Here is a 70,619-nt window from a genome sequence, read left to right on the forward strand (position 1 = left end):
TTGGAACCAAAACCGAAAAAATGGCGAGGCACTATAACGCGTTGTTTATTTACCTACAGCGAGGTCAGTGTAGTCAAACCAGCAGACCACCTTGAACCGAGCAGCAACTTCATTCCAATGTCTAAGGGTTTAGGACTGTTTTATGGGCACAGCCTTCCCCCAGCGAGGCTCCCACAGGAAACGAAGGGGAGCGGAGGCCAGCAGATCCCTTACATTATTCTGGGAACAGAGAGGCACTCAATCAGATTTAAAAAGGGGAAAATCTTCATCATGTTCGGTCTCATTTCACCACAGGCTGGCTTGGTGATGGCCACAAACTCCCAGTGTGGTATTTCCACGGGGCCTGCCTTCACGGATCTGCTGCTGAAAAGCAAGGGGTGGACTGTGTGTGAGAGGCAGTGTACATTGACTTTAATGAGAGGCAACAGATGGAAGCCAATACAGTGTATTATAGGGTCCCAAGTTTTCCTGCTGGAGTTGAAGCAAACTGCTGAGGGCGTTTTGGGAATGGCTGGCGTTACTGAAGCTCTGGCTGTACATTTATCCCTTAGTGGTGTTAACATTTGTTTAGTTTTGTAGACTGCGTAAGATTGTAAAATGAATCTGATGTCTTTTTGACTATGTTTAGGGTACTTTCAGAGAGACTTCATTAGTACCCTAGTTGTTGTTTTCATTGTAGCCACACAGCGGCGCCAAAACTCATTCATGAATTTATAACGGCTATATTTACATCGCATTTATCGTACTATATTTAAAATCAGATGCAATCCAGGTTAAAATCAATTGGAATTGAATATATTGTCCATAAATATGTGAATCCTCCAGGCATATTTTATTATTTTATTATAATCCCCATAGTTTATTGTATTCATTGCTGAAACTAGGCATTGCATATATGAGTAAATATGTACATCGCCAGGTGCATAAAGTAGGTGAATCTGTTAACGTTAACTTAAAAAAGAACTATTGCAAGTTTATTTTCAGCTCGCTTTACACCTGCTTCACCGCAAGCTTATTTGAAGTCACGTGACAGGAAATCCAGTGCGGTCTATGTCGGATACCAAACAAAGTGCGTCACTCACCCTCCAGTCAATTCACAGCTGGAAGGACAGGCATTTGTTTTGGACAATTTCGCGAGCTACATTTGTTACCACAGGTGAAACATGGTGAAGATCGCCTTTAACTCAGCCCTGGCGCAGAAGGCGCTCGGAAAGGACGTCCTTGTCAACGAAAAAGTAAGTATGGCATGTTTTTTGTCCGTGCATAAACTAAAGTAGCCCGTCGTTAGCCAGTTAGCCCAGTTCATGCTCTATTCGCGGCTGCAGGCTAATGTCGGTGGAGTTAGCCGACTAGCCAGCTAACAGTAGCTGAAGGCCCCTGGAATGGCTCTCGGATCTCACCATTGTAGCTAACCACATGATCCACAACTAAATCTCTTCAGTTTATGTAACGTCATTTAAGCGCATTAGACAGAAACTAAAACTGTTAAGCTAACGGTAGTTAGCATAAAACAAGATTAATTCTTGATGAGTTATTGTGGCGTTAACGTCAATATTATGTGAAAATTAGATGATTTTACCTTCAGTAAGGATGTAACCAATCTTTGAATGCAATGCAATGCAATGCCATGCCATGTTATGTTAGCAAGCTAAGTATTTGGTGTCTAGTTATGTATCCACAACGACTTATGTTCATTACATAGGTGTGCTTGTTAGATAGATGCGTAATAACAATAATAAACACAAATGTTTCCCGAACTTGGCCGACATTGTACCAGATCTTGTTCACTTTCATATTCTGTACCTTGTTCCTTGTTTGTGCTTGGCCATTCAAATGTGTCTAATTTTAACCCTTCCTGGTTTCCCCGGAAAGGATCCAGAGACTGCTTCGGTGTACCGTCATGAGAGCTCCACTGGCCGCTGCCTGCTCACCCTGCTCGGCCTTGCGTTCATCTTGACCGGTCTCATCGTTGGCGGAGCCTGCGTGTACCGTTACTTTACCCCAAAGGTAATGATGGGGGTGTGTTCCCCTTTCAAGAAGGTTATGTTATAGACACGAATCAGTCCATTTAGTTTTGTGTATAGCTGGACGAATTAGACTCTTTCCTCGTATTTTTAGCTCATGAACATTGCGTTCCTCTAAATTAACTTTAATCAGTCTTTAGCTTATGGCATTATTTATTTTGAACTTGTTTGGCTGTGCTTTAATTCTGCAATCATCCTTTGCATGGCTACTTCTTCTTGGCATGTAAAGATATTAAGAAAGAAAGTAAACAATTGTTATCTTTATCTTACCTAACTTTGTCCCTCTCCTCATCTCCATGGCCAGAAGCTGTACCATGGAGCCATGCACTTCACCGAGATGGACAACGAAGACATCCGTGAGCCCTACTACCTGCCCCGCATTGACGAGGAGGTGGAGATCCGCGATAATGTGGCCATCATCAATATCCCCTCTCCCCACTTCAGCAATGGGGACCCAGCTTACATCCTGCATGACTTCCAGCAGGTAAGGGGAACCTTAAGGAAGGAACCAGGGGGAACTAGTCAACAGAGTGCTCACAGTCATATGATAGATGGAACATAGTGCAACCTAATTGACAAAATTGGAATACAAATCTTATAAAAAAATATATATTATTATTTTTATTTTTTTTAGAAGTTAGCCAAAGCCTGCTGTGGTTTAAAGAGATATAAAACAGTACTTCACTGAAATCACACTAGTTTTTTTTCTTGCTGTGAGCACCTGAAGGTTAAACTAAAATTAGCAAGTGTTTCTGCTTTGCCTTTGACACCACACAGTGGTGCTGAGTTGTGTGCTGGTTTGCGCGCAAGGCTGCAATGTCTCTTGCAAATAAGAGTGTCAGCGTTGCCTCGGGCTGTGGCTGTCACCACTACAGTCTCTTTCCTCATCAGCAGAAACCAGTGGTTTTCCCACATATTGCTTCCCTCTTTTGTGCGCACGTATGCGTGTGTGACAAGAAGCATGTTGTTTTTGCATCTACTTTCCATCTAGCAGACCACAAGTTAAATGAAGTGCTACGGTCCTGTAGTAGCAAAGTGCCATAGAAATAAGAGATGATGTAGTTATGGGAGAGTAGTGAACCCTGACTGTAAGGCGGTGTCTCTTCTTTGAGCAGAAGCTGACGGCCTATCTGGACTTGACCCTGCACACCTGCTTCATCATCCCGCTCAACACCTCCGTCGTCATGCCCCCTCAGGACCTCCTGGACCTCTTCATGCAGCTCATGGTAAGTGGCAAGGCTGCCGTGGCAGACGCCTGAATGAAAATACATTTTAATTTCTACCTCTTGATGTAAGACTACTGTGTACTAGCAGCCTTAATAGCATATGGCAGTAATGTTTAGTAGGTCCAACATCTGCATGCACTCGTAAAGGGGAAACTTTCATGAATAGTTAGTCCATTAGTGATACTGGATTACTTCCTGAAAGGGTTTGTTCAGCCTGTGTTGCAGACCTCTGAGGTAGCACTGAGTATCAGCTGCTAGTAGGGTATGTAGACGGTAGACGGCACTACACTCCCCTGTTCCTCTGGGTTAGTGCCAGTGTTTGCCAAGTTGTATATTCTGTCCTAGTTTACTGGCTGATGTTACAGAGCAATGGTGTAGGATTCTGGCAGTGCTTAGAGTTAGGGCTGAACAATTAATTGCATTTGCGATTTAATCGCGATATGATAGAACGCAATTTTCTAACCGCAACGTTCGCGATTAAAAAACGTGGTTAAAAAAAAAATAATTATATATATATATATTTTTTAAGATGGTAAATTTTGCACACAGTGTTTAAAAAGTGCATGCCTAGTGTTTATACTTAAAATGACTTTTTTTTTTATTACTTAAATGCACAGTGGCAAAGCCACCGATTTGTTGTTCTTGTTTCTGTAATGAGCAGTTAAATAAAAATGTAAAATGTGGGAAAGAATATTTTACACTAAATGTATCTAATATTGTGTTGGTCATATTTAAATCATTCATTACGTTTTGTTGGGAAAAAAAGAGGATAAAAAAAAATCGCATATTAAATCGCAATCGCAATATTTTGGTAAAAAATCGCAGTTAGATTATTTTCCCAAATCGTTCAGCCCTACTTAGAGTCTGCATGCACGATGTTGATGATGATGATGTTGATGATGATGTTGAAGAAGATGATGGTGAAGAGAGAGGTTATCTTTGTGTTATGTGGCAGTCCGGCTCTTACAAGACGTACCTAGTGCACGAGGACCTGGTGGTGACGGAGCGCATCGATGACGTCGACGAGTTGGGCTTCTACATCGGCCGCCTGTGTGACGGCAAGGAGACCTACCGCATGCAGCGCCGCTCCGAGATCTCCGGTAAACCCCCCCACATCTTTACCCCTCCCTCCCTCAGTAGCCTCCTCTTCATCACTGAGGATTCAAATGGGATTTGCCTCTGCATATTTATTTCGATTATTTTAGCGATGTTTTCAGCCCTGAGGAGTTCTCATACCATCACCGCAACAGTGTTTACCTGGTTTTATGACAAACGGGAACATCTGCAACTGATCAGCTTTCAAGATTTTTTAAAGTTGTGACTTGCAAGCAGGGCACAGTCTCACGCACATTTCGCAACGCATTTAGACTAACACACGAACCATTGCACAAGTGTAAGATATGTGTTGGCATTTTACAGTTGGCAGTTGTACAGTGACACATTTGTCAGAGCTGAATTCTCATTTCCAAAACCCTTCACAACCATAGTATGTGTGGACTAAACTAAATATAACTAAAACCATAATTTTTCACACACATTTTCCATTTCATTTATATGCAATGGCACAGTGACCTGAAGTAGTTTGTCAACATTAACACTTTTCTTTTCAATCAACTCTTTTTTTTTTTCGTCATGATAATGTGCTGAAGAATATATGAGAACAAAATGAACTCTGTTGAGGCTGTTTTTTTAAGCCTTACTCTCATCTGTGTCTGTGTGTTTGTCCTGTTTCTACTGGACTCCCTTATGTCAGCTAAATATGGACAGAGGGTGTAGAGTCTGATATTTACTGTATACTCAGCTGTGCGTGTGTGTGTGCGTGTGCTCCCACAGGCATCCAGAAGCGCTCAGCAGAGGACTGTTTCACCATCCGCCACTTTGAAAACAAGTTTGTGACCTCCACCAAGATCTGCAAGGCCTGAAGCTGTTGACACGGGGATGGGACAGGGGTGGGGGGTTGTTGTAGGGGTTGACCGCAACTACCCCAACAGCCTCCCCACACCCCCCCACCACACACACACACACACACACACACACACACACACACACACACACACACACACACACACACACGATAGCACAGTTTCTAGGAAGGGGGTGGGGGGTTGGGGGTTGGGGATATGGTTGCTACTTTGGCCTGTGACGAGGCCAGAACAGGTCAGGCTCGCTCTTTTGCGTTTCCCTTTGTGTACATACAGCATCCTTTTGACGCTCTCGTTTTCACCGTATTCCATACACCATAGGTCTCGAGTAGTACGAAGTGTCTCACAACAGCACAAGTGTCAAAAAAGCGGCATACTTTAGCATTTCCTTCTCCATTCCTGTTGCTGCTGTATGTACCTGTATGACCTTCTATTCGCTTCGAGCCCCCCTAGAGCTCCCTCTAACCTTTGCTGCTGGTCTTGAACTCTGTGCATATAGCTCTGTTTCCCACCACCGCAAGAGCATCTTTATTTAAAACAAATAAATAAGTAAAACTATGGTGTATTCTTCTAGCCCCAATGGGATAGCATTATCGCTTTGTTGGAGGAGAATGTTTTTTTTAATTTTTTTTTTTTCCTTTATGTGTTCCTCATGTTTGTGATTAACCTATTGCACTTGTTTGGTTGTCCAGGTTTTTTTTTGTGTTTCTAAGACGACAGTCCTTAACATTTCTGTGTCCTTTACGTGACAACAGTGCATGCCGTGCGTGTTAGCGCTTGTGTTTGGTAGTGCTTGGTTTTAGACTTGTTTATAGAGGAGCTATTTATTTATACGTTGTGGGTAGCTTGGACCACCACCAGAAGGCCACCAAAGCTGTTTTGCCACCAGCGCCTCCTAGTGGCCAAGCCCAGGTTATGCACTGAGGTGCTCCTCAAACCACAATGAGAAGTTGTTGGTGTAAGAGAGGGACCCTGAGATATAACATTGTTCCCATGGGATAGCATCTATATTCTATGTTAGCGCTGTCCAGCTGACGGCATGTATAGACACTTTAACAATGCTTTTATGCTAATACTGACGACTGAGTACATTTAGAATAGAAACACTATTGTGGCCCTATTTTTTTGATTCTGAAAGCTTTCATCAAGTTGCAACAGAAAGTAGGTCACAGAATCAGTCTGATTGGCAGGAGATAAGCATCTGTAGCAAAACGGCAGCATTTGCTGACTGATTACTCACACACACACACACACAAAACGTAGCCTGCCAGAGTGTGGGCATAGTAGACTGATCAGGCAGATGCTTCTAGAAGCTTTGTAGACGTGGCAGGCCATCTACCCCGCCTCTGTCTTCAAAGCGCTCTGCATGGAGCACCCCCTGTCCAAAGATGCTTCTCAAAGATAGTTAAATAACATTCACACTGAGTAATACTTCTTATCTGCTGTACCTCTGCACTGTGCAAGCACATTTTGGGTTTCATTTCCTTGTTGCTCGTCCTTCAGCTAAAGGATGCAGCACTTTGTCTCACACGAACCAAATTTGAAACAAACTCCGTGGTTCAAATAATAATGAATTATGATGAAATCAGTCAACCAAATAATTGGAATAGAAACAAATGTTCTGCCTGCATAATTCCCCTGTTACTTTTAGAGGTAGGTCACAGTGTGGAAAAAGGGATTTGTAGCTGCGGTAGGCATTGAAGTTACGTGGTAAAGGTTTCTGTCAGAGCCTTTATAGGTAGTTTGCACATAGACAGCAAGTAGGAGGTCTGTCCAGGACCCCAGTGGTATTTTCATTCGAGTCGATGCAAGCAGACGAAGGCCTCAGTAACTGCTGTAGATACAGCCATGTTGTAGACGTTAACTGCTGTTGTCATTCAATGTGTGTGTATGAGGTTTTTCTACCCCCTTGTGTTACCAAGACAGGCACCAGTTGTGTGTTCTTAGATTATAATTTTTTTTTCTCTGTGATTTTCTTTTTCTTAGTTTTGTTTTCAAAATCTCCTTCATTTTGGAATTAAGTAAAATTGTGGTGTGTGTTAGTGGAGGGAGGTGCTGGTATTACTGTTCAGGGAAGGACAATCACAAGTGTGTGGATCAGGGGTGCGTGAAAGTCACTGTTTCTCTTCGCTTAGGCTCTATGAAGCCCCGAGCAGTAAAGAGTCTTTTTAAGAAAGATGACAAGATGTCTGTGAACCCGACTGATGAAATTTCACTTTGTAAGGTTTTTTTTTCTTCTTTTTTGTGTTGTGGTCAAAATAAAGATTAATTTCTTTAAGTAAGCTGTAGCGTGTTGTGTTGTTTCTGTTTGAGGTGTGTGTGTGTCAAGTGTCAAGTGATGCCAGTGAGGGCTGGTGATACAAGAGGCGGAGGAGCAAAGAGTACGAGTTAGAAAGAGTTCCACTTGATGGCCATCCATTACTGGACAGTGGAGGGGTCATCAAGTGATTTTGAAGTGATCAAGTGAAGAGGTTTTTGGACCCTCGTAGCTAAAAACAATTTGCCACAATCAACCTATGTACACAGAAACTGGTACATAATTTCACTAAAAACATCTACCTAACAATCTTACACTGTCCAAATTTGACCACATGTATTGATTCAGGCAATTTAGCATGTTTCCTTAATCTCTGACGGTATTTCATGGTCACTGCATGATTTAGCATGTTTCCTTAATCTCTGATGGTATATCATGGTCACTATGATTTAGCATGTGTCCTTAATCTCTGATGGTATATCATGGTCACTATGATTTAGCATGTGTCCTTAATCTCTGATGGTATATCATGGTCACTATGATTTAGCATGTGTCCTTAATCTCTGATGGTATATCATGGTCACTATGATTTAGCATGTTTCCTTAATCTCTGACGGTATTTCATGGTCACTGCATGATTTAGCATGTGTCCTTAATCTCTGATGGTATATCATGGTCACTATGATTTAGCATGTGTCCTTAATCTCTGATGGTATATCATGGTCACTATGATTTAGTAGAGTACATATATTACATCTTGGTCCTTTGATTTGGGATAGGTACAGTCTAGAGTCTAGACAGATCCTAATATTAAGAAATGTGGTCGTATTGTACAAAGTACAAATAAGCCATCAATGTTCATTGTAGTCTTGATATCGCAGGGTTTGTCATTTCTGCTGCACCTGCATAGGGTACAGAATAGGAAATCTCCTCTGTGGCAACTTCCTGTGTAGGCTTGGGTAGGCTTAACAGCTTAGCACTGCACAGTGCAATTGCTCAATTGTTCACAGTATGTTATGTATGTCAGTATGTCATTCACAACTGCAAATGTATGTATGTGTGTGTGTGGATGTGTGTGCAGGATTGGAAATACTTCTTCCTTCGGCACTCTTTACCTACCTCTGATCACAGTCAGTCCTGTGATCAGTTCATAAATAGGAAGATTAACAGTGAGTGCCAGAACACGAAGTGACTTTTTACCACTTCCTGTTCGAATATGAATTCGTTTGTACCACACATATTCACCTCTCCTCGTGTGTGTAGGGCAGGTTTTAGTGCTTGTGTCTGTCTGTCTCTGTATATTTGTTTTACATTTGCCTTATATAACACCCACCGCTAACGCCTTCCGAGTGAAACCAGTGCGCACTTCTGAACCGGTGTTAACACCCTCCGATTGAAACTGGTGTGCAGTGCTTTAGTCGGAGCCGAAACTAGAACGCTTTGCTCTCGCTCAGTCTAGCACGCTCATTGTTTTGCCTCACTAGCTGGAGATCGCAACACCGGCCCACCTCACTTACCCCCTCACACAATGGCACAGGAAGCCGTGTGTGGTGCTCTCTCTCAGTGTCAACAAGAAAGGGCTTATGTTGTTGCCATCACTGTCCGTACTAAAAACTTAAATAGCTGATAAAAATCCAAATGAGCTCATAAATTATAGCTATCATTATTTGTGCTATGAATCATGAATACTTGTGATCGAATTAATTCAGGAGGATTGTATCACATTTAAAAAAAAGAGTTTAAAAAATATGGTGTACATGCTCCTTGATATGATTAATTAATGGAAGGTTAGAGGTATTGTCAGCAATCAGCGTTAGTTCTCTATTTTCTAACAGAATCCCAAACAGTACAAACGACAGACAGTTCCTAGTACAATGTAGAAAAATATATGATTTAATATACCTTCAGCAGGAACAATAACATACAGCTCAGCTGACTGACAGGTTGCATGTGATCTTCTCTCCCTGACTCTTTGGTCATTGAGTGTTGGTAAAATTAGCTCTGATGTTTGTGGTCCCATCACATGTTCTTGGAAAGACTGAATTGGACTCAGCATTTCCTGATTTCTCTGTACCAATAATCCACTTCCCCACAGTAGGGAATTCACATATAAACATACCCACTGCAAAAACAATGTGATCCAACCTAGCTGGTTTAGTCCTCACTGTTCCTCCACAGTCCGTCTCTGTTTTATCACAGTATATTAAATACATTTAATTCAGGTACGTCCGCAGTAGCAGTAATCCCTCACTGCTCTCACTTTTCCAAAATGTTTTGAATACCATTATGAGTACTCTTCACAGTGTTGAACGGTCATTGCTCTGCAGTCCAGTGGTTTCGTCCACGTCCTACTTCCCCTGTTTCTCAGGTCCCCCCTTCCTCAAGTCTGTCCTCAGAAGTCCTCTCTCTGCCAAGAGGGTACCTCAGTTCCTCTCCCTTGGCCACATCTTCCTGTGCACCGTCCAATGGGGCCTCTCACTCCCTGTTGCCCAAGCAGCCTTTGGCACGGGAAACTTCATCGCAGTTTCTGGCGTCCAGCTTACAGACGAACTCCGTTCTGCTTATGGTTCAGGAGTTGCCATGGTGCAAATCTCAGTCTCCACTGACAGATCAAGCTGCTTAGAGTTTGCCTAGGAGCCGTCCTTCCTGTGGACTTGGAACGAGATTGGTTTGGGAGCGTGTACACAAAAGCTCCGTAACTCCACATCCCAGTTATGGTTAGCATCCTAGTTCCGAGGGCAGGGCCTTGTCGTCGGTGGTGATGCAGGACATCCGCCGCTGGAGGTGCAGACTCTCGGGGAGCTCTGGGCGAGACAGGCGCCTGCGGAACTCCTCGGTGGTGAAGTAGTACATGAGAGGGTCCAGGCAGCAGTTGAGGCTGGCCAGGCAGAGTGTGACGGGGTGGCAGCGCAGCACCGTGGCGCGGAACTGGCAGCTGCTCCTCCAGCGTGACTTGGCGGCCCAGTGCAGCGGGAAGGTGACGTGGTAGGGCAGGAAGCAGAGCAGGAACACCCCGGCGCAGCTCAGCACCATCCGCAGCGCCCGCCGCTTCTCCCCGCCGTCCTGCGGCACACGCGGATGCCTGTCCCGGAGACTACCCGCCGCCAGCCACGTGCACGTGCCTACCACACCGAATGGCAACAGGAAGCCAAGGAGCTCAGCGCCAACCATCAGCACCAGGCCAGCCCATGTGGGCACAGGAGACACGGGCAGCTCCGCGAAGCACTTGCTGTCAGATCCGCCACCGCGCAACAGTGGAAATGGCAGGCAGCAGAGGCAGACGAAGAGCCAACCGGCGGCACAGAGGCTCCGGTCGAGCCGGCGCCGGCAGGTGGTGTAACTCAACGGGTTCAGCACCATCATGCAGCGCCGCACACTGATGCATACCAGGAAGAAGATGCTGGCGTACATGTTGACGTACTTCAGGTAGAAGCAGAACATGCAGAGGCCGCGGCCGAAGGGCCAGGAGTTGTTCAGGTAGTAGTAGATGCGCAGCGGCAGCGAGAGCACCTGGAGAAGGTCGGCCACTGCCAGGTTGATCATGAAGATAACCGCCTTCTTGGTCTCCTTGACGTACACGTGGAATACCCAGAGCGCCAGAACGTTACCGATCAGGCCCGGCACCAGGATGATGGAGTAGATGATGGCGTAGGTCTGGTGCTCGTAATGTTGCAAGGCGCTGGAATCGTCCGGGCATGAGTCGTTCACGGGTCCATTCATTTTCCAGTCGTCGGTGGCACCAGGACTCCCGGAAAGCAGCACCTGGGCCCAGAACGAGCCCCTTTCTTTTTCCAGGTGATGATTTGAATCAATGTTTTTTTCAATCAATGGTTAGATTAAATTTTTCTTTAAGCACCCAGTGGGAAACGGCAGTGCTCCTTCTCCTGACCTGACCTTATCAGAGTGGAGATTGGCTAGATGGCGTTGAGTAGCAGAGCCACTGTCTTTTCCTGAGGCGCAAGCAAATGTTGAACTCGTCCACACTGTTATTCATGATGCTGGATGGTCATAGCAGCTCTCTCTTAGGGACAGCAGTAGTCACATGTGTAGGCTGAGCATTGCTGTTACCCAACTGAGCCCAAGGTCGTTCTTCTAAAGGCTGGTTCAGGGCAACTGATCAGATCCTGGGAAATAGACAAATGCCAAGAGTGTTAGAGTTGAGACTTTTTCCAGGATACACACACACACACATACCACACACACTCACACACACACGCACTCACACACACACAAACACACTTACAGCAACCATGACTCGCTGTGCAACCCCTGGCCCCTGGAGTTTGTGTTATGCTATGAGCCAGAATGCTGACTCGTCATGCTGCTGGCTCTGCTGCTATCTCTACCAACCAATGAATGACCCAGCTCCTCCCTTCATCGAAGCCAAAAAGAGAGATGAAAGGTCCGCTTTGTCGAACAGATGAGACTGTGCACAAACAAATCAACAGGCCCTTTTATAACAAGGTTTTGGTTGGTGCAGGTGTTTTGCATCTTTTTTCACTACCTAAGTGAGAGCTCCCACAGTAAGCTACGGTGCTTACCAGGTGCATTGCGCAACACAAAAACACCTGCCCATAACCGGCATGACAAATGAGAGGGTACGAATGCTAAGACATCTAAGGTGTTCGGCTAGGGCTCCTGATGTAAGAGAATGGTCTCTTTATGTAATCCCATATTTCCCTCCCATACATCACCCCAATGATCAACCCCATCACCTCCCTGATTTGTTTCCATGGTGTAATTTATTCTCCTGTAGGGATTTGTTAACAGTTTACAAAACCAGACCATCAAGTCTTTTTTCCACGAAAGCCATTTAGTCATGTGTAACAGGTTAGAAATGCAGTTTGAAATAATTGCACAAGATAGTCTGTTACCTGTATTTCAGTTTCTTTTTGATCTTTTATTTTGGTATCACAAGCACACTGGTATTGGGGGTCTCTGGTAGCCCCCCCTGTCTCCCCTTGTTTTGTTCCTCTCTCCCCCCTTCCTCTTTCCTGTTTGACATGCTGGGAATGAGGTAGGTGGTTGAGTTTCAGTGGGATAAAGAATCTAATAAAAATTGCCCTTAAAAATAGGCATCTAGGTTCTTATATATCTTCTTATAACTTATTATTATTATATGTATAATATATCTATACAATTTTCAGGAAATATCCCTCTGACCCATTCTTTATATGTTTTATCCTTTTGCTACATGTGGGGGCTAGCATTAACAGTGGAGACTTACCATACTGTTCCTGTTGGTGTGCTTTAACAGGTGTGATACGGTTTTTATTTATCTTTCTTAATGTATATATTACACGTCTGTTCTTATTTTGGCCTGTTTGATATATGCTGGGAATGAGCATTGACAGTGGAGCTAGTATACGGGAGCTCACCAAACTGTGTGTCTGTTGGTGTGCTTTCACAGAAATAAACATCCATCTCAGCAACTGTTGTCCACGGGTCACATATATTAATACACAACGCAGAAGTTACACCGGTTACATATGAAACACCATTATATTTAACAGTTCAAGAAAATGCCATATGCTAAATGGTTGTTTTGTTTTGGTTTTCTGATACTAAAAGCTGTGGCCATGATTTTTTTCACCATGCTGCAGCTTTTTTTTTTTACAGTTTGTTCACACCTTTCTCAGTACAACATTCTTTCTTTTTTTTAATTTATTTTTTTACTTTTAACTGTTACAGGTCTCATTGCCAGTATGCACGACAGTACTGCGTCACATCCACATCATGCCATTACAACAGCTTCCTGAAGGCTTCATCCATGTGTCAAAATCAATTTGTAATGCCCATGGGTCTTACAGAACTCTCTCACAAGAAAACAGTTTAGCCACAAAATAAAATAGCATAAAAGAGCTGACAGCAGCAGGAAGGTGTTTTGTCTACAAGTCGTAAACTAACTACCTAAAAGCCAATAGGCTGTCGACACTGATAAAAGCTCGCCACCTTGCTAACCACCGTATTTTGGCAATATATTTGGCAATGTCACTCTGTGATCGCTGTTCTTACATTTTCTAAGGGTTTTGGACCTGGAACACAAAACTACATAGTGTTCAGCGATCATAGTGATGAAACATACCTTCAAAAACTTTTTTTTTAGCAATATGTGTAGCATACAAACTGTACATTTGAAGTGTACTAAAAAAAACTGTAAGCTAGCAGGTAAGACTGAAAACTATAAATGCTATGAATGAAATCAATGTTTCAGGCATACTGTCAGAGAACCAGAGCTCACACTAAGGCTTTCATCGCCCAGCAGCTGCTCACGTCCACTGTTGAGTGAGGGGACCTACATATCCAGCAGCTCAAACATCAACATGTCATTTGTATTTCCTTGTTTGATACGGTATTTATTGACCCATTTGTTTTACATAGATAACCCCTGACCTACATTCTTTTTATTTTTTATGATTTTGTGGCGGTAAAGGTGAAACCGTCTGTCACCCAGTGTTTGTCATGTCAGTAGTTCTTCATAGTGATCAGCTAGCACTGTATGTTGTTTCTGTCCATTTTTAAACAGCTATCAGAATCCCTGTAAAGGCTGGGAGAACTCTCACTGACCTCACTGAGCCCGTCCTGATAAAATCCACATCAAGGCAAAAAAAACAGTCCTTACACTCACAAATTCTGTGAACTGTGATGATATGCAAAAACCTTGGTCTGTGTGTGTGTGTGTGTGTGTGTGTGTGTGTGTGTGTGTGTGTGTGTGTGTGTGTGAGAGAGTGTGTGTGTGTGTGTGTTTGTGTGTGTTGACATGCATGATTGCTGCACTTCCCAATCTCATCTATCATTGTTGGCCCTTGTACCCCTCCTCCCTAGATCAAGTAGGCTACATCTCATCACAGCCTCACTTGTCACACGCACTAGACAGCCCCACGTCCACCCGCTTCTATGCAGCTCTTTGGGAGTCAACTGAACTTTGGAACACATTTACCCCAGGAGCGTTCCAGAGGATAAAAAATGCCTCCAAGCTCCTCTTCCCGCCAAAGCCTGGCCTCGGCTTTGTCTACGCAATGGAATGCAGAGGCTCTCTCAAGCCAGTTGTTTACTGGTTGGGGCGGGGAGGGTCTTTAGCTTATCTCAGGGAGTGTAAGGGATGTATTTATTGTAAATAGGGTTTCAAATGATTGTGAATAGGATTGGGCGAGGAAATACGTGTTAATCAGTTGTGAAGAGACTGATGGAGATGAGAATAATGAATGTGTTTGCCTCAACTGTGATGCAGACTTTATGTTAGACTGGGTGAAGAGTGTTTCATTTCTCTCTCATTTTATCGGCACCATCTAAGGAACATCAAATGACAACAAAAAATAAAAACAAACAAACAAATAACATGTATATTTTACTGATCTTATCTCGAAAGAGAACAGCCTCTGGCAGTACTCCGTGAAATTAGCAGTGTGAGCCCCGCCCAATGTTTGTTTGATCTCCTGTAGTTATATTTATGATTTTTTCTGTATCGCTGGTTTGGCCTCACTGTTTTCACAGCGCTTGATGCTGTTCAACACACACACACAGACAGACAGACTGATGACATCTGACCCTGGCATGCTCCTGCTGGTGGTTAGGTTATCTGTCTAGATCAAACCAGCCTCACACATGGTGAGTGTGAAGAACACACACACACACACACTTGCTTAAATCCCCTCACCTTATTGTTTCTGGACAGGCAATCTCACCTCTGGATTAGTGTGACATTTCATGATGAAATTAAGCTTTTCTCTCTCTCTCTCTCTCTCTCTCTCTCTCTCTCTCTTTCTCGCTTTCTATCTCTCTATTTCATGCACACACACACATACAGACAGAGTATGAGTTTGTGTAAACAGGGATCGATGTCAAAGGGCGTAGGATTTTTGGCCAGCTCGCCCCCAGGCTCACCTCCCCCAGCAGACCAGGCCCTCTGGCCCAGAACATGAGGGGTTACCATGGCCAAGGGAGGACAGAGAGGCCCTTGGAGAGCTCGTGGGAGATGGCCCCCTGTACTGCTGCCTGGAATTATGAAGAAGCCCAGTTGGCAGTTCTCTCTCTCTCTCTCTCTCTCTCTCTCTCTCTCTCTCTCTCTCTCTCTCTCTCTCTCACACACACACTCATGCCCCACTGCACTTCCGCCTACAATGATGAAGAAGCCGACAGGCAGTTTTCTCTCTTCTTCTTTTCTTACCTATCTTTCCTCCTTGGTCTGTATATCACTAGCTTGGCACTAACTCTGCCTTTCTCTATACCCACCCATCTCTCTATCTGTAAATAGATAGAGAGAAATGATAGAAGAGAGCACACTAAAGCTAGTTAAAGAGTGGAGAAGGGGCCCATAACCTCTCCTTTTTAGTTTTAATTAATAATTCTACTATCATTACTCTTTCTTGTTTGTTTGTTTGTTTATTTTTCTTTCATTATCGTTTTTTGTTATCATTGTTAGTTCATGCTTTGACAACAAAATAAATTCTTGCCTTGTCAATAAAGCTTTGAAATTGCAATTGACAGAGAGACAGACAGTTCGGGGAAAAGAGAGAAAGGAAAGTAATAGTCACAGACAGGCCAGTGACAGACGACCAGAGAAACAGTGTGAAAAAACACCACTGAGTCGCAGCCAGAGGTCAGCTGGCTACGTGCTGGTCAGCCTCTGTCGGGTCTTGTCTGCTGTCAAACTCCCAAGCAAAGTGTCCAGAGATGTCCACAGCACAATACAACACAACACAACACAACACAACACAACACAACACAACACAACACAACACAACACAACACAACACAGCACAACACAGCACAGCACAGCACAGCACAGCACAGCACAGCACAACACAACACAACACAGCACAACACAGCACAGCCCAACACAACACAACACAACACAACACAACACAGCACAACACACCACATCACAAGACAACACAGCACAATGTATATGTAGAATATTTATGAATTCATTCTTTTACATGTTAAAGAATATATACAGTATATATCTATATATATATATCAGTATATATCTATATAATGGTGACATGACTCCACCCAGTGGGTCCAAGAATGACCGAGGGAACTCCCGCGTGAGGTTGGAGTTATCGGTTGGTGTTGGGTTTCCACCTTGTTAGCAAGAAATGATTCATTTCTGCTTAACACATTTTGCCCCCCCCCCCCCATCTGTCATCACTTGTCACCCTTTGACAGGAGGTTTGCTGTTGTTGTGGGCAGAGTTTCCCTCCATCCCAGTATCAGAAGGCACATTGAGTTTCTTCTATGTGTTCATGTGACCACACCACCGATACAGGCACTTGGAAAATGACGTCACACTCGTGTTTACTGACTCACCCCTCTCCTTTGAGCGTTTTGTCGCAGCAACATTAAGTGTACACAGAGAAAGGCATCTCCAAGTGCCTCCCAATGTGCTTTAGATCAAATAGATCGACATATTTTTAAAAGAGGGTCAGACATTCAATTAGCCATCACATTGAAATGACACCCGTACTTTACTGTAGTCTATCATGACAGAAATATGCGTCAAACCATGACATTAATTGTTACATCCACTGCCCTACATCTAAAACCACACCATATACAATACTTGATGATTGTACGTCACAAATAAATGCTCGCAAGAACCAGCTTACAGCTCGTAAAGAGTGAGAGAAACAAGAGGTGTCGTTTTTTCCAGCCAGAGTTGCTGTAGAAGTGGGGCCTCTGTATCTCCCATCAGGGGAGGAGTGGGTGTGGGTGGAATGACTGCACTCACATGTGGAGCACCATGTGTCACGTCCCAGCCAGAAAGGGGGGGGGGGGGGGACAGAACCTCAACATGTCATTAGTTTCCTGGGTAACGCAAATAGGAGTTGACCCCCCCCCCCCCCCCCCCCCCCCCCCATCTGACCCCTGTTCCAGCCCACACACACACGCAAACACACATACACACACACACACACACACACACACACCTAGCCCCTACATTAACACAATCGTCAGTAGAACCCCAAATGTTTAGCATTCTTCAGTTGGCCTGAGGAAGCCCAGGACACCTCACATGGAGCATGACTCCAAGAGAGAAGCATTTCGCTCGGCTTTCACCTCTCTCATACACACGAGCTCACATTCACACATGTACACACACACACACACACACACACACACACACACACACACACACACACACACACACACACACACACACACACACACACACACACACACAAACACACACACACACACACACACACACACACACACATATACTTAAATTCAGACACACATACACATTTGCCCTATCAGATAAATAAAAACTTGGCAGCTCACTGGAAATGATTAATAATGATTAAAGCTGACTCACCTGGTGCCCTATGACTGTGATCTTGTCCCAACTGAACAGAGGAGAGGAGAGAAATCATATCACATACTTTCCTCTCGTTGATAGTGGACATGCTTACTGAAGCAGACACGCTGTTCTGTCTCCTTTTTCTGTGTTCTCTCTCTCTCTCTCTCTCTCTCTCTCTCTTCCTCTCTCTCTCTGCCTTCTATCTATATTTCCATTCAGTCCTCCCTCATTTGTTGTGTGCTTGGCACCATTATCTCTCTCTTTTTTTCTCACTCTCTTTCTTCCTCCTTTCCTCTCTTCTCTGTCTCACCCCGCCCCCCTACTTTCTTATTCTATTCTTGTGTCTTTCTCATTCTCTCTCCTCTCTCTCTCTCTCCTCTCTCTCTCTCTCCTCTCTCTCTCTCTCTCCTCTCTCTCTCTGTCTCTTCACAGTTGTGTTCTTGCACATTCACTTACCTCACCGCTGTATTTTATCGCTTCAGATAGAGTTTCCTGTCCCACTGTGGGGGCGTGGATTTCTCTCTCAGAGCTGCACTTCTCTTATTTCTCAGTTTCATAAAAGCACACACACACACACACACTCTTTGTTGCCCTCATTAACTCTTTCTTTCTTTCTGTCCTTCTCTCTGTCTCTCTCTTTCCCTCACACGCACACACCGCACACAAACCCACACACACGTACACACACATCCAACATGACAGTACTCATGGCTAGTATGGCAAAGAGTAACAAGACTGCATTCCAGTGGAAGGATGTTTCCTTATGTTGGCTGTGTTTCATCAGACCTCTCAAAATGGTTCAAATATCAAATGCATAAATGGCTGAAATCATAGAGCAGACTAAATAAAAAAGCCACTCCAATATTTTAATGTTTGTAGATCCAAACATGCATACATGCAGTGATGCACTATGTTTGTATGTGTTTACTTGTGTGCATTCAAGAGGGTTGTGTTTGCATGTGCACACACCCTCTTTTTTATTGCAGTACCTTGGTATCAACACCAGGGGAGGTAGTCAGACAGTGAAACCAACTCCTCATCACTCACTGTGTCAGCCTCACTGGGTAATAGGACAACTCTCACTGACAGCTCTAACTATTCCTGCATCAAAATAGACATTCCTCCTGCTGCCATTTGACTTTCATACACAACAGGCCAACCATAGGATGACACACAACACTGAAAGTAATGCCCCTGTCGTTTGCCGCGGCGCCCTGGCGTGCAAGGGGAGACCGCGGAGTGGGTTCTGTTGCTTCTGTTTGCTGAGGAGTGGGCACATTTTCCTACCACCTTGAGTTGTGAGTCATAACTCAACCATCACCATAGAGACAGATCAGTTTATTTTTGTGTGTGTGTGTGTGTGTGTGTGTGTGTGTGTGTGTGTTTGTGGGCGTAGAACTTGTTCCTCTCAGAGTGCTGCACGAAATGAAAATGGACACAAAGAGGCAGATTTTCAATCACTATTGAACTGTATCGAACTGCAGTGAAATTATAGTTTGTTAGATTGTTTGGCATTTGTATTTCTTATTCCCTAATCCCTTATGATTGGTAGCTGACTAAATGTGATAGAGCAAGGTGCTAACCACACCAAGTCATGGGTTTATTACCCAGGGAGCACTCGTACTGATGGAAAGGGAAACATGCTGTGCAGTATGTTACACTGGATGAAACAGGAACATCAGCAGTTCACACACTCTTTTTGTCATGGTTGATAAGCTTACAAACTCATCAGAACAGATAGCCGCAGAACTCTTTTTGTCACGGTTGATAAGCTTACAAACCCACCAACTCTCTTCCACAGAGAAATGTATGAGATGAATTTCCTTGATTTTTTTGTGAATAATGCAGATGACTCAGTCAAATAATTAAACTATACCATCCCCACGACTATATAATAATAGACAATAATTTGACTACTACGTCATAATTTAATACAATTGACCAAAAAACTTCAGGAGGAAACTGAATCTTGTATCATCAACATGTCTCGGTACTCTGCCGCCTGACTTTTTTAAAAACTATTTTTAACTCAGTAAGAACTGATTTGCAGCAAATAGTTAGTGACTCACTACCTTTCATGAACTTTCCCAAAGTCCCAAGAGCTGCCATTAAGTCACTATTAAAAAAAAGAACCCTAGATGCCTGTGTTAAACAACTAGACCTGTCTCAAATCTCATCTCAAATCAGAAAGTTGTTTTCTGTTTCAATCAGGCTTCTGACCTCTGCTGCTAGACAGGTTGGAAAATTGGGCAGGACTTTTCGAATTTTCTTCAAATACATAAGCGCAAAGCAGAGATTATTGTAATTGGCAGCAAAATGAAGAGAATTAATATTAGACACCTCGACTCTAAAAACCAAAGACCAAGTCTAAAATCTTGGCATTCTAATAGATCTCACTTTCACCAGCCACATCAAAGCATGACCAAAACAGCCCTCCGTCATCTTAGAAATATAGTCAAAAACACCAAGAGAAGCTCATCCATGTTTTTATTTCCTGTAGGGTGGACTACTGTAATGGTCTCTTTACTGGTCACCAAATAGACCATTAAACAGCTGCAGCTCATTCAAAATGCCGCTGCTATTAGTTTAATCCAGGACCAAAAGGAGAGAGCACATTACTCCAGTTCTTAAATCTTTACACTGGCTTCCAGTTAGTTACAGAATGCTGCTACTCTTCTATAAATCACTGAATGGTTTAGGCCCAGAATAATCTCTGACATGTTTAAATAATATAAACCGAGTACAGCTACTAAATCTATGGACTCAGGTCAGCTAGTAGAGCCCAAAGTCCAAACTACACATGGTGAAGCAGCATTTAGCCGTTATGCCGCATGCAACTGTAACAAACTGCCAGAAGATCTTATAGATGTGACCTTAATGTAGCCATTTTTAAACCCAGGTTAAAAATATTTCTCTTTTCATGTGCCTAAGATTGAGCTATATTACCGTCACGCAGTGGCGATTTTAGCCCGAAAATTCTGGTGGGGCAATTTTGTATGACGTCATGTCATCGTCACAAAATAGAGCTAGCTGATTATTATATTATTATATAAGCAATTTGCCTATATGCCCAGGTAGGCATAGGCCATGGGCTGCATTTTGAGTGCCGGCAGGGAGCAGAAATCCTATTTCAATTACATTTCACATGCTTTAGTTCTCAGCGCGACACAAAGATGTTGCTTATAATACAGCAACAAAGTAAATCAAATAGATTGCAATAAAATAAAAAGATTAGATAGACACATAGTTCAAATAACTTGCATGCTTTATCAAGCTTGTGGCACACGTATACAACATGAAGCGAAAGGCACAACTGAAACAAATGGTGACAGGTGCAGGTGGTCAGGCAATCAGGGGACTGGGAAGGCGACTGAGGCAGGTGAGTAGATTAGGAGGGGGCGTGGCAGGAGCAGGGCTCAGCAGGTGTGACAATTGCACTCTATTCCTTCTACACTTTACTTGTACTTTCTTTTAATTACTACTTTATGTACCTTGTACTTTCTTTTTAATTATATATATATTCTGTTTATACTTTTAACTTCACTCTCAAGCACTTTGTCTTTATTTTTCCTGTGAATGCCCCTTTTGCTTTCATTTATATAATTTATATAGCACATTGAATTGTCTTTGTGTATGAAATGTAAATAAAGGATTTTCATTGGAGTTCAGAGGGAGAGAGACAGACATATACAGCGAGGAAATGACCTGAAAGAACCTCTAAAATGTATTTAGAAATGCAACAAGATGGCGACACATTTACAAAAAGCTTCTGGGAAGCTTGCGCCATCCTTTTAGATATCATTGCAACCATGAGGTCTAACGTATTGCGGTCTAACAGTCTGGAGATGACTCTGCTGAAATGAGGTTTCTCGTGTTGTAAAACTGGCCTGCAAGTAACAGAGAATAGCAGTAATTGAATGAAAATGTGCAGAATGTGCTGGCAACTCATCACCCAATAGGAATAAACTGGGAAAGTCCGAAGGCACACCTAATAATGATAGCATGGCTTTTATTTCCATCTATTTCAATTATATATTCATCCATGCAGAGAAGGTGTGTGAACACACTCTTTCACCAAACTCTCTCTCTCTCACACACCATCTCTGAATGTGGTGTAGCGTTGGGTATGGGTATGCGAGGGCGGAGTTGTCCATTCAATACAGTTTCATTTTGTAAATACATTGCTTACAGAATGCAATTTAATGTTAGCTAGGTGTTTGCCGTGATGGCACTGTCAGACCAAAAACATTTCAGTCCAACGTAATTTATGAGCATTAAGTCGGTATCAAGGGTTAAAAAATGTAGAGATCAATTTGTTAAAATCACACAAATGTAAAACATCCATTTATAATCCTGCATGTCACACTAAAAACTGCGAGGAAGTTAAAAGAGCAGATTAGAATAGCAACGTGTGTCAGTGCTTCGATCAGATAGAGGAGTGCAAATATATTCATTGTCGGTGTCCTAGGCACTTCCTGCACAGTTTCTTTAATGTGTAATCAGTTAGTTTAATCATGTCTACTTATAAATTAATGTGTGTGTGTGTGTGGGGTGTGTGTGTGTGTGTGTGTGTGTGTGTGTGTGTATGTGTGTGCAGAGGTGAGTAGAGTAAGCAAAACCTGTACTCATGTAAAAGTTTTGTTACTTTATAATAATAGTGACTCAAGCTAAAGTAAAAGTAGCTTACTCATCAAAATAATGACTTGGTGCCCACCCAACACAAATAAATATATGAATAAACATCATTATTATCATAGTTGTAAATGTGAATCTGTTAGCATAATTAAAATGTAAACAATAACACAAAAACTAGCCACACACATGTTAACACAAACAACTAAAGCAAACAAAAGGCCTACACCTTACAGGCCATACAGATATTCTCTTCTTTATTCAGTTTAAATCGCAAATGAGACCATCATCTTCTAAGCTCATCCTTAGATTCCTTGCTTATTTTGTATCTTTTCTAAAAAATACTTTTCCATTAGAAAGAAATGTCAAACAGCAAACTTTATGCTGTTTGATGTTGTATTGATAAATGCGGTATTGTCAGTATAAGATATTTAGTTTAGGCTATGTTCTCATTGAAGAATATTGAACACAGAAGAGACACTACACTATGGACAATATCTCCTAATCATCCTGCCTTCTTTCTCTCCACCAGAGCGTGTTGTGTGTGCTTCAACTGTTATAACTGCATAAAATACGTGGAATAAACCAAAACCTTACCCATCAGACCGGCTTTCCATCGAGTCCTTTACTAAATCATGTGACCACAACTAACTTCAGAGTTCTTTTATATTATAGCATACCAGTGGGGTTTTCCACATGAAATCCATAAAAACGCAATCTTTCATCATATTTTGACATTTTACCAAGATGATAAATGGGAGGCCTTTTTCTTTGCTGTGAATGGATGGGACATACTAGAAGTTACTAGAAGTTATGTAAACCTGAAAGGCTACTACAAAAGACTGTCCATTAGAGTTTGCACTAAATTAAATGTATCTGTGTCTGTTGGGCTTAGGAGTGCTACAAGTCATATACTTTGAGGAATGACAGATCAAATGATATGCTAAAGTTGAAGCAGGAGAGATAGGCTATGTGTAGGCTTTCAACAGACAGTGGGCCTATGTGTTAATCAGTCTTAGAATAAACCACACACTCACAAACTTAAATGCTGGCTAGAAAATGTTGCCAATAAGATCTCAAGCTTTTTAACATTAGAGCTAGCTAGCTAGTTAAACTTGGACGTTTCTTGCCATGTCTGGGCCTAGTGCTACAACATGCACACCCCTGTGCAGCTCATTTTCCCATCAATTTCCACTCAGAGACTAATGTTTCATGATTGAGCTCCATACATTTCCACTGTCAAGTGCCCTGGTTCAATATGGCTGTCCCATTGACGTACAAACCAGAGGCCAATGCGGTGTCTACGTATATGTTTATGTAACCAAAGCAGTTGACGGGGCTAGAAGCTGTGCATGTTTGAATAAAAGTAATTTATTGTAAAAGTAGTGAGACTTGTATAGCCTAATGCAATGGAGTATAAATATATATATTTTTTAAATATAAATGTACTCGAGCAAGATTGAGATGTATTCTACATTATATTTACTCCTATAAGTACAATTTATTGGTAAAAAAGACATGTAAAGGAGTAAACGTAGCACGTTACTACCCACCTTTGTGTGTGTGTGTGTGTGTGTGTGTGTGTGTGTGTGCCAAGCCAAGCAACTTACAAAGTACTGCGTCGTGTCACAAACAATTACTACTCTCTTTATCTGGAACTGTAGGTCTCACCTTTACCATTAATGATGTGCATATGATGAATTGAGTCTTTGCTGCTGTAAGAACCTTTTTAAAACAATATTTGGATCTTACTATTAAGGTATCTTACTTGCAAAGTCTCTCTCTCTCTCTCTCTCTCTGTGTGTGTGTGTGTGTGAATGTGAATTGTGTGTGAAAAGATTAAATTGATTTGTCATTGTACTGTCATTGGAGAACACATCGGTGACTGTCTGTGTGTATCTTTAGTGCTGTAGGACACCTGAGACACCTGAGACATCTGAGCTGTTTGGCCAAGATACGTCAGGGAAGTGGGTTAAAGATACAAGGTAAGTCAGACCAGACAGAAAAGTGACAGTTCAACTGTCAACCTTAAAATCTGTGTCACAGACACACTTGGTGAGAGAGAGAGAGAGAGAGAGGGAGGAAGAGAATGTTTGTGTGACTTATGGTTTGTATTTACACACGCTTTCTCTTCTTTTATCTCCTTTAAATTCAGGTTTTACTGTTCCTGTGAATGCTTTGGCAATACATTGTATCATGTGTCATGCCAATAAAGCACATTTGAATTTGAATTTGAGGAAGAGACAGAGGCGGATGCAACACCACATTTTCACACCTGCCACCGACCACTACCTGCCAGTCTCCTAACTTTCCTTTCTCAACATCACAAACGTCAACACCTACACACCCACAAACATCATTCAACCACTGCCGATACCCCCCCACAAGACCCTCTACACTGCCATAGCCTATCACATAACATCACGTCATCACATAGCTGTAGCTTACTGGTACTGCTACCAGTGTATTCTTAAACTGCTGTAGTGAGGCATACATTACTGATTGATATTGTTATTGTATTGTGTATTTTCTATATATCTAGGTGAATATATACTAATATTGCATTATTATTTACAGGTTCATTGAAGTTAGAGGTAATATTAATATACTGGAGCTCATTTTGAATGTGTTCATTATTTTTGGATAAATATGCAGTGAAAATCTCTTGCAGAAAGTCTCACTTTATTTGATCAAACTCTGTTTGACACGACTCAACAGAAACTGACAGACACAAATACACATGAAGCAGCGCATGATTAGTCCTTCAGCAAAGTACACTGGCTCATACATTAAATGCTTAGTCTAGTGCTTTTTCAGAACTTCTGAATAAGAGGCAGCTTATTCCAACAAACATCTTATACAGCCTGCCTATAAGGCTGCATATATCATTTTGTATATTGTATAAAAAAAAATAAAACCAAATGAACTACAATGATTAAAAAATATGGCAGTCACAAGCAATATCAACTTCTTGTTGATATAAATTGATTTAAAAAACAATGTGATAAGGAATACACTACTACACCCATCCAACCCAGAGAGAGAGAGAGAGAGAGAGAGAGAGAGAGAGAGATTACAATATTGATGTGTGAATGTAACCATATACAACATTCATTAATTCAGTCTTTTCACAAATGGAGAGTGGGTGTCCTGTGAAAGGGATTCATGTAAATTGGCATCCTGCTTAACACCATGAAAAGAGAAGTGGTTTTCCAACTGCCATTTTTCCACCTGTGTCAGAACAGAAGTAGCCTGCAGAATCAGAACTATCTATACTCACACATGATATATGTGTTGTCAGTCAACTTAATCATATATATGCAGAAATGTTCAAATTGTGTAGTACTTGTGTAGTTTATTGATAAAGCCAAAAAGTAAAAGTTTTGTAAAAGTAAAAGTGTGAAAGTTTGTAAAAGTTTTCCTAAGAACTGTAGCTTATTGAGTACTTCATTTTCTCTTCTCTTTGAAACAAAAATAAAAATGGCTACATGAGTGTATATGTGAAAGGTGCCCTAATTCAAGCTAATAGGTTTTAAACCTTTTAATTTGCCCTATTTAGCAGTGAAACTATACAAGGAATGGTGAGGGAAAAATAAAAGCACCTGATGGACTTTTCCACTGACTAACTGTCAGATAATTTGGCAGCATAGCAGCTGAGCTGACAGGCTGAGTTAAGAGTTGTTTGCGTCAGTAAATGGAAATTGAATTGGGGGGGGGGGGGTTCCAGAGCTTTTATAAGGAGTGGAATTTATTTTTAAAAGAGACATTGTTTATTTGTTTAAGTTTGTTTAAGTGCAACATCGGCGTAGTGCAACACTTGGAGGGAGCATTCTCCCAGGGTTCAGGTTTGCAGTGTCCCTTGTGTCTGTCCTTCCTCAATTAGGAAACAGAGTTCAACCATCCTCTTGTGGGAAACAGGCTTTGTCATCTGCCCCCTGTCAGAGAAGGGGAGCCATCGCTCTGTAATGTTGAAAGAAAATAACACCACGATGGTTTGTTTTACTTTTTTTCTTCAAAGGTTCTATCTACCATATCACCATGTGTGTGTGTGGTTAAGTTCAGAGTTTGACATTTTCTGTTCTGGCTTAGGGCCATCTCTAAATGTACCAATTATTTATTTAGGAGTTATTATTGATTTTTTTTCTGCAGGTCTACAAAGGGGATGACACGATCACAGCCTTTGCATTTCTGAGAAATGCTCTACGCAAAACAAATTGCACAAAACAGATTCTCTAGCCAACATTATTACTCGTGCTTTAACCAAGGGGTACCATATTATAGTCCAGCTATACTCTATATGAGAAAGTACCACCCAATCCATCAACACATATGCAGTATATGCAATCCCCCCACACAACCATATGGAAAAATATGGTCTTGTCTAGCTAGCTGAAAAAATGACCCCCTAGTTAATGCCAGTCACTCTGCTAAGTGAGGAGCCCCAGACTGCCCAGTCCCCCACTAGAAGTGGCTCCACACAGGGAGTTCTCCCTCGCCACCGTCCCCTTGGGCCTGCTCTAGGGGGCGCAGGCTTTGAGGCAACGTCTGTTGTCAATGGAGCTTTATAAATGAGTAAAAGTGAATCGAACTGAACTGAATTGAATTGAATTGAATTGAAATGATTCCCTTGTAACAGGGAGGTATAGGGGTCAGAGTTACTCCCTTCCAGAGGATATGATTTCCAGGCTCATCAGTCAGCCCTTTAGGACGGAGATACACACACACACACACATTTTATTAACCTCTGGAAACTGAAAGTTACTCCTTTGCCGAGGAGGTGCTCTCCATGCTCATCAGGCGTCCCCTAAGCACGGAACTACCGGTGCGCACCAGATGGTCGCGGAACTCGGTTGTCAGGAAGTAGTAGATGAGAGGGTTGAGGCAGCAGTTGAGGCTGGCGATGCACAGCGAGACCGGATGGAAGCGGCGCACGGCCAGCACCACGTCGCAATTTGTGACCAGCTGCTGCGACACCATCATGTAGAGCACGAAGTTGATGTGGTACGGGGCGAAGCAGACCAGGAATACGCCCGTGCACACCAGCACCATGCGCAGGGCTCGGCGGGTGGTGTCCCTGCTGCGCTCTTGATCGGCCTTGCGCAGTGAGCGGCGGATCAGGCACGAGCACACCAGGATCACCGTCAGAGGCAGCACGAAGCCAAAAAGCTCAGCGAATGCAATCATGGGCACAGCCTGATGCAGCTCCAGCTTACGCATGGGCAGGTCTTTGAAGCAGCTGGAGGTGTTGGGCAGGTCGGCGTGGAAGGAGACATTAGTCGCAGGACTCTCTTGGGTGGAACTACCGCCGCTGCTGCTAATTCTCATGAGTATGAAGGGCGTGCAACACAGTCCCACCACCAGCCACACGGCGGTGCTGATGCGGACATCGTAGCGGCGCTTCCAGCCCTTGGCGCAGAAAGGGTGCATGAGGAAGGCGCAGCGCTGGATGCTGATGCACATCAGGAAGGTGATGCCTGCGTACATGTTCAGGTATTTCAGGTAGAAGCACAGGAGGCACATGGCGTGCCCAAACGGCCAGCTGTGGGTGAAGTAGTAGTAGATGCGCAGCGGCAGGGAGAGGACGTGCAGCAGGTCGGCCACCGCCAGGTTGATCATGAAAATCACCGCCTTGGTCTTTTTTCTGTGGAAAAAAAATGAGCAAATGTTTGAAACGCCACACCACTGGAGCTTGTTTCAGATGTATCTGTATGTAGTGGTGTAAGGCAGAATTCATTCTGAGAATGTCCATTTTCTGGATTTAATTATTCACGGTGTTTGGCAAGGGGGTCAAAGGTTAGCGCTCACACCACAGCTTCTCAACCTGTTTGTTTTCACAGGCACCCGAGAGCCTGGTCACAGTTGAACTAATTGCCACATGCTGCATTCCTTTAGAATCTGGTTGATTATTTCAACTTTACCCCCCATTGTCACAGAGAGAACCTCAAAAGGTTTTGTATTTCCAAGTATGTGCAAATGTATATGAATGTAACATATTCATGTTTGGTCTTGAATTTATCCTTGTGATGTGGGCAGTAGTCTGATCATGGTTTCCTTGCAATCTGAAGTACCTGCTATAGCTGTGTAATTGTATTAGCCCATTGTAACCTCTATCTGGGCATACCCAGATGCCCAGGGTTGGTGGGGGTTGAATGTTATCTTAGGGCATTAAGGATGGTGGGAAAATGCACCAATGATAGCAAATCTCGAGGTACAAAACCAAACACTTTAGAGTGTTTGGGGGCTTCCTCTTCTCTCTTCTTCTTCTGCTCTTTCTGCTGCTGCTTCTCCTTTCCTGTCTTTGAGTGTGGAGATCCTCTCTTCCCTTGCACTCTTATTCTATCATTCTGTTTATTTGTGTCTTCTTCACCATTTGTCACCCATTCATTTCAAGTTTGATTATTCATCCCAGTTTATGTTATTTTCTATCTCATGCAATTAGGTTTATTTGGTAATTTACATTAATTTGGCATCCAACCTGTGTAATCACTTCTTCTTATTTACAGTTGTACTTCTTCATTTGAGTTGTACAGTACATGCAGTTTGACTGACACTTGTAACATTTAAGCTTACCGTTTATTGTAATAATAAACTGTTTATTCATTAACCATTCATGTAACTCCTTGTGTGCCATGCCATTACATTAATTAAGATCTCACAATTGGCATATGTAGTGTTTGTTAATATTGTAGGTAATTTAATAATTAATGGAGACAGAGTAATCGTATTTTCCGCAATATTTATCACTCTAATGCTTTCCACTGTCCGATAAGGTTCAGACATGTATAAACCTTTCAGCCTGGTGTTTTCCGTCGTTGGTAACATTTTGGCTGTTCTTACAGTGGCATCTCTGGCACAGAGAGCCTGGTAGGGCTTATTCTCCTGAGTAGGCACAATGGCTCAATGGCACAACGAACTCTAAATGGGCAGCATCCAACTTGAATGAAGTGAATGAAACTACACCTCTGCTCAGGTGAATCCAAACATAAACGCACCATAAAGAAAATCATGAATGCACACATTAACGTTATGCGGCGCAGGAGTTATCAGGCAGTATGCGATCATTGGGGTCTGCGACTGTAGTAAAAAACACATCCAAAGCAATATTTCAGAGCAGGGAAACCCATTGCTTTATGGGGCCGCAACCTACAGCCAAAATAACATGCCTTGTTATAGTGCAATAGACTCACCACTGATGTTCATTCAATAAGAATGGCATAATACCTGAAAAACTAAAACTTTATAAAAACTAAACAAAAACTAGACAATATAGCAAAACACTAATACTAATAAAATGAACTAAAACTTAACTGAAATAAAAAACCTAACTAAAAAGACTAAAAGATTACTAAATCTATAATAACTCTGGTGACCTCATTCATGTCAACACACACATCAACACAGACATCAAAATCAACAAAAACTCAACAGGATTGGGGAGGGGAGGGGAGGGGAGGGGAGTGGGCAACCAGATCTGACCTTATAAAGCGACACAGAACCCAGAGGGCTAAGGTATTGCCTAACAACCCGGGAACCAGGATGATCAGGTAGAGCCAGGTGTACAGCTGCTCCATTGCATGCTCCCAGTCATTCAGGTCGTGCTCACAGTCGGAGGAGTTCCCCCCAACCCCGTCGGAGCCTGTGGAACTCATCTCGACACCAGGTGAGCATTTATCAGGCTGAGAGGCGGAGGTGTCATCGACAGAAACCCTCAGTCACACACAGAGGATATATTTCCAGATGCCTGAAACTGAAATAACAATGGTCAGTTTCACTCCCTTAAACAAGTCAGTGAACGAGGGACACATTTAGGAAATGGTTACAGGCATTTTTTTATATATATATACTATCAAGTCATAGTTGCAGTCATATTATCAGGGACTAGTTTGTTTCAAAGAGGCCTAAGCTTCTGCTCTGATAGGTTCAAATATTTTCCTTTGATATGAAGCCAACAATTGCAGCTGGTGTCATATCCAAAAGGTCATTTGTAGAAAAGCGAAGTTTTGAATGCAGACCATGGTTCCTTTTAACACACAGCCAAAAAATGCAGCATGTTACTTTCACTTTCAGTCACACACTCAGCCATTACTGTAAAAAGTCGAATTCTCACCATTGTCAGTTCAACTCCCCAAACCCTTAGAGGTTAAACCCTTAGAGGACACGATTTACAATCACACATATATTCACACAGGGTCTTCTCTATATGCTGTATGCTTGCTCAATCTGCTAAGACATGCAGAAATCTGGAGTATAGTTAATTGCCACTTACTTCCTTAAACATCTGTTGGTATTTTCACACTGTCACTTTTATTTCTTCATACATGTTCTTTCAAAACTAACAATGCAGAACAGAAAACCTTGGTCTTTTCTCGTTCCCTTTAGTGTACTTTGTACTTTGCTCTGATGAAGAGGAAGTGTCGTTGTAGTGGAGTCTGCTGGTTCAAATCTCAGCTGAATTATATGGTCACCCCCACTCAGGTCTAATGATAACAGAGGCTGCCCCCCCCCCCCCCCCCCTATCACCAGTACCATAGGGTCCTATGAGTTCCTGCTATTCAAGCAAACAGGCCAGTGAACGACCAAGACATCTTTCATAAACGCCAACACCCTTCCTGAAAAGGTCTCTGTGTATTTGTGTATGTGTGTGTGTGTGTGTGTGTGTGTGTGTGTGTGTGTGTGTGTGTGTGTGTGTGTGCACGTGTGAGTGTGTGTATGTGTGTGTGTAAGAGAGAGAGAGAGTGAAAAACATTGAGTGTGTGGGAGGTTGGCAAAACTTTCATGCAAAACCTTTAAGTGTGGAACTATCTACAGCTATTTTTTTTGAGAATTCAGTACAAACCTAATCTAGTACTACAGAATGAGGCATATATGCATGAGTCAGTGAGACAAATATTGTTTGGCATTTTGTTGGTAAAGACTTGGCAGCCAGCTCAACAGTGCAAAGGGAAATCATGGTAAATAAATAAACTTCACACAATAGCACACCAAGACATCCTATGAGTGACGTCTTTACCAAACAAGAAAACATGCGCCCTGACACACACGAACCCTTGCTGCGTCTTTCATCCACATGTACACTCTGATTAAAAATACAATCACAAAATAATTCTTCCTCCTTGTTTCTTGGTTTCTTTGAAGTTTTGTGCGAGAGACTTTTATCTGAGATAAATTCTTCTCATTGCCATTGTTCAAATGCAACTCCTAAAGAAACCCGTTTCTTAACCCAGATTGCTAACCCGCAAATGCTGATTCAACAAACCTCTTTCCCCGAAATGCTGTTTTCTTGTCACAGTTCATTACAAGTCAATGTCTTATATAACAAAACGTATTTTAATGAAATACTAAATGTTTATAGTACTTTTTAAATACATCACACATTTAACAGTGCATGTCAATTAAAAATGTATTTGCTATTCATAAAAGCTGGCTAGGTATTCTAGGTTGACAAACTGTTTAATTGAACTGAAATGGAGTAGTAACCCAATCGACTCAATGCAGACCTACACAGCATCAGTGCCAGCCAAGTATGCAGTCAACATGCCACCCTGTGCCGTTTAGTCAGAATCCCACCCATGTATTTTCAGTTATAAAAACACAGAGACTGAAAGCATACACACATTTCTATTTTGCTGTATATTATTGTAGTTTTTCAACAGCTGTGCAAAGTATCAAAATAGACTTTTTGTTATTAGACATTACATTTAGTATTGTTTCATTGGACCCTCACACTACCCATTCTATTATATATAAATTAATTGACTTTTTTCACAAAATGACACGCATGAGATGAATGTCTTTCGGGCAAATCTCTACAAGCAAAAAACCCCATCCCCACCAAAGGACAGATGCAACATGCCCACTTACCTGACCGAAGACCAAAACGAGACAAACAAAACATAAACTGTCTCTCTGCACCCATATCTGGATGGGTGTTGTTGTAAGTGAGAAGCCTACCGTCTACAGGGTACGCGTGGGGGGGGTGTTCCAGTCTCTACAGCCCGGTATCCTGTGGTAGACGAGGTTAAGCTATCTGCTTGCAGTTGCGTAGAGCTTGCACGCACACACACATATACACCCTCTCTCTTTCTCTCTGGCACATGCAGGCATTAAAGAGGAAGTGGCCAACAGCCCGCCTTCTGACAGTCCATAAGCTTGTTCAACAGTTGCACAGTTTATGATGTCGGAGACCATAGCAGTCATGCTGCAAGCACACAATCATAGCATCTCCAGAATGAATGTGCACCCATTCAGCCGGAGGCACAAACTGTGCATCCTCTTGCTTATTGACATAGCAACAGTCACAAAAAACAGTGATAATATCACATAAATGTTGTCTGAGTGTCTGAACCATTACGCACTTTTATCTATCTTTGCGGAACGGCATTTGCCACCTCTGATGTAGACCTATTTGTTTATTTGGTTTTTCAATGGCGCATTTGTTTGAATGTTTTTAAAGCAACAGTTAGTATCTGCATCGCAAGGATCTCTGGAGGAGTAACTTAAAGAGAAACAAAACTTAAAAGTTGTTCCTGTCATTTCATCATGACAGGATTATGAAATCAAGTTCCCCTGGGCACGGAAGCCTCCTGGCTCCCACTCCCTGGCCTTGCGCACATAGCAAGAAGCGGATTACAGTGCAACCACCCTGTGCTTAAGTGACGTATTTAATACCTGTGGATAACCTACAGGATGTATCACATCAGCACATGATGCAATGCTGTATTAATGTATTGGAATTGCTGACAAATAGCACATTAAATAGACACCTGTATAGCCCATCATATAAGACTAATACCACAGGCAGTAGCATTAGCCTAATCACTAATGACCCACGTTGATAACTTTATACATCTAGGCCAACAAAACAAAAAAAACACAAAAATGTGCTCTCATCCCAAATTAATAAAAGCCATCATTGTTGTTTCAAGCAAACATCTTACCAAGATTATAAAATCACAGGCCTATAAGACAAAAAAAGCAGAAATTACAAAATATATGACCCAGCCTGACCTTTCACAACCAAGACTGCCTTGCTTAACATATCATAGCATTATTAAAATATAAAATAACAGAAAACTATGTCAGGGGGCCCAGAATTCCAAGCAGTGCCCCTGTCACTGACACACACACGCTAGACATTCAAGGACATGCAGGAAGTGCGAAACATACAACATCTAAAGCAGTACCTGTCTGTACTGATCAGAGTAGCTCTAGACCACTTGCATTCAGGCTGGAGACCCCTCTGTGTATTGCCTTGGACCTTTTAGGGTCTCTTAAGGGTCAACAGAGGAGCAGCGGAGCTTACTTGGTGCAGGTTTTAAGGCCCCTGTGACCTCTGAACCTGTGCCCAAGAGGCCCGTGCGGTCATGTCATGTCATATGTGACTTCACAATGGAGTGGTGGACCTCACCTGCATAGGTTTAAGAGAAGTGCCAGATGTACTGCTCAGACCCAGCACAAACATGTGAACCTGACAAGAACAATGCACTATGGACAGAAAAAAGGAACTTTGCTTGTATGGGATTATTAAGAGCGACAATGTCCTCACCTCTGTGAAAACTAGAAAATGCTCTGTACTCAGGTAACCTTTTCCTGTACTGTAATGCTTTTGTTTTCCACAACTGACAGTCTATTTCAGTTTATCTTTTTTTTCTCAGTTATGCAGTGCCATTCCTGACCATTGCCACTGATAGCCTTTGTTCTTGCTAACTCAAACATGGTTGTTCTGGGGGCAAATAATTAAAACAGGATTGTCTTTGTGTTTTAGCAGGGTAACCCTCCAAGAGAAGTGTTAAAAATATCCTTACAAGATTTTGTCAATGATGTTATTGATTGAACAGTTATTACTGTTGGTGCTATTTTAATTTAATTAGACTTTGGGTAGGTCTTGGCCTATTATCTAAGTTCAGAGCTTATATTTTATGATCTAAAAAGCAGTAATCCCTTCAAATGGTCTGATTTGATGAATCTGCTGGCCAGCTATAGCTGAGACTCAGAGGGCGATGGGTTAGGCGTATAGGTCTGCTCTATTAATGTACTATATGTTTAGTGTATATATCCACAACTGTGGACAGCAAGAAAACTGTGGTTTGTTATGTATAAGGTGGCATGAAGGGTCACGTGAAATGAAAACCATAAAAGCCATAGCGTATGTGTGGTAGATGGACTAACAGCCATAGAGTGATAGATGGACTAAAAGCCATAGCCTATTTGTGGTAAATGAGGGTGGGAACACAGAGTGTCCCGGAAACCATAGTAACTCACTCCTGCCTGCATGCACACCATGCGAGGACAGAGAGAACGACACTGCTCACTAGAGCAGCTGCTGACTGAGATTAATGTTGCTCTGAGCAGGATGCAGCCAGCCCCCTCTGTTGGCCAAAATAAACACAATGTGAGATGTCTGCCGCCTGTTCTGTGGCCCGGTCTTTCTTAGGACTCGCTGGTCAGTTTTTAATTCACTTTTAAAAATGGGTACATTTGCGGGGACAGGCCACTGGAAAACGGGGACATCTAAACCAGGTAAACATGGCCCAGATGACAGCCTTTAAATCAACAATTTGTCTGGTCATGTCTTGTCTGGTCATTTGTAATGCTATTCAGTTCTGGCACTATGTCCCCATTTAGAATAGTTAAACCAAATTCCCAATCTGCTTTGATTGCTCGTATAGATCAGACAACATAATGAAGCTCAAAACCCTGTTTATCTGTCCAAAAGCATTGCTAAACTGCATCATAAGTCACCTGGTTTTGGCTAGTTTTGGTTAAGTTAGGATAAATAGATTTTTTCTTGCTAAATTCCATCCTCCATGAAAAGTTTTGCAAGTAACAAATGGTTATATTATCTCTAGTCAGTGGTTCGACACCCCTAAACGAAGAGTTTCCTTATTGGTGTTTTTGGTGGACTGTGATTGGCCGATGATGCATTCCTGGCGCTTTGCATGCTGGTACTAACCAATCGAAAATTGTGGTGCTTATTTTGAACTCTTTAAAATGCGTTCCAAAGATACCTTCCTGTTGTAACTCATGGTAAGTGAAATAGATCTATCATAAATTATGACTTACTATAATTGACTATGACTAAGTATAGTGCTCCATTGTTTTCTGTTGTAACCCCGGTCTGTCGTCAATGTATGCCATACTCAGGGGCGCAGATAGCACTGGGGACGCAGGCATGAAAATCCCTCACCTTTCGGCGAAATTCGCCGTTTTGAAACCAAAATAGGTGACCTACGTGAATCGTGTAGATTCGATGAGAAAGCGCTAGTGCATGGAAATATTAACGCGAAGTTGCCTTGCATCACCAGTGCAGACCTAGCCTGGATGCCAGACGAATTTAGCCACGCCCACACATTTTTTGGTCGGGAAGTTCGGTCTTGTGTCGCTCCGTTGGGGAGAAATTATCTCCTCACAAAAATCTGTGAGGAGATAGATAGACCAATCAAATTGTCAGGGCGGGCTTTATACGATGATGGACAGATGATCAACCCTAACGTAATCAACCACGTCACCAAAGAGCTTTTGGGGTGAATTCGTTTTCAACAAACATGGCTGCCGTTGGAGAGCTGAAATGTGGAAATTCGAGTCTGTTTTAGAAGACATTGACAGCACATTCATTTTGAAAGAGGAACAGAGAAACGCGATCAAGGCATTTGTCGATCGAAAATATGTTTTTGCCGTCCTTCCTACGGGATCCGGTAAAAGTTTAATGTATCAGCTGGCCCCATGGTCTACGTATGGTCATACTACGTTGCTCTGATTGGTTCTAGATATATCCAATTGAGCGAAGAGGCATTTTTTTTCCTGGTTCGGTTGAAACACGCCCCATAATCACAGTCCAACGGAGCGGTAATCAGACTCGTATTCTGACTAGAATGATGAGTATGACATCGTCAGGCTAGTGCAGACCACCATCAGAAGCTGAAAGCACGCCTGCTGAAGAAGAGAAAAGGGTGAGGCTGAGACGTGGCAAAACAGCGAAAGCGGGCCATGAAGACACTGGTGGTTCAGGCAAAGAAGAAAAAATGATCTGGTTCTGAAAGTATTACGAACTTAATGTAAATTGTTATCTTTGCCAATAAAATGTATTAAAATTAGGGCTGTCAAAGTTAACGCGTTAATCTATGAGATTATTGTGGCCGAGATTAATGCGATAAAATATTTTAAAGCAGTTAACGCAACTTTGTTTACTTCCGATGTGCATTGACACATGACACGAAACCGCCGCGTGCCTGCAGTCAGGAATAGGAGAGACCGAGACGATAGTTGAAGATGGAGAGAGCAGAGGGATTGTTGGGCGGAAAGTTTCTGTTTAAGAGTGAAAATGACGGAACAACCGACAAAACTAAAGTCGTATGTAGCATTTGTCAAGCTGAATTTAGCTATCACAGAAGCAGCTCGTCTTGAAGTTATCACCTTAATGCAAAGCACCCGACAGAAAGCAGTCCCAGGTTAGATGGTCGCCAACCCACACTCCACGACTTCACTAGGAAAATAACTAGACCAGTCCGTGAAAAGGTTACCAACGCTTACGCAGTTTAGGTTGCCGGTGACTGTCGGCCCATCAACATAGTTGAGGACGGTGGGCTGTCTGAGGTGATTCGAATTGCTTCAGGGGACAATTCTTACGATTTACCGTTGTATGACGGCGAGAGAGCACGAACAATTCAGCTCCTCAAACAAGCTGCCAGCGTCGCCCTTACTGGTGACAACTGGACGTCAGTCAGAAATGACAATTACCTGGGGGGCACGGTTCATTTTATTGACAAAGTATGGAAATTGAGATATTTTGCATTGGAAGTAAAAAAACAAAAAAACATTCGCGACATACAGCGGAGGACTGTGCAGAGGAATTCATCGACGTCTCAAACAGATGGGAGATAAGTGGCAAACTGACCACTTTAGGCACTGATAGTGCCCGTATTATGTTGGCAGCTGCTAGGCTACTTCCATTTTAACATCTACCCTGCGCGGCACACAGTCTGTACCTGGCTGGCACTTTATAGGTATGAGTTATAGGCCTGAGCCTCTTTGAAAACACAGTTCTGCGTGTAGTTTTGTGGAAAAAAAAAAAAAATACAATTAAACAACAGTGTCTAAAATACACGCTGTCTGAAAGTGATTACTCGTTAATTTATAAGATTTAGTCTTTAGAAGTCAAACAAACTTTTAATCGCGATTAATTTAGATTAATGAATTTCAAAATGTGAGATTAATTAGTTAATTTTTTTTTATCTATTGACAGCCCTAATTAAAATCTGAATTACATAACATTGTATTGGCTATCAATCATGATGGAAGAGTAGACAAGTTAAGTTACAGCATGTCCACCATCTCTTGTGGGGGCTATGCATTAAGCCATTTGTGGTGCCCTTACCACATTGTGCCTCTTATACTGTATTTTAGACCCAGTGACATCAGTGCATAATACTTAGTAAGGAGGCCATAATAATTTTGGACTCATGGCTGAAGTTAAGTTTCTCCAGCTCTCCCCAGGTTGGCAAAAAAAGCCTCTCAAAATGCATCAGATTGATGCTTTAAAATATGGAATATTACAATTTTTCTTACGGGGGAGCATGCCCCCGGACCCCCCTAGAGGGGTAATATCCTTCTCACCTTTTTCACCCCTGACCCGTTTTCATGCCTGCATATAGCCACAGACATTCTGGAGACAAAAAATAATGAGAGGCTATGTTCGCAAATAGCTAATTACTTCTGAATGTGCCCAGCGCTTTTTGGTAACTTTATTTGCAGTCTCAATATACGAATGCATCATTGATCACGGGAGAAAACGATGTTTTTTCAGAATGTACATTAGGCCCACCACTTTTCCACTGATGAATTGTGATTGAGAAGCCCAAGGCAGGTGTCCCACAACCATAGACATACACAACTGGTTTCGGTCAAAGGGTTGGCCTGATTGATGTTATTCACCCTTCCCCTTCCCACCCCACCCCCTCTCTCTCTCCCCCTCTCTCACTCTCTCCCTCCCTCTCCAGGCAAATTGTAGCACAATGAATGAGCAAGAGACGTCAGCTGCTGCTGATCGAACTGGAGGAGACACCAGTGACTGTCACCCCGGTGATGCACATGAAGAGGGGCGTGGCCACGTGGTGGCCAGGGGGGGCCACGGCAGGGACGGACTGGGGGAAAAAAGTGGCCCGGGAGTTACTGTCAGACCGGCCCACTCAATACACGGCGCGTTGCCCACTCAATGCATCGCACGTATCGACCAGTCAGTGGCCTACTTGGAAAAATACCCATACACTTAACATTACTTTGGATGATTACAAAGAAATTACATCATATATATATATTTTTTATAACATTTGGATCCACCAATTTGGACACACTGGATGGACACATGGAATAAAATGATATTGGCTATTGTAACACTCCAAGGTAGGTATAGTTTGCTTGATGAATATGCTTAACTCTGGGCTAGTATCAGATGGTTGTATGTATAACTACAGAGCCTTAAAGAATGAATGTCAGCAGAGAAAAACCACACAATAAAGAAACTGGAATCAGAGTGTAGAATTAGTATAAACCAGGGGCGGCTCCTGAAAAAATTCTCAGGGGTTGCATATTTTTGATAACGATTAAGGCGACCCATTCAGTAGTCACATTAAGCAAGACAATTGTATCAATTTGTTGTTAACTGATTAACTCATACAGCAATACCTTTTTGTCCACTAGATGGAAGCACACAACAAAAATATTTCCCCTCTACCTACATAGCTAGAGTAGCTAGTTACAGGTAAAACGCTATGAAAGAAAGTTGCATCCAGGAGCCTTCCTAAGCAAACATGATGTGGCTCCACATTAAAATATCCCACTTTCTCATTATCCACATGTCTCAAAAGTTGTATGATAGCTTAACAGAACACATGATATGTCCAGTAACAACCTAAAGAAGGGGGCAACATATAAGTCAAAACCAACTATATTTATTGACTGATCTTGAAAGTAGTGGCTTACAAAAGCTAAATAAGTCATCATGAAGATAACTCAGTGCTAGTGCAAGAAGCGAACATTCACACTGTAAAACCTATGAAAACTGACAGTGGTATATAGGAATACAGACCGCGTTAGCCACTTCACTGCCTGCTAGCCACGATTTTCTTTTATTCCAATTCTTGGATGTAGGATTCCACCCCCTTTGTAGAAACCTGTTGAATGAATACATTTGGTCTAGGAAGTCCTAAATGTTTTGTTGTCAATTTATCTAAATTAGTACGCCGACTTTCAAAGAGCGAATCGAGTTGTTGCACTAAATGTTAAAAATGGATTTAACATGAGAGTCAATGAGGGAGATCTGGGGCGATTTCCACTTTGCCCCCAAAAAGGGGCGGGGTCATTTGAAGCACCACGTTTGTCTGACTGTTGCCTGAGTGACTGTTGGCTGATTCGGCAATGACATTTAGAGGCAGATCAAACGGTCTAGTGGTAGAATCCGACAGAAAAAAAAAAATCCGGGCGTAGGCAGTGCGTCGTCCCAATCGCCCTTATGGACAAGCCGCCCCTGCATGAACTATATTGTAGAAATGAACAGTACAGAACATTCGATGGGGTCTGAACATCAATGGCATCAGTAGTTGCATGCTGGGTGTGTGATTGTGTATGTGTGTAGTCAGGGGCGTGTAGTCAGTGTAGTAGGGGTGTTGAAGGTGTCTGCGAGCGAGTGATGCAAGTGTTGAGTAGGATAGAGTGAGTGAAATTTAATAACGCCTAAAACAAAATTAGACTGACGGAAGACATTAGATGAGTAAAGAAGAAACGTCAGAACATTTTCGAAAAATAGACACCATGAGTGTGAATACAGATCGCGAAGAGTAGTATAAACATCAGTCAGTGGTTTCACACAGACATATAGATATTATTGTCAATTTTAAGTGTTCTGCCAAATCTTAAATGTAGTCAGTGCCGGAGAGGGCCGAGCGGCAATTGAAGTGGGCCGCTATTTTGGACCATCCCAAACCCGTCGGCCCACCGGGGATTCCCCCGGTATCCCCGATGGCCAGTCCGCCCCTGGGCCACGGCCACCATTGGTCAGAGAATGGCCACCCTGCCGGCCCCCCCAACCTCACGGCACGGCAAAAAAAAAAAATACAGAAAACCCACCTGAATAGAATCGGTATAAAGCTGAAATAAATGCATTCATATTTTTTTTTATCAAGTCGTCTTATATTGTCATTTGTCACTTACGCTACAAGCCCCATATTTGCAACATGTTGGGCCGCGCCCCCATCAACAGCGCAAGACACAAACCAACGTGCCTGCATTCTGACAGCGCTTCAATGGAGACTAGCAGCTAACCACTGGATACCACTGTAACTAACAGGTGAGTAAGTTGGTGATACTTGAAAGGATCATTGAAATGATAAGATCATAAAGTTATCTTCACACTCAATTTAATGTGTAAGAATGAGTCAACATTGAGGAATTGTGCCAGAGTGAGTTGAGTTAGGCTGCTGCTGTTATTTTTGCAAACTTGTAAGATTATCTCTGGCTAGCGAGCTAGCGCTAGCTAGTTAGCTTAAGTCCATTCCCAGGTGTCACTTAGTCATAGATAACACACTGTCGCTAGTTTACACTTGACATTGAAATAAAAGCAGTCTATAGTTAATGTTGTGTAAAACTTTTAAAGATGTCACAATGAAAAGGATAAGTGCCTCAGGGGGAGACAGGAAAATCCATGCTTATTTTGCCAGCACGCGTAGCTGAAGAATGGGACAGGGTCGGTCGGGTTATGACAAACAAAAATAATTTAAAGGCTGGCCATATAATACACATATATTTATTCAATCTGTAAAATGTTAATGATTGCATGTTTAGTCTTAAAAAAACAACAAAAGAACAACATGTAATTGGAAGTGGATAGCACTTATGTTAAAAGCTGATACTAATGGGATTCTTTGGTGTTTTACAGACATTTCCAAGTCCAGGGGTGAAGCTCCAGCGCAACCTCAACTAAATTTTCCCAAGACACTCCAGGGAAACCGAAACAGGAGCTTCAAGGGTGACTGGTATGCAGTCCACCCCTGGTTAGAATACTCCATAAGTGAAGACTCTACCTCTAACAAACAAAAAAGACAATTATGTAAAATGATTTACATGGATCTACCTACACTCACTGACTCACTGACACACACACACACACACACACACACACACACACACAAACACACACACACACACACACACAAACAAAGAGTGCCCCTTGTAGAGCTGGTTTGTCAGTGCTCTGTTTTCATTCAGCAGTCCCGAACCCCCTCACATAATCATGACACATCGCACTCACACATTATCTAAGCACCCATTCCAATAACATGGGATTATCAATAAGACATCATTAGTGTCCATAAGAAGGTTCAAGCCATTGTTTATGGCTATATGAGCCGTTAGAAAACTGCTGCTCTGAGTGATGCAGTGTGTGAGTTTTAAAATAGTAGTTTTTGACAATCAAGTGCCACCCCAAATAAAAGACTGGCCAGAGCCGGCCCCCCCAGAAATAATGTCCTGGCTACGCCCCTGCACATGAAGTCAGCAATGTTCCTGCAACTGCAGAGGTGAGCAAGGGAATCGCCTCCCTGCCATCACCCGACAAAACCCGGCCAGGGAAGCAGCAATTGTGCGAGTGTGGTCGCAAGACAGGTATGGACACGAAATGACAGCTGTTAAAAAAAACATGCTAGAATCATTGGAACTGTAAATGTCTAATCCAAGTACTGTTAAAAAAAACAGCTTGCAAGAAATGTCAACATCTCCAACAAGAAATACAGAAACTACGCCGGGAGCTCAGAACGCTAAAAAGTCACAAATAAAGGTACCCAAGTTTCAATTTGTGTATTCCTCCACCTGGGGCAGGGGGGGGGGTGATGTCTGCTAGAGGCTTTAAACAAAGGTGTGCCAAGACTATCGATGCACATGGCACACACACACACACACAGGAGAACATGCTTGCAATACAATGTAAGTCTATAAATTAATGGCAATATCAATTTCCATCAAATTTCTTTCACCTAGGTAGAATCTCATCAATTTTCAGTTAATTATTGGTGCTGGGTTTTGAGAATTGTTTGACTCTATTGCTTACGATAGTTACCTAAGTATGAAACTTGCTTTCACATAATGTCTAGGTTGTCAAAAAAAATAAATTCTGAACTGAAAAGGTGCCTGTGATAAAGCAGTGATTTTTTTGTTTTTTTTGTTTTTGTTTGAAATCTCTGAGACTGAGAATCTCCACAGGTGACGTTTGACCTCCCCGTCTCACTTGTCCAAAGGACATGAATGCCAATATGTAAGATTAATTTATGACGACTATGATGACTATGATTGTACATGAATAAAGAAATGTAATGTTTTTTCCAAGCAGAGAAGCTTTTGTTGTCATAATTATTATATGGGGTAAATGGACTGCATTTATATAGCATATATATATATATTCAACTCATAGAGCACTCAAAGCGCTTTACAGATGAACGCCTCAGACATCATTCATACACCGATGGCAGAGTCTACTATCTAAGTCTATATTACTGTTTGAAGTTCTGCCTGGTCCTGAAGCCCCAATGCATTATTGACACACTGAGAGTCATTGGCTGTGATAGACGTTCTGAGAACTACACAAATCCTCATTTTCTTTTTTTCCATTGTTTCTGGATTCCAAGTAATTGCACTATTGGTACAAACATGTTGACAGAGTATGCTACTCCACACACTGGCCATTAACTTTGCCTTGTGTGCCGAAATATTATATCTAATATTATATTCTCCACTTTCTCAGTATAACTTATCTTTTGAATTAGCTGTGAACATGATGGGCTCCTGATTTCATTTGGAGTCTTTGGTTTCGTAAACAATCTAACATTGACAAATGTAAAACACCTTCCAGTAATGTTCTTCTGGCAAAGTGAAGTTTACTAACACCATTTAAAACATTCTGTAACTCTTTATTAAACACTATTATTGTCCCTGCTTCTGTAAATCAGGATCACTCATATGTAACTGTTTTGATCATGGAAGGATGTCTACTTGTGAATGAAGTCTCGTTTACGGCTTTCATTCTCAATCAGTATACCTGTTGCTGTTTTACATTGTGTATGACCTTGTCTTAACATACTGTGTTGTGTGGTGTCATGACTAAACGGTCTTCCTGTGAGACTCAGATTAAGAGTCAGACATGTTAATAAACCACTGTAAATTAAAACCACTGAGATTGAATTAATTTATGGTAATTTATAAATAATGATTATATGGATGAGGTATTGTATCTAGAGACTTGCAAAACTTATTTGAAAAAAAAAGTATACCCATACTGTGATATTACTTAAGAGGAACAATGTGAATATTTTGCTTCAGTGCTCTGGGAAGGATTATGCTGACAGTATTTAGTATTCGCCAGTAGAGGGCAGACTTGTACTATCCTTGGTTCAGTTATAGAGTTCTAGAGAAATTACATGACTAAAGAGAAATTCTTGCCGCCTGTCTGGAGATGTTACTAGTGCTGAGGTGCTCAAAAGAATCTTGCTGTCAGACTGCTTACTGTCTCAGTGGCGCCCCCACCTGTATGCCAAAGATGCTCGCTGCGTACTTTAATAATAATAATTCATTTTATTTGTAACGCACTCTTCATTCAGAAGAATCTCAGAGTGCCCGTATCTTTAGCAGTGGAATTGGTGGAAACAAACTGTAATAACGTGATAGTAAATTGAAATTACGTTGAAAAATACAGGAAAAGAAAGCAATGCAGTCTACCGTGCCAGGGCTTGCAGCGCTTCCTTGACTTGTATGTGAGTAATTGTTCACCCCACAATGCAGTGCATATTGCCTGTTAATGTTAATTAATTGTGCTCAATGTTTGGTTTTGGAATGTTGTGCCTCCCATTTGAATTGCGTCAGGGCATTACTGTTATCATTTATCACCAATGCACAACAATGCAGCAGGGAACTGATTCTGAACTCTGCGCCATCAGAGAGACAGTGGACATGTACCTAAACATTCACAATATAATTAAGGTCTACTGACCATCTCCTTCAATTCTGTTTACGTCAATAGATGGGTCGTCTGGACCACATAAACTCAAACTGACTGCACATAAATTTGTGGGCTGTCATCAGGCCTGCAAATAATCTAAACGTGCTTTGTTGTTGAATGATGAAGGGTTCCCAGGTAAAAGAAAATGATATATATAGTATAACTACCGGCTCAAGTCAAGCAAAATAATACATACTTGACACAATTATTCTGTATTGTGGACACAGATTCACAGCATAGTAAACAGGGTACATTGTGTACATTTATATATATTTCAGTATGGTGTCTCGTATACATAAATGGACCATATACTATCAACATGAATTTGAGAACATTGTATATGGTTTGAGAGGGAAACCCTACATACAGCCAATTAATCCATTAGGACAAACTTGGTTCTAATACAAAAAGGTGCCCAACCAATCAGAGCAATAATGTGCATGTTAATCATGTCCTGATTAGCCTGTTTATCTGTCCAAAAGCATTGCTAAACTGCATCATAAGTCACCTGGTTTTGGCTAGTTTTGGTTAAGTTAGGACAGGGGTTCTCAAACTTTTGCAAGCTGGGCCCCCCCAAAGCTGGTTAGGGGTGTTTGGGGCCCCCCCATCACCCAAACCCGCCCCCCCCCCAACCCCCGCCCGACGCCGGACGCGCGCGGCCACCGCCCTCAACTACACCGCCATATATAGTTAGATAGATAGATAGATAGATAGCATATTGTTATTGATAGGCCTGACATGTCAAGGTTAGGCCATTGTTATTGTTAGGCCCATACAGACAATTATTATAACTATTTATTATTATTATTGTTATTATTATTATCAGTAATAGTTCGCCTATTAGTAGGCTATTCATTATTAGCACCATCAATATGTTATTATTATTATAATTAATGATTATCGACCAATTATTATTATTTCATTATTATTAGTAATAATATTATTATTATTATAAGTGTTATTATTGCTATCATTAGGATACTGTTATTATTATGGGCCTCTTGTGATCTTTACAAAAAAAATCCTACAGGTCTGTCAATGTGAGACATGAGCCTGCTTTGCACTGCAAATCTTGGGGCAATGTTTGACAAACATATCCTCAGGTCATCATCGATCTGTGCGCGGTTGCGGTATTTAGTTTTGAGCGCAGTCAGTCTTGAAAAGCCTGTCTCGCACAAATATGTCGACGCGAAAAGGTCAAAGCTGATCATTGCTACCCAGAATGACGAGAGGGGAGATGCTTAAGTCTACTGTCACTCTTCAGCTGCTCTTTCATGTCTATTGACAGCTCGTCTGCTGAGCAGAGAAATGGATCCCGAACTCAGGCGAATGAACGGTAGTCCTCTTTGAAATAGGACTGATTTCTGATATTCGGCGTGATACAGTGTCATTTGACATAAGTATTTCGCTGAGTATAGCTCCTATCATTATTTTACACGTCTTGTCTTGCGCGTCCGGCAAAATCAGTGTTTCGGCAATTGTATGGGGTTTGCCAAGCTTAGCAATTATATGAGCAACTACATAAGATGCCTCTAGACACTGCTTGGAGATGGTGGTTCGTTGTTGCTGGAGGCCATCATGTTCATGTTTAAAGAAGTCCACATGCTTCTCTTTCTGACTTTTACGAATCAGAAACTTGTTAATAAAGTTCTAATTTCAACGTCGTGTTCTTGTATGGTTGTGAACGACTTGCACACGAATAATGGATAAGGCTGTGCTAGGCAATGATTCCTAACAAAACGAACTGTACACAATGTAGACAGGGACAGCACAAAATAGTATTCAAGTGCTGGTGTTTTATTTGTTGCAACACGGTGGATGAACAAAAAATGACGTAAAGGTAGGTGTTAAGGAGAAAAGGGCTAGCTGCAGTTGGAAGAAGGTAGCTAGCTAGGCTAGCTCTCGGCTACGAGCTTTTTTTTTTTAAACTGTGGAGCAAATTACTCCTTAGAATAGGCTACGAATAAACCTACTGCACGTGCAGTAAGGTATTACTAAGGAAGAAGTGAGTCTTTAAAAAGACTGTTTATAAAGCAATGAATATCTGAATGATAGAGGAAACAAGAGAAATTGAACAAACTCTGCAGTGTCGTCTCAGGGTGAGCGCTTACCATGCCTGCGTTTTTTTTATATACTCTTAAGCTTAGGTGCAACTCGCGTTCTAATGATGACTCCGTTTTGATTGGTGGATCAGGAGCAAAACAGTATTTGATTTGTTTGGGTCAGTCCAGACCCTTGCATTTCGCCACTGAGGGAGCTTTCACTAACCAGTGACAGGTCGGCGGTCGTTTTTTTTTTCTCCGTCTGTGACATCGCGCCCCCCCTGGAGAGTGTTCGCGCCCCCCACTTTGAGAACCACTGAGTTAGGATAAATATATTTTTTCTTGCTAAATTCCATCCTCCATGAAAAGTTTTGCAAGTAACAAATGGTTATATTATCTCTAGTCAGTGGTTCGACACCCCTAAACGAAGAGTTTCCTTATTGGTGTTTTTGGTGGACTGTGATTGGCCGATGATGCATTCCTGGCGCTTTGCATGCTGGTACTAACCAATCGAAAATTGTGGTGCTTATTTTGAACTCTTTAAAATGCGTTCCAAAGATACCTTCCTGTTGTAACTCATGGTAAGTGAAATAGATCTATCATAAATTATGACTTACTATAATTGACTATGACTAAGTATAGTGCTCCATTGTTTTCTGTTGTAACCCCGGTCTGTCGTCAATGTATGCCATACTTGTTACCCACCTTTTGAACCTGACAAGCAAATGGAGCTAGTTCGCTGTCCTTGCTACTCCAAATATCTAGCTAAAACGTTAACGTCATTTCACCACCTAAATGAATGTCTGTTCACGAAACTTTTGGGACTTTGATAACTGAGTTTTAGGGGTTATTTTTTTTTTTTTTTTACATTATTCGTCTCATAGAACCAACACACCATACTTTAGTTAATAGGGGTGCTAGTTTAGAAGCTAATCAACGTATCTTGCTATCCAGAGTAGCTAGCTGATTCCTGCCTCGTTCATTTATTGCAAACTCCTTGTGCAGACACTAGCGTTACCATATTTGACAGTTCATAAACTGTCCTTGTCCTTGTAGTTATGGCTTCACATATAGCCACAGACATTCTGGAGACAAAAAATAATGAGAGGCTATGTTCGCAAATAGCTTTACTTCTGAATGTGCCCAGCGCTTTTTGGTAACTTTGTTTGCAGTCTCAATATACGAATGCATCATTGATCACGGGAGAAAACGATGTTTTTTCAGAATGTACATTAGGCCCACCACTTTTCCACTGATGAATTGTGATTGAGAAGCCCAAGGCAGGTGTCCCACAACCATAGACATATTGCTCGTAGCTTGAATATTCTCTCCCTTGTACGTCGCTTTGGACAAAAGCGTCTGCTAAATGACTAAATGTAAATGTCTATGCCCACAACTGGTTTCGGTCAAAGGGTTGGCCTGATTGACGTTATTCACCCTTCCCCTTCCCACCCCACCCCCTCTCTCTCTCCCCCTCTCTCACTCTCTCCCTCCCTCTCCAGGCAAATTGTAGCAATGAATAAGCAAGAGACGTCAGCTGCTGCTAATAGAACTGGAGGAGACACCAGTGACTGTCACCCCGGTGATGCACATAAAGTCAGCAATGTTCCTGCAACTGCAGAGGTGAGCAAGGGAATCGCCTCCCTGCCATCTCCCGACAAAACCCGGCCAGAGAAGCAGCAATTGGGTTACAGTCTCTTAGAAGAGACTCCACCCTGGGAAAGACAATCATTTGTGGACAATACTTTTAACGTCTCCTTTCAAGAGGATGTGGGGACTCCTGTCGCCACAGGTCGCCTGACCCCTGGTCTCAGGCGCCTTTGTTTGGATGGGAGCCCAATGATGGCTTGGGCGAGGCCTGACAGGCACAGTCCTTTCCAGCAAGCCACTTCTCCATCTCTGGTGAACGAGAGCCCGCCGGCGAGTTTTATCGACTGTTCCATCGCACCCATCACACCCACTGGGCCGGCAAATACGGTGGATCTGCCAAGTGGCGCCGGCACTGTCATTACTGTGCTCTTACCGGATGTTGTGCCATTGACTCCCCAAAATGACACCATGGATGTGGGGTGTGGAAGCGGAAGTCCTGCTCTCAGCGTTGTTTTGCCCTGTCCCCAAAACACAGTGGACTCGCCTTGTAGGGACAGTGCAACTGCAGCTGTAGCCAATATTGACCGTCTAGCCGCAGACATAAACGGCACCATGGATCTGCCAAATGGCACCAGTAGTGCTGGGGCAGTTAGTGACATCACAATGAATGGGGCCGTGGACCTGGCAGACTGTGTTGGCAGCACCGGCGCTACGCCTACTGGACAGGAAAACATCACCGTGGAGATAAGGAGTGATTGCAGCAAGACCATGTCTGAAGTTGCTTCCAGTATCTCCACACCTGCTCCAGAGATCAACATCACCATGGAGATAAGGAGTGATTGCAGCATGACCATGTCTGAAGTTGCTTCCAGTATCTCCACACCTGCTCCAGAGATCAACACCACTGTGGATAAAGAGAATGATGGCAAGTCAACCACAACTGAGGTCAAATCCATCGTGCCTGTCCATCACAATACCACAGTGGATTTTCCAAACGGAAATGGAAGCGGCACCAGTGACGTGTCTATGACTGCTCGTCACAATGGAACAGTGGATTTGGCAACCCCCGTTTCCACAAAACCTGCCAGAGAGATGAATAGCACTGTAGAGCTGGTGCGAAGAGGTAACAATCCGCTTACCATGGCATCTGCTAAAGCAATGAACATCACTGTTGAGGTGCTGAGCACCACCACCAGTGCCTCACCCAGCGTGCCTACGGTGGCTCCGACCACCACCACTGCAAACGATGTCACGCTGGCGGAGAGCCTGAGCGCGTCCCCGGAGATGATGGTGAAGCGCCCGCCGCTAGAGGTAAACGTGTTCATGCTGGACGAGTCATTGGACCTGCATTCGGCCGGCCTGGTGACCTCCACGCCCATGCCTGAGCACCGCGAGTTCTCCTTCTCCCGGCCCGCCAAAGTCATCGGGAAGGCCTGCGAGGCCCGCAAGCAGCTGGTGCTCCCCTCCAACACCACCCCCCCCCCACCAAAACCGATGGTGACCCACCGGGTGGAGACCCCCCTGCTGCAGCTCCAGCCCTCCCCTGTGAGGAAGGGAGAGAAGAAGCAACGGCCGGCCTGAAGCAGAGACGTCCCCAAGCCAAGGGCATCTTGTTTCCCAGAGTAGTAGGGATGTCGGCAGTGTCGGGGCACGGTATCAAGCTCCCAGGACTTCCTGTCACTCGCCGTGCCATCCCTAAGCCCACGTGCACTCTGGCCAACAGCATGTTAGAGGTGAGCAGAGATGGAAGCAAATACGTTGATGTTTGATTGTGATTGTGCGGCTAGCAGTAGTGTTTCTAATGGGAAAAACACTTGCAGTAGTAGTAGGCTATTTGTTTAATGTGAAGTAGCATTTTGGATAAATGTTTTTCTTTGGTGGGTTTGCCTCGGTATACAAATGTAAGCCACTTCCTTGTATGGCTTTATGTGTCGTTGGCTCTGTCTGAAATAACTTGCCTGCAGTGGAGCCTGTTTACTTACTCAACAGTTAACTTTTTTGTATTTCTTTTTGAAGGGTAATGCAGCACCATCTGGGATTCCTGGGGCGTATAAAAGATTTTCACTTGGTAATATGGGACTTTTGAATTTGCTTTTAAGTTCTGAGTTTCTGACTTTTCCCAATTCAAATCTCACCTCCTACACTTAACCAGAGTGCAGTTTGGTCCTTGAGTGCATTAGACGTTTCAGTCATCACTTTAAAATGAATAAAACAAATAGTAGCAGTTGGTCAGCAGTTGATTGTTGGTCGGCATCCATTTTTATATCTGTGTTTTACTGAAACTAAATAACTATCTGTAATTTGTATTTTCGTGTGTGCGTGTGCGTCCTACAGGAATGAAGGCGGCCCTGCGCAGTGCTGCCTCTGCCACTCCCACACAGCAGCCAGCCCCAGCTGCTGAGAAACGCCTCAGCCTGGCCCCAGCCTGCTCAGCACGCCTCAGGAAAAAAACAAACGGTATCATTACTGAAAACAGCATGACCAGTAGGCTACATGACAATGTGAAAACGTAGGCTTCTTACAGAGCAACCTGCATAGTGGACAGTTGTAACAAGCCTCTGATATTAAAGTGGAGCCTTATCTCATTCTGTACTCCTGGATTCGAAACCCTTCATTTGGTTTTCTGTGTGAAGATAATGGAACAAATGTTCAATTTCCCAGCAATGCTTTGTTCTGAGTTGCTATTGTTAAATATGGTTCATCTTTTTATGACCTTTCAAGTTCATTACTGGCACTGCACAGTTCATAACAGCATGGGCTAAAGATCATCAAGTTCCCAAGCAGAACAGGAAGTAGTCAATATGATGGTACAGAGATTTGTTATAACCTGTATGACCTTTATGCTGGAAATGGCTTTAACTGGAATTGAAATGTGGTGCTGTTTCCTCCTTTTGCCTGTAGAGGGAGCCATTCCCTCCCTGAGCAAAGACACTGCAGCCAGCTCAGTGCGACCCTCTCAAGCCTCTGCTAGCCTGAAAAGACCCGTCCCTGAGCCCAAAGGAGGCCCAGCCAAGAGGTCGAAAGGAGGTAAGACCCATACACACTTAAGGCAAGAGTGCACATTGCACAGTGTTTTGTCTAAAACAAGTGAGCTAACTAGGTCAAAGCCAACAGAGTTGCGTGCGCACACCAACAAAAGAAATGTTTATTTGGTGAGGTATTAAACAATATTGTGCTTTAAAAGATGTTTGCAACATTATTGCTTGGATTCAGACCTGGATTGTGAAGTGAAATATCTTTAGAAATTGTTGTGGATTTGTCATGACCGAAGTAAATCTTTGAAATGATCAAGAAACATAGTACCTCAGACAGAGCCACACACACACACAGTTCCTCAAATATCAACAACCTTTTTCTAGAACCACAAACTATACCTTTAATAGTTGATGCACCATCATTTGCATGTTTGTGTGCTTTCTCTTGCTGTCACTAATTCTCACTCTGCCTTGTTTTCTTTTCTTTTTCTTTTTTTTTTCTTTGGCAGAACCAGTATCTAATATCAGATCTGGTCTTCTGAGGAAGCGAGGTAAAAGTCTTATGTTGTTGTTTTTGTCATGAAATGTGAATTAATTCAACTTCTTGTGTTCAAGATAATTATTCTGAATTAACAGACTAGTCACAAAAGAAGCCATTAATATTACATAGTGTGAATGTTTTAATGCTGTTTCCCCACTCTCACGTCATAGTAGAACACATAAGTAGTATTTTGAGGTTAGATCTTAAAATCTGAATGGCGCTAATGCCTTATAGTCCTCCGCGCTCCTTGTTGGTTTAAATGCAGATACTTCCACCATGGCTGTAGCTTGTAGCTGCTTGTGTCTGGGCCGAGCCCTTCAGCTAGCAAAATATCCCACGCTTATTGTTTGATGTTCTAGCATAAGTTGGTTCGCCTGGGTAGGTTTGAAGACCGTAGGCCGACATTCTTGCAAAAAATACAACCGCAACAAGTGCAGTTCACTGTTTGCTTTGAATTGGCCCCCATGTTTGCTGTGCGCGTGTGTGTGTGTTTTAACAAATGCTTGTGTGTGTGTTTCTGTGCTGGTCAGCACTTCCCACTGTGCCTGAAGATACCATCTCCACCTCCTCAGCTCATACAGTGTCTGGTGAGAGCTCCCATGCTAAAGCTAGTTTGTTAGTAGAGCTTTGCCTTGTATTTGTGGACATTATGGACAACATTGTGGACAACTCAAAATTTGGTTTTGTACAGTTAATTATACAGAATTATATAATCAAAAAATGAACGGCTTGACTGATCGTCCCAACAGTTAGATGTTGTAAAAAAAAATGTAGTAGCAACAAGAAGGGCTCAAGGTTTCAGATGGCTTTTCACACACAGACCCTGGGCACTTGCCTTTTGTTTTGAGTTATTGCATGTTCATTCATATTACATTGCATGCCTTTGCCTTCATTTCATGCCTAACCTCTTTAAATTGTGCATGTTGCCTGAGAGTGTGAACAATCTGTTAACGATAGGCATGACTCGTCCCTCTCAAGAAAGCTCAGTGTAACAGTGGACGTGGGGCAACTAGTTCAAAAGAGTTCAATCTTGTGTGAAAACCGTGTTAAATGCCTGTGTGTTTGCGTGACGACAATTCTAACTCTCGTCTGCATGCGTGACGTGACTACCTCCCAGGTGCTTCATCTGTGACTGCTCCCTCATTGGACAGCGAGGACACTTACCTGTGCGAGTGTGGTCGCAAGACAGGTATGGACACGAAATGACAGCTGTTAAAAAAAACATGCTAGAATCATTGGAACTGTAAATGTCTAATCCAAGTACTGTTAAAAAAAACAGCTTGCAAGAAATGTCAACATCTCCTACAAGAAAATCAGAAACTACGCCGGGAGCTCAGCACGCTAAAAAGTCACAAATAAAGGTACCCAGGTTTCAATTTCTTTCACCTAGGTAGAATCTCATCAATTTTCAGTTAATTATTGGTGCTGGGTTTTGAGAATTGTTTGACTCTATTGCTTACGATAGTTACCTAAGTATGAAACTTGCTTTCACATAATGTCTAGGTTGTCAAAAAAAAAAAAATTCTGAGCTGAAAAGGTGCCTGTGATAAAGCAGTGGTTTTTGTTTTTGTTTGAAATCTCCAGAGACTGAGAATCTCCACATTTGACCTCCCCGTCTCACTTGTCCAAATTTATGACGACTATGATGACTATGATTGTACATGAATAAAGAAATGTAATGTTTTTTCCAAGCAGAGAAGCTTTTGTTGTCATAATTATTATATGGGGTAAATGGACTGCATTTATATAGCATATATATATATATATATTCAACTCATAGAGCACTCAAAGCGCTTTACAGATGAACGCCTCAGACATCATTCATACACCGATGGCAGAGTCTACTATCTAAGTTGCCTATCTAAGTCTATATTACTGTTTGAAGTTCTGCCTGGTCCTGAAGCCCCAATGCATTATTGACACACTGAGAGTCATTGGCTGTGATAGACGTTCTGAGAACTACACAAATCCTCATTTTCTTTTTTTCCATTGTTTCTGGATTCCAAGTAATTGCACTATTGGTACAAACATGTTGACAGAGTATGCTACTCCACACACTGGCCATTAACTTTGCCTTGTGTGCCGAAATATTGTATCTAATATTATATTCTCCACTTTCTCAGTATAACTTATCTTTTGAATTAGCTGTGAACATGATGGGCTCCTGATTTCATTTGGAGTCTTTGGTTTCGTAAACAATCTAACATTGACAAATGTAAAACACCTTCCAGTAATGTTCTTCTGGCAAAGTGAAGTTTACTAACACCATTTAAAACATTCTGTAACTCTTTATTAAACACTATTATTGTCCCTGCTTCTGTAAATCAGGATCACTCATATGTAACTGTTTTGATCATGGAAGGATGTCTACTTGTGAATGAAGTCTCGTTTACGGCTTTCATTCTCAATCAGTATACCTGTTGCTGTTTTACATTGTGTATGACCTTGTCTTAACATACTGTGTTGTGTGGTGTCATGACTAAACGGTCTTCCTGTGAGACTCAGATTAAGAGTCAGACATGTTAATAAACCACTGTGAATTAAAACCACTGAGATTGAATTAATTTATAAATAATGATTATATGGATGGGGTATTGTATCTAGAGACTTGCAAAACTTATTTGAAAAAAAAAACAATGTGAATATTTTGCTTCAGTGCTCTGGGAAGGATTATGCTGACAGTATTTAGTATTCGCCAGTAGAGGGCAGACTTGTACTATCCTTGGTTCAGTTATAGAGTTCTAGAGAAATTACATGACTAAAGAGAAATTCTTGCCGCCTGTCTGGAGATGTTACTAGTGCTGAGGTGCTCAAAAGAATCTTGCTGTCAGACTGCTTACTGTCTCAGTGGCGCCCCCACCTGTATGCCAAAGATGCTCGCCGCGTACTTTAATAATAATAATAATAATTCATTTTATTTGTAACGCACTCTTCATTCAGAAGAATCTCAGAGTGCCCGTATCATTAGCAGTGGAATTGGTGGAAACAAAATGTAATAACGTGATAGTAAATTGAAATTACGTTGAAAAATACAGGAAAAGAAAGCAATGCAGTCTACCGTGCCAGGGCTTGCAGCGCTTCCTTGACTTGTATGTGAGTAATTGTTCACCCCACAATGCAGTGCATATTTAAGCAATAAGGTACGAGAGGCAGTACTGTATCGTCAATAATGTACTGTTCAAGGGTGTTGTTAGGCCCGACGCGAAGCGGAGGGCCGGCAAACCCTTGCACAGTACATTATTGACGATACAGTACTGCCTCGAGTACCTTATTGCTTTTATAATACGGTTGCCAGCAACATTATAAATAGTAACTAAATAGTAAGCTGCCTTTCAGCACGAAATAGTTGTAATAGCCACCAAACGTTGTGTATCGCATTTCAGTAGCCTAGACTCTAGAGAAAATAGTCCCCGAATGTGTGGCTGTTGCTATGCAACAGACAAACAGCATTGGGAACGTCACGTTTGTTAGCCTGTACTCTCCTGAGCAAGCTAAAGTGGTAATAGCTAGCGAGCTGTTTACGGTCACAACCCACAGAAAGTTCAAAATGCCCGGGATATGTTGTGCTGATGGATGAGACAACAGTCGCCAGAGAAAACCTAGATATATAATTGATACAATCGTGAATAATTGCTGTGTCTTATTAGAGCTAAACTCCCCTGAGCGAGCTAGAGTGCTAATAACTAGCGAGCTGTTTAGCCCTTTGGGATTTGGCTACAACTCGTTAGCCCATATTGGCACTCTTGATTGCTCAAGAACGGTTAGCTTTGATAAGATCCAGGATACATGTCCTGTGATCTCATACATATTGTTTTTGTCTCCAAATGCCATATCTTGGTGTCGTTCACCCATCCTGCGACTGCATATTGAAAGGCATCTCTACTCTTGAAATCTCCAGTTTATGGGGATGGAATATGTACAAGATAAATGTAAATGTCGGGAGAAGAAAGTTGGGGCAGATGCTTTGCAAAAACACAGAGGAATTGCTAATCGCTAACGGCTAGTAGCATGCTAACCTTTGATAGGTGGCTAATACACCTCGCAAATCCTCTTAGACATATTTTTCAGTTACAATAATGGCGTTTTTATATTGTACAGTGTCTATTTCTCGGTAATTTTCTAAAAATCTAAGCAAAAAAAAAGTAAAACTTAAAACTTTTAGGTAGAAATACGATGATCTACAGAGATTTGGTCCGCCATTTTTTTCGAACTAAGGTAGTATATTTTGAGTGCGCACTGATATGGAACGCTCAGGTAAATGTAAACAGCTGTACAGTACATTATGGCTCAATACAGTACACCCCGTGACCTCCTTTCAACCAATCAGAATGCTTGATTTCATCTACCCGTATTATAACATAGACATATATACATAGACGCCCCATTGTCCGCTTCAGAACGTTGCTGCGACGTGCCAACTCGCCGCCATCTTGGGGAGGTAATGACTGGCCAGTAAACACATGCAAGTGAATGGGGGAGCTCCTGCTTTTCTGGATAAAAAGCACTTTAGCGTTTACATTTCTCAACCGATTTCATTGATTCGTTTATATATTGAATGGTTTATGATCTACGAGGAATAAAAAAAAAAAGTTTTGTCTCCATGTTACTTAGAATCTTGATAATAAGGCTATAAATCGCCACAGGCATATGTACATACATCATATATGTCTATGATAATCGCTGCTAGACACTCACTGTTCTTGTGCTCCCACAGCTCATTCACTTTGAAATACGGAAACGAAATCTAAATGATCGAAATAGTGCTTCTTTAACTACTAATATTGAATTTGACCATCATTGAGAAAAACGGAACAGAATCTGAAAATAGCCTAGCATAGCATACTCAAACTACTGACAGAGGAGGCAAATGTAAACAACCATCAAACACCTGCTTTCTATATTTTTATAGCAGTGAAATACACACATTCAAATATACACATTACTACATCTACAGTCGCCAGGATCTCCTAAACATTGGAGTACGGAGTGAACAATCTGTAAACAGCGACTTTACCCACACACACAGCATACCAGAGGATATAGCCCGGACAGCAGGCTCTCCGTGGATTGTCATTCCCACGGGCAGGAGGAGGAGGCGCCGAAATGAAAGGAGACAAAAGCGAGGCTGCCGGGCTGGCGTTTACGCGCAGCTGAGAAGACGACCGCATAAACTGCCACTTCCTAGCATCTTCCTCTCAAATGCCAGATCCATCACAAATAAAATGGATGAGCTGAAGCTACAGATGGCAGCAAACGGACTCGTACAGGACTGTTGCATTCTGCTGATAACGGAGACCTGGCTCCACTCATCCATTCCAGATACGGCCATAGAGCTAGCAGGACGCACAGCTCATCGCCAGGACAGGAACAGTAACTCCGGTAAGAGCAGAGGAGGGGGGCTATGCATTTATGTCAACAACAACTGGTGTACCAACGCCATGACCATCGATAGCCACTGCTCTCCAGACCTCGAGTATTTAACTGTTAAATGCAGACCCACGTACCTCCCACGGGAGTTTACTGTTGTCATGGTGACTGCTGTGTATATACCACCGGATGCTAATGCCAAGTCAGCCCTTAGTCACTTGTACAATGCCATCAGCCTTAAACAAAACACCTATCCAGAGGCAGTACACGTGATAGCAGGCGACTTCAACCATGCTGATTTGAAGGTAGTGCTCCCTAAGTTCTACCAACACATAAAATGTGCTACCAGGGGAGAAAATACACTGGATAAAGCCTACTCAAATATCAAGCATGGTTACAGGGCTACACAGCTACCCCACCTTGGCTTGTCTGATCACATGTCCCTACTACTCTTACCGGCATACACCCCCCTTAAGAAAAAAGCACCCACAACAAAGACTATTAAGACTTGGCCTGATGATGCCTCTCAGCAGCTGCAGGACTGTTTTGAAACCACCAACTGGGATATTTTCAAGCACCAGGACCTGGAAGTGTACACCTCGACTGTTTTGTGCTACATCAAACACCTGCTTTCTATATTTTTATAGCAGTGAAATACACACATTCAAATATACACATTTTTGTACATATACACAATTTGATATAAGCATGACCAAGACCATGCATAGTTTTCTTTGCCCTCCGTTATCGTACCTCCGTGTGCTGCATATCAGAAATGGCCAACAGAAAAGCGAAGACGGAGACGGCTCCTGTTACCATGGAAACAATAAACGAACCTAGCTTTAGTAGTATTGTAACATGTATTTAAACAGTATCTACATAGCTACTGCATATCAGAAATGGCTAACAGAAAAGTTTTGAAAAGGTACGATAACGGAGGGCAAAGAAAACTATGCATGGTCTTGGTCATGCTTATATCAAATTGTGTATATGTGCAAAAATGTGTATATTTGAATGTGTGTATTTCACTGCTATAAAAATATAGAAAGCAGGTGTTTGATGGTTGTTTACATTTGCCTCCTCTGTCAGTAGTTTGAGTATGCTATGCTAGGCTATTTTCAGATTCTGTTCCGTTTTTCTCAATGATGGTCAAATTCAATATTAGTAGTTAAAGAAGCACTATTTCGATCATTTAGATTTCGTTTCCGTATTTCAAAGTGAATGAGCTGTGGGAGCACAAGAACAGTGAGTGTCTAGCAGCGATTATCATAGACATATATGATGTATGTACATATGCCTGTGGCGATTTATAGCCTTATTATCAAGATTCTAAGTAACATGGAGACAAAACTTTTTTTTTTATTCCTCGTAGATCATAAACCATTCAATATATAAACCAATCAATGAAATCGGTTGAGAAATGTAAACGCTATAGTGCTTTTTATCCAGAAAAGCAGGAGCTCCCCCATTCACTTGCATGTGTTTACTGGCCAGTCATTACCTCCCTAAGATGGCGGCGAGTTGACACGCGAGCCAAGGGCCAACGGGGCGTCTATGTATATATGTCTATGTATTATAATGCCTGTTAATGTTAATTAATTGTGCTCAATGTTTGGTTTTGGAATGTTGTGCCTCCCATTTGAATTGCGTCAGGGCATTACTGTTATCATTTATCACCAATGCACAACAATGCAGCAGGGAACTGATTCTGAACTCTGCGCCATCAGACAGACAGTGGACATGTACCTAAACCAGGCATGAAAATCCATCACCTTTCGGCGAAATTCGCCGTTTTGAAACCAAAATAGGTGACCTACGTGAATCGTGTAGATTCGATGAGAAATGTTTTTTTTGGGGGGGGGTGGGTAGTATTCATATTCGTATTCATAGGTATTCATATTCAGTGAACTGCGAACAGGTGCGCGTGCGCGAAGTTGCCTTGCATCACCATTGGAGACCACCATCAGAAGCTGAAAGCACGCCTGCTGAAGAAGAGAAAAGGGTGAGGCTGAGACGTGGCAAAACAGCGAAAGCGGGCCATGAAGACACTGGTGGTTCAGGCAAAGAAGAAAAAATGATCTGGTTCTGAAAGTATTACGAACTTAATGTAAATTGTTATCTTTGCCAATAAAATGTATTAAAATTAGGGCTGTCAAAGTTAACGCGTTAATCTATGAGATTATTGTGGCCGAGATTAATGCGATAAAATATTTTAAGGCAGTTAACGCAACTTTGTTTACTTCCGATGTGCATTGACACATGACACGAAACCGCCGCGTGCCTGCAGTCAGGAATAGGAGAGACCGAGACGGTAGTTGAAGATGGAGAGAGCAGAGGGATTGTTGGGCGGAAAGTTTCTGTTTAAGAGTGAAAATGACGGAACAACCGACAAAACTAAAGTCGTATGTAGCATTTGTCAAGCTGAATTTAGCTATCACAGAAGCAGCTCGTCTTGAAGTTATCACCTTAATGCAAAGCACCCGACAGAAAGCAGTCCCAGGTTAGATGGTCGCCAACCCACACTCCACGACTTCACTAGGAAAATAACTAGACCAGTCCGTGAAAAGGTTACCAACGCTTACGCAGTTTAGGTTGCCGGTGACTGTCGGCCCATCAACATAGTTGAGGACGGTGGGCTGTCTGAGGTGATTCGAATTGCTTCAGGGGACAATTATTACGATTTACCGTTGTATGACGGCGAGAGAGCACGAACAATTCAGCTCCTCAAACAAGCTGCCAGCGTCGCCCTTACTGGTGACAACTGGACGTCAGTCAGAAATGACAATTACCTGGGTGTCACGGTTCATTTTATTGACAAAGTATGGAAATTGAGATATTTTGCATTGGAAGTAAAAAAACAAAAAAACATTCGCGACATACAGCGGAGGACTGTGCAGAGGAATTCATCGACGTCTCAAACAGAAGGGAGATAAGTGGCAAACTGACCACTTTAGGCACTGATAGTGCCCGTATTATGTTGGCAGCTGCTAGGCTACTTCCATTTTAACATCTACCCTGCGCGGCACACAGTCTGTACCTGGCTGGCACTTTTTAGGTATGAGTTATAGGCCTGAGCCTCTTTGAAAACACAGTTCTGCGTGTAGTTTTGTGTAAAAAAATAATAAAAAATACAATTAAACAACAGTGTCTAAAATACACGCTGTCTGAAAGTGATTACTCGTTAATTTAGTATTTAGTATTTAGTCTTTAGAAGTCAAACAAACGCGATTAATTAATTTCAAAATGTGAGATTAATTAGTAAAACATTTTTGTATCTATTGACAGCCCTAATTAAAATCTGAATTACATAACATTGTATTGGCTATCAATCATGATGGAAGAGTAGACAAGTTAAGTTACAGCATGTCCACCATCTCTTGTGGGGGCTATGCATTAAGCCATTTGTGGTGCCCTTACCACATTGTGCCTCTTATACTGTATTTTAGACCCAGTGACATCAGTGCATAATACTTAGTAAGGAGGCCATAATAATTTTGGACTCATGGCTGAAGTTAAGTTTCTCCAGCTCTCCCCAGGTTGGCAAAAAAAGCCTCTCAAAATGCATCAGATTGATGCTTTAAAATATGGAATATTACAATTTTTCTTACGGGGGAGCATGCCCCCGGACCCCCCTAGAGGGGTAATATCCTTCTCACCTTTTTCACCCCTGACCCGTTTTCATGCCTGCTAAACATTCACAATATAATTAAGGTCTACTGACCATCTCCTTCAATTCTGTTTACGTCAATAGATGGGTCGTCTGGACCACATAAACTCAAACTGACTGCACATAAATTTGTGGGCTGTCATCAGGCCTGCAAATAATGTAAACGTGCTTTGTTGTTGAATGATGAAGGGTTCCCAGGTAAAAGAAAATGATATATATAGTATAACTACCGGCTCAAGTCAAGCAAAATAATACATACTTGACACAATTGTTCTGTATTGTGGACACAGATTCACAGCATAGTAAACAGGGTACATTGTGTACATTTATATATATTTCAGTATGGTGTCTCGTATACATAAATGGACCATATACTATCAACATGAATTTGAGAACATTGTATATGGTTTGAGAGGGAAACCCTACATACAGCCAATTAATCCATTAGGACAAACTTGATTCTAATACAAAAAGGTGCCCAACCAATCAGAGCAATAATGTGCATGTTAATCATGTCCTAGAAAGCTTTCCATGTTTATGAGAGAAGATTTAAGAGAAGGGTACTTTGTTTTGTCAGATTAGTGCCAAACACTGATTCCATGAAATATTAGCAAACATCAATATACATTTAAAAACAATAGTCAATGATCAACTGGTTTAATAAATTGCACTAGGACAATTAATTTAGGAAAATAGCCATATATACTGTATGTGATGTATAAGATATTTTAGTATTTCCATAATTCACAAAGAAAAGATATATAGCTTAGTATTTATTTATTCTAATGTGCTTTCTACATGAATTTACATTTTACAGGACATTTTACATGTCATCAAATTAATTCAAACGTAATGGAACCTAAGCAGCAGGACGCACGGGGTATGAGAGATATTTTCTCACTGTGCCTAGTCATTTTTTATGTTTTATTTAGGTTTTTAGGAAAAACATTTTTTATTTCTTTTAAAGAAATTGATATTTCTAGAGTAGCGTTTAACTCTGGAAACAGGTCAGTCACTACAGTGTTCACACTTGCGACATATCTAGGCTGGTGTGTGGTTGTACTTAAGCTGATAGAAGGTGTACCATAGCGCAGATAAGCCTGTGGGGAGGTTTATATGGACAGCAAACAGATGTCTACGCACAGAGCGTTAGGAAGGGTATTTTATTCCAGCGTGAGAGTGGCCATGTTGAAAGTGAAGTTGTTGAGCTGCACAGCTGCAAAGGCTTATTCGCCGGGCCTGGGCCCCCTCGCGGAGCTGCGCCCTCAGGCCTGCTCTGACACTTGGATCTGAAATTCAACTCACATGACTGATCTTACATCAGAGCTGCTCAGTCCCTCACAGGTCTGCCGCTGCCATGCAGAAAGCCTAGATTTCGGTGTGGATTATATGAATTTCATAATATGTGCTTTCCTCCATCTTTATAACCTTTTGACCCCTTTCCAGCATACTGAATGCAGGAATATGTAGAAGGTCTATAGTTCCTTTTAAAACCTTGAGGATTTGTCTCGTCACAGGTTAAATGTAAGACGTCTTGTAAAATGTGCCCTACATGTGTTTATTGGCAGAATGTTCTTGCTGTTCTTGCTGTCGTAAAAACAACCTCCAGACAGCTCAAGGTTACCGAGCTCTCACCGAGCTCCACACAAGCACACAGTATCCGTCTGAACCCAGAGTCACCTAATAAAATTAGTACTCTATAGAACATAAGGACGTGCTGCCTCTGCTGTAATCACATCACAACAGACACACAGACACACACACACACACAGTTTACCGGCACATACATTTACACACAAATGTAGTCAGGTTCACTCTAGTATAGACCCCCCCCCCCACACACACACACTCTTATCTCATCTATCCACAAACGCACACCCCCACAGATCCAGAGAGTGAACTTGTGACTCCAGTCCCCTGGGAGCATTTTTGTCGACTAGTCAGGATCTGGTGCGACAGGAAGTGAGTTAGGCAGCCACTTAAGGAACTGCAGACATCGCATCTGAGGTCTGCTTTACATCTTTATGCCATTTCTGCAGTAAATTAAACAGAACAGCCACAGGAATTAAAATATACACATCCCCGAGACTTGATGCTGTTCTCGTCCTAAAAAGTGGACCCATCCACAGTAGCACTTGTTACTCTACACACAGTGGCGAGTGTTATATCAGTGAACTCTACCCTAAAGCACGTTCAACCCGGTCAGGAAATGACTGAATGTCTAAAGTTAGACGACAGCAAGGAAGACACCCTGAAGAGAGGAGTGAGTGCAAAGGGATCCATGAAAAGATCGCACACACACACACACACACACACACACCAGTGATCGCTTTTATTAATAGCACATGGTCGTTTGGCGAACAAATTTAGCTGGCGTGTATTTCTGAATGGCCATCGCACCGTGGTCTTTGGTAACCTTTGGCACGGACCAGCCTGAGGCGAGGATCAGGTCGTGGCCCTCTTGTGTGTTCCCACCGGCCCCCTCGCACCCCCTCATCCTTGACCCCTGATCCAGTGGCTGGCCACTTCCTGTCTAAGAGCTGCACATTCCCAGAAGTGCAAACAACAGTTTGTCACAGTCTCCGCTCCACTTCATGTTCCTTTTGAACGTGCCCTCTAAATGTTAAATGAGCTATTACATTTTCTTCACGACGCATCTGTCATCCTCTTCCCTCTTTCATGTTCTGTTTGAATCTTCATTTCCTTTGTTATTCCCGCTCTCTTTGTCTTGTCACTTTATCGCAGCAACCATCTTTGTAGGTTCCAGATCCACTCTCCATTTCCCACATGTGTATCCCACTCTCTCTCCACCTCTACGCACTTTTCCTCCATTTTACTTTCTCACAAATCCTATCCCTCTCTCTCACCAACACACACACACACACACACACACACACACACCCACACACACCTGCCACAGTATTTCCCATGTCTCTTTTCCCCTCAATGGTCCTTTCTCCCCGCAGCCTGCTGCCCCCACACACAGATGCCTCTGCCAATCAAACTCACACACACACACACACACACACACGCAAACAGACGTACACACGCACACGTGTGCACTCTCACTTACACCCACACACAGAGTGTGCAGGAATCTGATGATATTATGTTACAAGATAAACTCCAGACTGTCTGTGGTTTTCTGTGCCAAAACAGTGGCCCTCACCATTCTCCAAACCACTGGTGTCAAGAACAATTATACCTCTCTATTGTATAATCAGTCAGTGCATTTTAAAATGCTTCCATCTCATGTAAGCCTAGTTTTAAGACCCCATATTTCACTGCACGTATCTAAAGGGGTTCAACTAGGTGTTTTGGGCATTGTGAATAAATTACGTTTTAAATTATAGAATGGAATTGGATCAAACACCTCCCATAGTTTGCCAATCACCAGGTCATACATCTGGCTGACCAAGCTACTGTCTATAAAGAGTTTACAGAAAAACCTGTTCTGAGATCCAGTCTGACAGGCTAAGTTTGTGCATCCTTGTTTAATGAGCAAAACCCTGACTCTTCCCCTCATCCATTACATTAAATTTTTGCCTAGACAAACAGCACGTACTGGAGGCACATAAGCTAAGCTCGTAACTTTGTGTGTCTTGTTCCAAAATAAGAGCCTGACAGAGGTTTATTTGGAATCCGGCAGCTAATCTAATGCCTGCTACGTGCCAGAAAGGGCCCATAACAACATATCTGAGAGAATTAGGGCCGCTCTTAGGACCTGGTCGTGATTAAGCTAAAGACCATTCATTCATCCCGAGACAATGCCTCTTTGCTGCAGCCCATAATAAGCTCCTTGGCTCTCTCTTCTCCCAACACTGAGGGATTTCTCTGCCTCTTTCTCTCTCTCCCTCCCTCCTTTCCTCCGTCTCCTTTGCATAAGGCTGCTCTCCCTCTCTCTCTTTCTCTCGTTCAGGTCATGCCCACGTAAGTCACTTACATTATAATGTGCAGTTTCGTCATTACGCATTCTCTTTCTCTCTCTCTCTCTCATTAAGGTCATGCCCCACATAAGTAATTTACCTTATAATGTGCAGTTTCATCATTATGTATTCTCTCTCTCTCTCTCATCCGGGTCATGCCCATGTAAGCCACTTATATTATAATGTGCAATTTCATCATTATGTATTCTCTCTCTCTCTCTCTCTCTCTCTCTCTCTCTCTGCTCTTGCGACAGGCTGCAAGTCTGGCCGGTCATAATGCAGAAGGCAGGCGGATAGCTCTGAAATTAGCCGCTTGTGCGCGGATGCTCAGTCTAGGACACGGAGCCCTCTGGCATCTCCTGTTTCTCATGGCCCGCCGCCGTCTGCCTCGTCTGTTGCGAACGTGAGACTTCCTCTGTGTCTTCTTTTCAAGACATTACACGTACATTTGTTTTGACTAGCCACAAAGCCACAGTGAGCAGGGTCTCGAAAAGGCCTTCATGTTTCGTGCTGTCCGTGTATTTTGGTTTGACCTCATTCTCATTGTATTTCCTTCTTGTAAATGGTCAGTAACTGCAAATGAACAGGTGAGAGGTCCCTCTGTGTCTGGAGCGTTTTTGAAAATAAAATCCACCTTAACAAAGCAGTTTTTCTAAAGTGTGGGTTTAATTGACTCCCATTTGGATCTACAGTGTAAGGCCTTCACTTGAAACACAATTTCCATATATAAAAGTGCCATTTTTGTTAAAAACAAGACAGTTTCTTTCAACTAAATTAAAATAATCTTCTTTATCATAGCAGGCTTCATTAGAAAATGCAACATAAAGGAAATACTTATAATCCAGTGCATTCATGTGCGTATGTATGTTTTCTTGTACGTTTCTGTGTGCTTTATACTCACACAATAAGAAAGCCAAGATTGTTCATGTAAAGCAATTCCTATGTGCATAAATCTAAGAGTTACATTGGCAGTAGTAACAAATAGTGTTATGAATAACAAGTTTGATTGCAATGCAAAACATCTGAATACTGGACCACTGCAATACCATTTGTTCTGGTGCAGAGTGGATGGTTTTGTCTCCTGAAGAACGTCATGACACCCAATCACAGTCACAAGACTCTTGACCCAGAGTTACATTTTACATTTAACACACACAGAACTAACACAAACACATTTCAACATTGTAAAAACCCAAACAGTATATCAGCCACAAGACAACAAGACAAATGGTTACAAAAAAAGAAGCTTTTGGCCCTGTGGGGTCCTTTCTGGTTTCATGTCCACACAACACGTCCAATCAAACGAGCAAATTCCAGTCGTTTCCTGACGCTTAACATAATCCACCTGATTGAGGCCTTTTCACAGAAAGAACCCTCATAAATCCAATCTTCTGTTCAGCTATTCCACATCCTCCATTAATCTCTTAATTTTTTCAATTTGAATTTGTTTTCAGAATTTGGTCCAAACTGCCATAAAATATTCAGCAAACCCAGACTCTTCCAGTTTAAAAGATCTCTGTCCTTTTTTTTGCTAGTTTAAGTTTCCCTGTAGCACTCTGCTGCTCACATCAGAACTGGGTCTCTGACACCTGTTCTTTACCATTGCTGGACAACTGATGGGCCTCCATATCCTCTCTGTTGTTGATTTCCTTCCCCGAGAGGGTCGCCTCACTGCGGGGCAAGTTCTCGGGCCGTGACTGGCCCTTCCCTGTGGTCAGCGACTTCTGGAAGGACTCGGAGGTAAAGTAGTAGACCACGGGGTCGAAGCAGCAGTTGAGCGTGGCCACGCAGAGTGTGATGGGGTAGAGCGTGCGAGCGAGTCTCTCCAGCCAGCAGCTGTCCAGCGCCTGGGTGCGCACCAAGGCGTAGACGAAGAGGACGGAGTTGTACGGCACAAAGCAGATGATGAAGATGGCCAGGTGCACAACGATCATGCGCAGCACGCGCTCCTTGTTGGTGCCGATCTGGCAGAGCGTGGCGGGCTTGCGGAGCGTTCGCAGCACCATGGACGAGCATGCCAGGTTAATGAGCAGCGGGATGAGGAAGCCAACAATCTCGATGAAGATGGTGATCTTGGACAGGTAGGTCTTCCACGTGTTCTTGGAAAAGCCCTCGAAGCACGTGGTGCTGCTCTTGGCGCGGTTGGTGGCGGAGAAGAATGTGACGGACATGCCGCCACCCAGGATGAGGATCCAGATGGCAACGCAGATCACGAGTGCATTGCGTCGCGAGCGGACCGAGCGGGAGCGGAACGGGTAGACGATGGCAAGGAAGCGGTCGACGCTGATGCAGGTGAGGAAGAGCATGCTGCCGTAGATGTTGGTGATGAAGGCGCCGCCGGAGATCTTGCAAAGCCAGTCGCCAAAGGGCCAGTGTCGGTTGACGTTGTAGAAGATCTTGAAGGGCAGTGTGAAGACGAACACGAGGTCCGAGAGCGCCAGGTTGGTCATGAATAGCGTGGTCTCGTTGCGCATCTTCATGCGGCAGCAGAAGACGAAGAGTGAGGCGCAGTTGGTCACCAGCCCCAGCACGAAGGCCACGCTGTACACCACGCCATACAGGTTGTACTTGAAGGAGTCGTCAATCCTGCAGTCCGCCAGCCCCGTGTCATTCAGCACCAAGCTCGCCATGGCGACGGGTTTTTGGACGGGCTCGTCGACTGTCGAGCCTTCTGCCAATCGGTTCCTCCTCTCGTGTCCCGACCTTGAGGGCTGTCAGCAAGAGCTTGGGCCGCAGAATCGCCTTCTCCTTGTCATGGCTGCCGGGTAAGAAAGGAGATTCTAGGAGTTACAAGAGCAAGCCTTTGTCTGCGACAACAGGACTAAGCCAGTCCTCGTTTCCTGCAGGGAGAGAAAGAGAGGGGAGGGAGGGACAGAGAGAGAACAAAGGCTTGGAGTTAGTATGTGAGAGCTGAATAGGTGGACACTCCTGGCATTTTTCTATGGTGATTTGTGTGGTTTTGTTTGACAGCTCACTTCAGTGACTTCCCCACCCGTACTGTTTATAGCATCGAGTGTTTATGTCTACCTGAGAGGCACGCTGTTTTGACACCGTATCTTCCAAATCAGGCCTCTGGTCAGGAAATCCATTGACCACATCAGCAGTTTTTTTTTTCTTCCTCTTTCTAACTTTCCTGTAATAAATGCTTACCTGCTCTTCAGCCCCTCCAAAAATAACTTGTTAGTTTTTGAATATCTGAGAAAAATGTAGAAAATTCTACATCATGTTCATTTCTTGCAAGGTATACGTATTTGCACATCCAAAAACCTTAGGTAGGTTAGGTCACATATTGCCAGTTTCATTCTTTGACATAATTTACACAGAAGGCTTGGGATATAAGTGTAGTTGAAAAAATACAATTAAATGTTACTATATTATTGAATCTACTATGACATTGCTGTTTATAATGCACTATAGAACGTATTACATGGCAGATGAACAGGGTAAAATTGGACAAAAACGAATTTTGCTCATTTTCATTTGGGCAAATGAACTAATTTCAACATTCAAAGACCTTTAAAAATCACAGTATGATGCTATATTATCAATAATCGTGATAATATTGCATAATTTGCCACAGCTGTTAGTTCTGAACATTCTCTGGAAATTGGTAGCAGTGGATTACACATTAACTTTTTAAACTAGCATAAATGCTGCTACTTCTAACGACTTCACTTGCCTGTTTCCCAGCACATAGCAGAGCCTCTTCTCCTGACTCTCTGATGAATGGAAATCTAAACCTGTACGCTAGCAGGCCCACTGTTTCCCATGGGAGAAGCCAGGCTACTATGTTCAGCCCAGGGCTTGTCGTTACGCCATTAGCCCCATGTTAATGACAAGAGACTCCTGCCCACTGTAGACACTTAGCATGCATGGACACGCAAGGCATATAAGTCAAGCCTTTAACCTCCTCCGGAGACAACTGATCTTTCACCCTGGGACCTCCAGTCCGCCTCCCCCTGCATTCATTACACACCATTAACCTATATGGAGCCATTGGTATCAGTGTCACGTCATGTGATCACACGCTCAACTCACAGTCTCTTCTGTGATTTGCCTGTTTCTTGTTTCCCCTCCTCAAAAACAAATGGAGGGTCAGTGTGTGGGTAGCTGACAATGGTGTTGCTCAAAGTGGCTGCTAACTTCCAGTATGTTGCAACTAATGCTGCACCCCCCACTCCCTCTCTCTCCTTTATTCGTTCTTTCTTTCTCTCTGTCAATATGTCTCTCTCTTCTATTTAACTGGTGATGTGTACTCTTTTTCCATGGTTTTCTGTAGTTGGGGTATGGCTACATAGTATCCTTTTTAGGTGTCCTTGATCCATGCAATAGTTTAATAAAGGGGTTTTGAAAAGTCTCTCTCTCTCTCTCTCTACCTCTCTATCCCTCTCTCTATGCCCCCTTCAGTGCCTGCTTATCTGCAGTGGGTGCTTGCCTGTTGGCATCCAGCACACTGCTTCTATATCGGGTCACCAGTCTCCTTGTGGGTATGTGGCATCCTTGAGCCTTTCCCTGGAGGGGCGACAATTGGGGGGTGAGGGGTGAAGGGTGCCAGGTCTGGGCTCTCTCTCTCTCACACACACTCCAGGTGGGGGGTGAGGAGTGAAGGGTGCCAGGTCTGGGCTCTCTCTCTCTCTCTCTCACACACTCCAGGTGGTCTGACAACGTGGCATGAACTCCACTGCCTCAGAGGAGCAGGGCAAACAGCAGCGTGCCCACCCTTGGCACATTACATAACTGTCCAGGCAAGGTCCAGTGAAGAGGACGAGGAAGAGGACAGGACAGGAGAGGACGGCCTTTGGAGAACCCACTGTAGCATTGCTTCTCTCTGTGACTTCATGAGTCAGTTCCTCCGGCGCTGGTTGCCTTTGATCCTTGCATTCTAAAAACAGGCCAAATGACTGATCTTCTGATGAATCCCTTTTTATTTATTTTGGTTTCCACAGTGGAACCTTTTGTTAGGACTTGGAATTCATCATTTGCATTCTAAGAATGATCTGGAACTACGATTCTTTCCTTCTATACCTTCCATTCTGCAAAAACTGCAGAAAAAGTTTGGTGTGTCAAATGTTTCAACAAAGTTATGTTTTTAAATACATTTTCATATTCAATTTTTAATCATGTGGATAGAAACCATCAAAGGTACTTTTCAGTAGATCTCAGAGATGCCCAAACCGATGCCTAAGCATTAACAGGCATGAGCTGTTTGGGGATGGGAAACCCCCCTCTGACCCTCCACTCTCTGCCTGAATCTCCCCCCAAACTGTCGGAGCAGTGGGCCTACCCCATGGGGGGTTGCAATACTGATGGCGCAGTCCATCAGACAGTATGGTGGGTGCCAGCTGAGAAATTATATCTTTACAGCGTTTTCATACACACCCTCTCACAAAGCCAGCACTGTGCCGTCAGCTCCTACACAGTAAACTCACAATACAGCGCCTGTACCAGCAAGCTCTTTCTTTGTCTCTCTCTCTCTTTCTTTCTTTCTTTTTTTCTTTCTTTCTTTCTTTCTCTCTCTCTCTCTCTCTCTCTCTCTCTCTCTCTCTCTACCATCCCTCTCTCTCTTGTCATCTTACAAGACCAGCTCATGGCTACAGTCCCATCACTGACTGTTACTTACTGTTTCTTTTTTTCCTAGTTGTCGTTTTGGTGTGTGTGTGTGTGTGTGTGTGTGTGTGTGTGTGTGTGTGTGTGTGTGTGTGTGTGTGTATGTGTGAGCACTCCCTTGTTAAATTGAGTGTCATGTGAGTTACCTCTGTCGGCAGCCAGCTCTGCGTGTGCCTGCGTGCATGCGTGCGTGCGTGCGTTCGTGTGTGTGTGTGTGTGTGCGTGCGTGCGTGTATGTGAGTGTGTGTCATGGGGTGGTGGTTGGGGGGTCTCATTTGTGCTCTTGCACTTAGTTTCCATGGTCACCAGATTTTGCCAGTTTGCTAGTATCAAGCCTAGGCAAACTGTTTACAGTTGTACTCTGTTGTTGTTAAAAAGAAGCCTAAATTATGAAGCCATTATGAAGTTGTTCTACAGTTACAGCTTACAGTTACCCAAGATCAGTGTGGCCTGCCTACACTTATCACTGCACATACAGGGAATATTGCTTTGAATGTTCAA

General features: G+C 42.7%; 6 protein-coding genes across 13 annotated transcripts in view; 3 read left to right on the forward strand and 3 right to left on the reverse strand.

The window, feature by feature from the left end:
* The first annotated feature begins 1,048 nt into the window (after positions 1 to 1,048).
* LOC105906246 (integral membrane protein 2A) lies at positions 1,049 to 7,454 on the forward strand. Of its 2 annotated transcripts, none has more exons than XM_012834363.3 (6): positions 1,049 to 1,235; positions 1,873 to 2,007; positions 2,329 to 2,508; positions 3,140 to 3,250; positions 4,206 to 4,350; positions 5,084 to 7,454. In XM_012834363.3, the coding sequence occupies exons 1-6, from the start codon at positions 1,164 to 1,166 to the stop codon at positions 5,170 to 5,172; spliced, it is 732 nt and encodes a 243-aa protein (XP_012689817.1). In that variant the 5' UTR covers positions 1,049 to 1,163; the 3' UTR covers positions 5,173 to 7,454. The 2 variants fall into 2 exon arrangements, with proteins under 2 accessions (XP_012689817.1, XP_031442940.1); XM_031587080.2 differs by having other exon boundaries at positions 2,332 to 2,508.
* Positions 7,455 to 9,299: 1,845 nt separating this feature from the next.
* On the reverse strand, positions 9,300 to 18,316 carry gpr174 (G protein-coupled receptor 174). Its single transcript, XM_012834327.3, has 2 exons — positions 17,751 to 18,316; positions 9,300 to 11,553 (listed from the first exon to the last, which is right to left on the reverse strand). The coding sequence occupies exon 2, from the start codon at positions 11,147 to 11,149 to the stop codon at positions 10,148 to 10,150; it is 1,002 nt and encodes a 333-aa protein (XP_012689781.1). The 5' UTR covers positions 11,150 to 11,553; positions 17,751 to 18,316; the 3' UTR covers positions 9,300 to 10,147.
* Positions 18,317 to 26,621: 8,305 nt separating this feature from the next.
* On the reverse strand, positions 26,622 to 32,617 carry LOC122128481 (putative P2Y purinoceptor 10). 3 transcript variants are annotated; one of them, XM_042702751.1, is made up of 3 exons: positions 32,319 to 32,617; positions 29,844 to 30,114; positions 26,622 to 28,008 (listed from the first exon to the last, which is right to left on the reverse strand). In XM_042702751.1, exons 2-3 carry the CDS (start codon positions 30,014 to 30,016, stop codon positions 27,126 to 27,128), a joined length of 1,056 nt encoding a protein of 351 aa, XP_042558685.1. In that variant the 5' UTR covers positions 30,017 to 30,114; positions 32,319 to 32,617; the 3' UTR covers positions 26,622 to 27,125. The 3 variants fall into 3 exon arrangements, with proteins under 3 accessions (XP_042558685.1, XP_042558686.1, XP_042558687.1); XM_042702752.1 differs by having other exon boundaries at positions 32,229 to 32,617; XM_042702753.1 differs by lacking the exon at positions 32,319 to 32,617 and having other exon boundaries at positions 29,844 to 30,868.
* A 14,126-nt stretch (positions 32,618 to 46,743) lies between these two features.
* On the forward strand, positions 46,744 to 49,616 carry LOC116217967 (rho family-interacting cell polarization regulator 1-like). Of its 2 annotated transcripts, XM_031557971.2 has the most exons (3): positions 46,744 to 47,026; positions 47,948 to 48,805; positions 48,890 to 49,616. In XM_031557971.2, the coding sequence occupies exons 2-3, from the start codon at positions 47,961 to 47,963 to the stop codon at positions 49,614 to 49,616; spliced, it is 1,572 nt and encodes a 523-aa protein (XP_031413831.1). In that variant the 5' UTR covers positions 46,744 to 47,026; positions 47,948 to 47,960. The 2 variants fall into 2 exon arrangements, with proteins under 2 accessions (XP_031413831.1, XP_031413830.1); XM_031557970.2 differs by having other exon boundaries at positions 46,746 to 47,026; positions 47,948 to 49,616.
* Positions 49,617 to 49,666: 50 nt separating this feature from the next.
* On the forward strand, positions 49,667 to 53,202 carry LOC105906211. 2 transcript variants are annotated; one of them, XM_031557972.2, is made up of 9 exons: positions 49,667 to 49,768; positions 50,052 to 50,103; positions 50,370 to 50,492; positions 50,937 to 51,062; positions 51,520 to 51,561; positions 52,082 to 52,138; positions 52,669 to 52,740; positions 52,831 to 52,912; positions 53,136 to 53,202. In XM_031557972.2, the coding sequence occupies exons 1-8, from the start codon at positions 49,667 to 49,669 to the stop codon at positions 52,908 to 52,910; spliced, it is 654 nt and encodes a 217-aa protein (XP_031413832.1). In that variant the 3' UTR covers positions 52,911 to 52,912; positions 53,136 to 53,202. The 2 variants fall into 2 exon arrangements, with proteins under 2 accessions (XP_031413832.1, XP_031413833.1); XM_031557973.2 differs by lacking the exon at positions 52,082 to 52,138.
* An 11,956-nt stretch (positions 53,203 to 65,158) lies between these two features.
* Positions 65,159 to 70,619, reverse strand: part of lpar4 (lysophosphatidic acid receptor 4) — a 6,741-nt gene continuing 1,280 nt past the window's right edge. For 2 of the 3 annotated variants that reach the window (XM_031587538.2, XM_031587537.2), the window contains one exon: positions 65,159 to 67,351. In XM_031587538.2, the coding sequence (XP_031443398.1) occupies positions 66,080 to 67,141 (1,062 nt within the window). In that variant the 5' untranslated portion in view covers positions 67,142 to 67,351 and the 3' untranslated portion in view covers positions 65,159 to 66,079. The remainder of the gene's footprint in view (positions 67,352 to 70,619) is intronic. The other variant, XM_012834388.3, reaches the window with a different exon arrangement.

This window comes from Clupea harengus, chromosome 20 (assembly GCF_900700415.2).
Source record: "Clupea harengus chromosome 20, Ch_v2.0.2, whole genome shotgun sequence".
NCBI lineage: Eukaryota > Metazoa > Chordata > Actinopteri > Clupeiformes > Clupeidae > Clupea > Clupea harengus.

Bases quoted from the DNA above. Each gene is read 5' to 3' on its own strand.
- LOC105906246 (XM_012834363.3), top strand. From the start codon at position 1,164: ATGGTGAAGATCGCCTTTAACTCAGCCCTGGCGCAGAAGGCGCTCGGA. The intron at 1,236-1,872 runs GTAAGTATGGCA...TTCCCCGGAAAG, and splicing joins ACGTCCTTGTCAACGAAAAA to GATCCAGAGACTGCTTCGGT. The intron at 2,008-2,328 runs GTAATGATGGGG...CTCCATGGCCAG, and splicing joins ACCGTTACTTTACCCCAAAG to AAGCTGTACCATGGAGCCAT.
- gpr174 (XM_012834327.3), bottom strand. From the start codon at position 11,149: ATGAATGGACCCGTGAACGACTCATGCCCGGACGATTCCAGCGCCTTG.
- LOC122128481 (XM_042702751.1), bottom strand. From the start codon at position 30,016: ATGAGTTCCACAGGCTCCGACGGGGTTGGGGGGAACTCCTCCGACTGT. The intron at 28,009-29,843 runs GTCAGATCTGGT...TTTTTTCCACAG, and splicing joins GTTCTGTGTCGCTTTATAAG to AAAAAAGACCAAGGCGGTGA.
- LOC116217967 (XM_031557970.2), top strand. From the start codon at position 47,961: ATGAATAAGCAAGAGACGTCAGCTGCTGCTAATAGAACTGGAGGAGAC.
- LOC105906211 (XM_031557972.2), top strand. From the start codon at position 49,667: ATGTCGGCAGTGTCGGGGCACGGTATCAAGCTCCCAGGACTTCCTGTC. The intron at 50,493-50,936 runs GTATCATTACTG...TTTTGCCTGTAG, and splicing joins CCTCAGGAAAAAAACAAACG to AGGGAGCCATTCCCTCCCTG. The intron at 52,139-52,668 runs GTGAGAGCTCCC...ACTACCTCCCAG, and splicing joins CTCAGCTCATACAGTGTCTG to GTGCTTCATCTGTGACTGCT.